We start from the raw sequence: 72,089 nt of genomic DNA on the forward strand, positions 1-72,089 counted from the left end.
TGGATGGCATCACTGACTCGATGGACGTGAGTCTGAGTGAACTCCAGGAGTTGGTGATGGACAGGGAGGCCTATCATGCTGCGATTCATGGGGTCGCAAAGAGTCTGACACGACTGAGTGACTGAACTGAACTGAACTGAGTATTATTTCAGGAATAAACCCTGAACAGAGAATTTACAGACCCAGGAAAGTGACAACTATATTCTGTATATGCAATCAACCAGTTGGACACCTTGTCCCTATGGTGTGGCACACGGCTCATTGACACTTAGCAGGCCACAAAAGCCACAAAAGCCAAGGATATTATGATGAGGGCATTCAGTGCCTGGTTTTGCTTAAACTAGTGATTCTCAGCCTGACTGGGCATCATAATCTCCTGGGAAGCTTTTCAAAAAGGAAGGATGCACGGCTTATACCAGAATCTGAATCTCAAAGGATGGAGCCAACATTTGCCTATATCACTTTTTTCTTAACTTCCCCAGATACTCCCGTTGTGAGCCACTGGTTTAGATTGAAGCTGAAATACCCTCACACAAAACACACGTGAGTGTGGGCACACACACAGACACACACACCTTCTGTGGTAGCCTGTCAAGTTTACCCAATTTTTTTTTTTTCACAGACAGAGGTGGTCACAGATATTCTGGGGTTATCAGGGTGTCAGAATCTCTAAATCCTCCCATTAATAATAAGATCAGTCTCCAGGGTTTTCTTAAATCTAGTCCTATTAGATTATATCGTACTTTCCCAACTACCATGGTGTCTTAAAAAGCAGTTTTCCTAAGTGAAGATGCAGTCAGCAAAAAACAAGACTTGGAGCTGACTGTGGCTCCTTATTGCAAAATTCAGGCTGAAATGGAAGAAAATAGGGAAAATCACTAGGCCATTCAGGTATGACCTAAATCAAATCCCTTATGATTATACAGTGGAAGTGACAAATAGATTCAAGGGATTAGATCTGATAGATGAGTGCCGAAGAACTATGGACAGAAGCTCGTGACATGGTACAGGAGGCAGGGATCAAGATCAACCCCAAGAAAAAGAAACGCAAAAAGCCAAAATGTTTGTCTGAGGAGGCCGTACAAATAGCTGAGAAAAGAAGAGAAGTGAAAGGCAAATGAGAAAAGGAAAGATATACCCATCTGAATGCAGAATTCCAAAGAATAGCAAGGAGAGAGGAGACAGCCTTCTTAAGTGAACAATGCAAAGAAATAGAGGAAAGCAATAGAATGGGAAAGACTAAAGATTTCTTCAAGAAAATTAGAGATACCAAGGGAAGATTTTATGCAATGATGGGCACCATAAAGGACAGAAATGGTATGGACCTAACAGAAGCAGAAGATATTAAGACGATGGGCAGGAATACACAGAAGAACTATACAAAAAAGTTCTAATGACCTGGACAACCACAATGGTATGATCACTCACATAGAGCCAGACATCCTGGAGTGTGAAGTCAAGTGGGCCTTAGGAAGTATTACTACAAACAAAGCTAGTGGAGGTGATGGAAGTCTAGCTAAGCTATTTCAAATCCTAAAAGATTATGTTAAAGTGCTGCACTCAATATGTCAGCAACTGGAAAACTCAACAGTGGCCACAGGACTGGAAAAGGTCAGTTTTCATTCCAGTCCCAAAGAAGGGCAATGCCAAAGAATGTTCAAATTACTGCACAATTGTACTCATTTCACAGGCTAGTAAGGTAATGCTCAAAATCCTTCAAGCTAGGCTTCCACAGTATGTGAACTGAGAACTTTCAGATGTACAAGCTGGATTTAGAAAAGGCACAGGAACCAGAGATCAAATTGCCAACATCGTTGGATCATAGAAAAAGCAAGGAAATTCCAGAAAAACATCTACTTCTGCTTCATTGACTATGCTAAAGCCTTTGACTGTGTGATCACAACAAACTGTGGAAAATTCTCAAAGAAGTGGGAATACCAGACCACCTTACCTGCCTCCTAAGAAACCTGTAAACAGGTCAAGGAGCAACAGTTAGAACCAGACATGGAACAATGGACTGGTTCCAAACTGGGAAAGGAGTACGTCAAAGCTGTATATGTCACCCTGCTCATTTAACTTATATGCAGAATGAAAAGTGAAAGTGAAAGTCGCCCAGTCATGTCCAATTCTTTGCAACCCCATGGACTATACAGCCCATGGAATTCTCCAGGCCAGAATACTGGAGTGGGTAGCCTTTCCCTTCTCCAGGGGATCTTCCCAAGCCAGGGATTGAACCCAGGTTCTCCCGGTGGATTCCTTACTGTCTGAGCCACTAGGGAGGCCCTGTATGCAGAGAACCTAATGTGAAATGCCAGGCTGGATGACGCTCAAGCTGGAATCAAGATTGCCATAAGAAATATCAAAAACCTCAGAAATGCAGATAACACCACACTTATGGCAGAAAGTGAAGAGGAACTAAACAGCCTCTTGATGAAAGTGAAAGAAGAGAGTGAAAAGCTGGCTTAAAACTCAACATTCAAAAAACTAAGATCATGGCATCCAGTCCCATCACTTCATGGCAGATAGACAGGGAAACAATGGAAACAGGGACAGACTTTATTTTCTTGGGCTCCAAAATCACTGCAGATAGTGACCGTAGCTATGAAATTTAAAGATACTTATTCCTTGGAAGAAAAGCTATGACAAACAGCATATTAAAAAACAGAGACATCACTTTGCTGACAAAAGTCCAGACAGTCAAAGCTATGGTTTTGCCAGTAGTCATGTATGGATGTGAGAGCTCGACCATAAAGAAGCCTGAGCATCAAAGAACTGATGCTTTCAAACTGTGGTGCTGGAGAAGACTCTTGAGAGTCCCATGGACTGCAAGGAGATCAAACCAGTCAATCCTAAAGGAAACCAACTTTGAATATTCACTGGAAGGACTGATGCTGAAGCCCCAGTACTTTGCTTTCTGCTGCTGGGAAAGATTGAAGGCAGGAGAAGAAGTGGGTGACAGAGGATGAGATGGTCGGATGGCATCACTGACTCAGTGGACAAGAGCTTGAGCAAGCTCCGGGAGACCGTGAAGGACAGGGAAGCGTGGTGTGCTGCATTCCCTGGGGTCGCAAAGAGTCAGACACGACTGAGCGACTGAACACCAACTAAGTGAAGAAGAGCCCTCCCTCACCACCCTGTGGAATATCTGGAAGCTCTTTTCCTTGCTGCCCTCATTTTAAAGCCAATCCTTCATTTGCTTTCTGTCCTCCACCCAGCAGTATTTGCTAAGAGTCACATTCCTCATTGATCTCTTCCAACAAATAAGAAAGGGAGAAGGGAATTGTTTCTAGAGCCTGTGGGGAAGAAGTTGCCTCCTAGGAACGAAGTCACAGAAGAGCCCCTGAATTCCTTGTGTAATCGCCATTGAATAAAAACACAAAGAGGGAAGCTAATTTAATTAGCAAGTGACGCCTTGTCCTAGAATAAACTTTTTGGACAAGAAAGGGCACAAGACCTGTAAGGGCTGGTGCCCAGACTGCCAACAGGGAAAACATTGGCAAAGCTTGCAGTCTGCCACCCAAAGGGCAGTAGTTGCTCACTTGAGTATTTTTTCTATTGAAAAAGTACCAAAGAGTTAGGCTCTTTTTGGACACAGAGTTGTGTTCACAAGATAAAGTACACTGATAAAACATGGAGAAAGAGAAGGGATAAAAATATTCTTCAAGGAAATGAAGGTCTAAAGTCCAAAGGTGAAGAGCTTTAGGGAAACATTTCACATTCTGACTTTTAAGTGAATTGAAAACACAATTCTTGAAAGAAATGCATCTTGAGAGAGCACTCAGTATAGAGCAAAGAGTTCTTACAAGACAATTTTGGAGGGAAGGTGGGGTTGCTTATTCAACCTCTAATGTGGTATCTTGCATGTAATAGAACCAGAGAAATGTTTACTGAATAGAAAATTATTTCAGTATAGATTGGGGTCATATTTTCACTCTCTTGAATTTGAAAAAGATACTCAGAATATTAGAGTTGATGCTTTGATCTTGATATTATAAACACCTCATCCAGAGTCCCAGCGTTACTCTATTTAGATGGGATGAGCATCTCATGGTGGGGGTGAGGAGGGTGACTTTGGGTTTTGCTGCTAAAGTTGTCCTCTGTAGTGGGCCCTGAACAATCTTGAACAAACCCAAGGGCTTGGGGGGCATAGTTTGGAAGCCTCCAATCTAGTACCTCTGACTTTATAGGTGTTTCCAGTGTTAATCGCTCAGTTGTGTCTGATTCTTTGTGACCCCATGGACTGGAGCCCACCAGGCTCCTCTGTTCATGGGATTCTCTAAGCAAGAATACTGGAGTGGGTTGCCATTCCCTTCTCCAGGGGATCTCCCAACCCAGGGATTGAACCCAGGTCCCCTGCAGTGCAGGCAGATTCTTTACTGTTTGAGCCACCAGGAAAGCCCATTTTTATAGGTGAGGAAACAAATTCAGAGTGTCGGAGCTGGAGCCAAGTGTTCTTTCCACCACACCAAGGTGAAGTCCTACTCGGAGGTCCATTTCTTTTCCACGCCTGTGAATGTTTTGTCCTGGGCCTGTGATGCACAATGAAAGAGCATGAACTGGGGGTCAGACATACCTGGGTCTGAAGGTTGGCTCTACACTTATTCGCCCTGTACTCTTGGCAGATTACTTAACTGCACTGAGCTTCCACTTCACTTACCAAGTCGGGATAAAGTGCACATTTTAGATCTTGGCCATGTACAGTAAGTGCCTGGTGTATGACCTGGGCTCAGTATATGTTAGTGCCCTCGTTCAGGCAAGCAATTGAATATTTGAATAAAGAGACAAGAGGTAGAAGGCGCTGTCATAATAACAATACCCAGCACTTACTATTCGTCACATGCTATACTTGGCACATCACTTACGTTAACTCATTCAATCTCAAAAACAACCCCATGCAGGAGGTCCTATATTTTATCCCCGTTTTACGGAAGGAATCTAAGGCACAGATGGGTAAGATAAGTTGTTCAAGGTCTCACAAAACTAACACATAGGGAAGTTAGTATTAAATCCCAGAAACATGACTCAGAATCATGCTCTTAATCAACATAACATTTCTGGGCAGGATAGGATGCAAGGGAGGACCAGAGTAGAGATATATGGGAGGGGTTTGGTCCATTTAGGTAACTGGACCATGAAGATCTGGCATTAAAGGGTGTGTTTACATGGAAAGAGATACCTAGGGACAGGTATCTCAAGGTTCTAGAGCAAGAAACTGAGCTCTCCCTCTTTATATATACATAAAATTTGGGCTATTTCATATAAATATATATATGTATATAAACACACATATACACACACACACACATATATATGTTACACTTTCATGCATTATCTAATCTCCACGATAGTATCCTATGAGACAGGGCTGATATCCAGAAGGTAAAATAACTTGCTCACAGCCATATGCTTTCTAAATCATGTTGCTAGTAAGTGAAACAGCTGGTGGACCCTTACTGCTGCATGAGTCCCCAAGCGTTTTTTTCCCACACCAGTTATAAAGCTACTTTTTATAAACCTTCTCTACCTACGAAATATTTGTTACCCACCAGCACTGAAGTCATCTATGGATATCAGCAGTCATGTAATTCTTCACTTGTGGCCTTTCAGGCTCTTTTCTAAGTTCACAAATGACATCTTGGTTTTTTTCCTCTGCAAGAAGAGCCTCTCTCAGGGGCCCACAGCAACAACTCTTTAAACATCTGACCTCTGCCCTGTCGTCGCTCTTTCATATAGCACCACAGTGGTGCAAATCAGCTCCCCTGTCCATAAACAACTGCACTTGTGAGGCAGAAATGACTACTAAAAAGAATGGTGGAGACCCCCTGTTGAGCTCTCTAATAGGCTTGACCAGGGACCAGGGAGAATTTCTATCACATCCATATGTGTCCTCTTACGGGGTCAGCCTCATGGAAACAGGCACAATACCAGCTTCAGATAAAAGCCAGGGGTGATACTAAACTCTCTTTCCCAGGAGAAGCCTTTCTCAAAAAGCCACCACATTCTTGATTAGGGCCAGCAAGCCAAAGGGGAGGAATGGATTTGAGATTTTTTTTTTTCATTTTTAAAACTAGTGAAATTAATTTGCATACACTCCCCCAGGTTTTTTGTTGTTGTTGCTGGTTTTTTTTTTAACTGGGAATTTTATTTTATTTTATTTTTTTAAATTTTATTTTAAACTTCACATAATTGTATTAGTTTTGCCAAATATCAAAATGAATCGGCCACAGGTATACATGTGTTCCCCATCCTGAACCCTCCTCCCTCCTCCCTCCCCATACCATCCCTCTGGGTCGTCCCAGTGCACTAGCCCCAAGCATTAACTGGGCATTTTAATTTGGAGACTCAAAGTGAGGGCATCATCTTTACTCACAAAGCCTGTTCCTTTCACCACACAGAGTATAGCAGGAAACATTCTTACTATGTATTTTCTGAATGAGGCAGTCAAGCTAAAAGCCCTGCGTGTTTCTGACTTGAGTGATCAGATGCCAGGTTTCCAAAAAAGTTTTTGAAAGATAAAGCAAATTTTTTTGCAGCCTGATTAAAAAGAGTATTTGTTTGCCACATAGGGTGTTAATGGTGATGACAAATAGAAACCCGGGTAACATCTCCATTTCTATGGAACACATGAAGCAATTCCACAAGGGCATTTTCTATGTGGATCCAGTTTTCTTTTCTGTTGCCAATGAGTGTAATTTTAGTTGTCGTGTGTCAAAGTTTATACTCTTGCTTTAGAGCATCTCTTCAACTTGAACGGCATGAGTGAGTGAAATCACCCAAGTGTATGGCCTCACTGGTAATATGGCTTTTAAAATATAAGCCCTTCTCCTTTATATCCCTTGTCATTAACTGGTAAATTACTAATTTATTTCCTATTAGAATTTATATAGTTTTCAGCAATTAAGGAGAAAGGCATAATTGCTGACAAACCCAGGGCACTATTTAAATCACTTCCTTGTTGACAACATATTTCTCTTTCCTCAAACTGAATGTCACTGAAATCTGATTTGTGCAGAACCCTTGTGGACGAGCGCACTGCACCTGTCACCTGGGCGCTAGCATTCTGCTGAGGATCAATTTACATAACCTCATTTAATGGTTCATAAATCATACCCATTAAGCCCAGCTAACAGGAACCGAGGGTTCTAATTTATGCTGCCTTTCATAGCAGAAAATTGGGAGGCTGGAGCCTGTGGATAAAGAACCCAGGTCTTGCCTTTGATTGTTGATTGTGATGGTAAATGTATGGATGATGAGAACAGATTTTCACTTTATTGATTTCCTGCCAAAGCACAGCATGCTTTATTGTGAAAAGGCGCCTTTTGGCAGCAATGCTAAAAGTGGCAGTTGTTTAGGAGCCCTTTGCCAAGATGAGGTCTAAGACAATACAGAGTGGTAAATACTAAAATAATATCAAGCTGAAATGGTATTCTTTGGAAGAAAAAAAAAAAGCATCTCTAACCTTTTGGAAATCAGTGACCTTTTCTCCTCAGGAGCACCTCCTCCCATCACTGCCCGCCCCCCAACCCCAAAGCAGGTGAAGCCAAGAATTGGGACAAGATGCTTTTAAGAAAAGGAAAAAACAATGCTTTTCCTCCCCGCTCTCTTAAGTCACTTGCTGATGGAGTCTCATGCAAAATAATGCAGATGTCTAGAATCCTTCAGATAATGACATTTCAGCCAGCACGCTCTACTGGGCCAAGTGTACAGCCTCTGCACTCTCTCTTCTGCCATGTACTGCTTTCTGGTTGAATACCCAGAAACACCATTTTTCTCTCTACTTCATTTTTCCCCTTTAGGTCAAGATATTGTATCCAACTATATATAGTTCTCTCAAAATGCAATATATAAAAGGTCATCTCACAAGTGCTTGGGCTGGATTTCAAAATAGCAAAAGTGGTCCTAAGATCATTTCTCAGATGAAAAACATCTCTTAGGTATTGTTGAGGCATATTGATTCCTTTCTCTCATCTTAGTTCTGCCCTATAATGGACATTGTATACTCTCATTTTACCTCGTTCTCAAAATCTTTGTTAAACATGGTTATTTTTTTTCCCCTATAAAATGTAGTCTCTTCTCCCCACCCCCTTCAACTCTCTCCTCAAGGCAGGGTTTTCTGAAACACTTGTATTTCAGGTTGTGGGTGTTGCTGTGGAGGTTTATTTAGCATGAATTAGTCCACACTATGGACTCCTCTCACTCCCATCTCTAAATTCTAAAGCTGCCATGTAGAAAACCAGTTGGAACTAAGCAAGACAATCAAAAACTTGGCATTCATTCTGTCTGCTGCTCCATCCAACATGAAATGTCTCCTCCTTTGTTACTGGTCCTTCTTCATAAGGGGAAGAAAAGAAATCAATAGCGTCCGTGTCTTTTCTACTACCGGGGAGGGTTTGTCCACCGTTAGATACACAGTGCTACTAATAGAATGTAAGTGGACATGGTTCTTTGCTGTCCTGGCAAAAGATCTCTCCTTTCCCAGGGGAACCCATCCCATATGATGATGGGTTGACCCTGCTCCCAGCTCTATCCAAAGGGGAAAGACCCACAATGTGAGCCTGGCCAGAAGGAGGGTAACTGTGCCCCTTGTCCAGCAATCAGTTCAGGAATGGTCACTGGACACAATGCCAGGAGTTGTCTGGAGCTGTTGTCAGGAGAGACTCTGTTCTCTGGAGGTATTAATCCGTGGATAATATCTGGATAGAGTGTCCAAGAAACAGAGGGAGAGTGACAGTTTCACAGATGTCCTTTGGGCCCCTGGATCCAGCCATGTCTGAAGCCTTCCTCTAGGCTTGTACCACATCATGGTGGTGCCACAATATCGTGATGTACCACCATCTTGGCCATATTTTTAATCTATTATAGGTTGCCAGACAAGGCTGCACTGAAAAGATGATATTTATGTAAAGACCAGAGGGAACAAGCCACATGTGTGTGTGGGAAGAACATTCAAACAGAGGAAATAAGCATAAAAACCCTGAAGTGGCAGGAGGAGGAAACTCAGGAAGCAGAAGAAAGGGGTCCCACGTGGCTAAAGTGGGATGAGCAGGGTTGAGGGCATGGAGTAGGTGAGCTCAAAGTGATCATGGGGAGCTGGCCCTTGGAGAGAGCTTTGAAGGCCTCTGACTTTTACTCTGAGTCAAAGGAGGGTCCACTGGGATTGGGGACAGTTGAGCAGAGGAGTGATATCACTTTACTTACAGACTAGAAGAGGCTCACTCTAACTGCTGAGTTTTGAATAGACTAAAGGGTCAGGAGGAGAAGGGAGAAAAGTGAGAAATAGCCCAGAAGATAGTTTGGAGCCAGTTTGTGAAAGATCTAGAATGCCCAACAGTGGGCTGGGGTAGCAGTGAGTTCTTCCAAACTGGAACCCAGAATTTCTTACCATCCATAGCAGAAGTAAAAGAGGACGGGAAAGGGGGACTAGTTTCAATCTGTGAACCATATTCACTGTTCCAGAAAGTTAAACTAAAACATTAAGTTTCTTTGCTTTTGCTTAGAATTACCCTCTTCCTGAGGATAGATAATCTTGGTTGCTGCTGCTGCTAAGTCACTTCAGTCGTGTCCGATTCTGTGCGACCCCATAGACAACAGCCCACCAGGCTCCCCCATCCCTGGGATTCTCCAGGCAAGAACAATGGAATGGGTTGTCATTTCCTTCTCCAATGCATGAAAGGAAAAGTGAAAGTTAAGTCACTCAGTCGTGTCCAACTCTTAGTGACCCCACGGACTGCAGCCTACCAGGCTCCTCCATCCATGGGATTTTCCAGGCAAGAGTACTGCAGTGGGGTGCCATTGCCTTCTCTGATAATCTTGGTTAGATCATATTAATAGGCAACTTGGCTTGACTGTCACTGGCATCATCAGCATTTCTGGGATGTGGTTGGGATACTTGGCTCTTTATCAAACCTAGAGGCCAGGCAGTCTCTGCACAGAGACCATTTCACAAAGACAGGGATGGTGTGGCCACCACAATTACGAGATATCTATGAACAAACAAGACTTAACTATACTTTCTTAACTTCATTGCTTTTTCACACTGTAAATTATTAATCTTATAATATTACTGTGCAACCCTTATAACCGCTGATTACTGATGAAACAATATTGAAGTGCAAATTATGCTAACACTTACAAAATGCTGTTTGGTACATAGGCAGGATGAAGATGAATTGCTTTTAGTTTAAAAGTAATAATGAAAGACCTAGGTCTTGTAACTCTTTTTGGACCTGGATTTGGCACAAGTTATAAACAATAATATCCTATATTTTGATTTTTTTAGTTGACATACGGTTTTGGCATCACAGGGCAAAAAATGAGGGAGAAGAAAATTTTCCCAATTTTGAATTTTGAACTTTTCTATAACCTATTTCTTAGAGTCATTAATCTGGAATTATTTTTCAAGCAAATGAAACTTACAAGGGTCATAAACATTCGACAATCAGAGATTAGTTGATACATTACGGAACATCTGTAGATGGAATATTATATAGCCATTAAAATGATATTGTAAACCATTTACCAAGTGAACAAATTTAAATTGTAAAACCACAGACATGACATGATTACTTTTTAAAATATATGTGTGTATGTATATATACACATATGTGCTTATCCAAAAATAGGAAGAACAAAGAAAAAAAATCTATTAGGTTATTTCAGTGTGGTGAAAGATAAGGTCTATATTCTTAAAGTACATCTACATTTTATATTTTATATAATTAGTATGTGTTGTTTGTATGACTTTTACTGCTTGACACAGAATCAAAGGATACATAACTACGGCAAAGTTACTTTTTAGACCTGACATCCTAATTTTGGCTCATCAGACAAGATGGGTTTTCACAAAAGGCAGCCTGAGATCCTTCCAAGAGTTTCCTTGAACTATTCTTTCTGTTTGGGGTTTGAGGGATGTCTTTTGGTCATTTGGAACACCAATTAACAAACATCAAGGACTGGGGTTCCAAGAAATCTAATTTGTAACCTGATCTAAACATTTTCAAAATTACAAATCATGGCCATTATTAAAAGCCTTCTACAAAGTGTCTTTTTCAAAGCCACTAATTCAAAACATTAGAGTGGGTAAGGAAGGGCTGACAGTGATGAAGGAGAAAAAGAATTGTTAATGGAAATTATAAATGAGCAACTTGGGAAATAGAAATCTTTTCCTTCTGATCTTATATCTTATAAACCAGTGTAACAAAGTATCAATAAAAATATTCAGCTGCATCTAGATTAGAACCCTTCAAAACTTTTATTTGGGAGGACTTTTAATAACAAGAATTCACTTACATCCCATGCTTTTGAATTGGAAGAATTAAAGTTAAAATGGCCATACTACCCAAAGCAATCTACAGACTTGATGCAATCTCTATCAAATTATCCATAACTTTTTTTTACAGAATTAGAGCACATAATCCTGAAAGTTATATGACCATAAAAGACCTAAAATCGCCAAAGAAATCCTGAGGAAAAAGAACAAAGCTGGAGGTATAACCCTCTCAGGCTTCATACAATTTTACAAAACTACAGTAATTAAAACAGTGTAGTACTGACACGACTGAGTGACTTCACTTTCACTTTTCACTTTCATGCATTGGAGAGGGAAATGGCAACCCACTCCAGTGTCCTTGCCTGGAGAATCCCAGGGACAGGGGAGCCTGGTGGGCTGCCGTCTACGGGGTCCCACAGAGTCGGACACGACTGCAGTGACTTAGCAGCAGCACCAGCAGCACTGACACAAAATCAGACATATAAATAAATTCCACAGAGATAAATCCACCCACATATGCTCAATTAATCTCTGACAAAGGAGGCAAGAATATATAATGGAGAAAAGACAGTCACTTCAGCAAATGGTGTTGGGAAAGCTGGACAGCTGAATGTAAATCAGTGAAGTTAGAACACTCCACACCATATACCAAAATAAACTGGAAATGGCTTTAAGACTTAAATATAAGACATGGCACCATAAAACTCCTAGAGAGATCATAGGTAAAATATTCTCTGACATAAATCATACCAATGTTTTCTTAGGTCAATCTCCCAAGGCAATAGAAATAAAAGCAAAAATAAAAAGTAGAACCTAATCAAACTTACAAGCTTTTGCACAGCAAAGGAAACTACCAACAAAACAAAAAGATAACTTACAGACTGGGAGAAGATATTTGCAAATGATGAAACCGACAAGGGATTAATTTCCAAAATATACAAACAGCTCATACAACTCAACAATAAAAAACCAAACAATCCAATCAAAAGGGCAGAAGATTTAAACAGACATTTCTCCAAAGAAGACATCCAGATGTCCAGGAGGCACATGAAAATGCTCAACATTGCTAATTTTTGTTGTTGTTCAGTCACTAAGTCATGTCTGACTCTTTGCAACCCCATGAACTGCAGCACACTAATTATTAGAGAAATGCAAATCAAAACTACAATGCAGTACCATGTAACATGGGTCAGAGTAGCCATCATTTAAAAGTAATAGATGCTGTAGAGGGTGTGGAGAAAAGGAACAGTCCTACACTATTGGTAGGAATATAAACTGTTACAGCCACTGTGGAAAACAGTATGATTTTTAAAAACTTAAAAAGAGTTACAATATGACCCAGCAGTCCCACTCTCAGGTATATATCCAGAATAAAACATGGACCAAAAGGATGCAGGCACTCCAATATTCACTGCAGCACTGTTTTACAATAGCTAAGACATGGAAGCAACCTAAATGTCCATTGACAGAGGAATGGCTAAAGAAGACGTGGTACATGTATACAATGGGATATTTGTCATTGTTGTTTAGTCGCTAAGTCATATCCAACTCTTTTGCAACCCCACAGACTGTATCCTGTCAGCCTCCTCTGACCATGAGATTTTCCTGGCAAAAATACTGGAGTGGCTTGCCATTTCCTTCTCCAGGGGATCTTCCTGACCCAGGGATCAAACCTGTATCTCCTGCACTGGCAGGTGGATTCTTTACCATTGAGCCACCAGGGAAGCCCCTCAGTGGAATATTCAGTTCAATTCAGTCGCTCAGTCATGTCTGACTCTTTGCGACCCCATGAATCACAGCATGCGAGGCCTCCCTGTCCATCACCAACTCCCGGAGTTCACCCAAACTCATATCCATTGAGTTGGTGATGCCATCCAGCCATCTCATCCTCTGTCGTCCCCTTCTCCTCCTGCCTGCAATCCCTCCCAGCTTCAGGGTCTTTTCCAATGAGTCAACTCTTCGCGTGAGGTGGCCAAAGTATTGGAGTTTCAGCTTTAGCATCATTCCTTCCAAAGAACATCCAGGACTGATCTCCTTTAGAATGGACTTGTTGGATCTCTTTGCAGTTCAAGGGACTCTCAAGAGTCTTCTTCAACGCCACAGTTCAAAAGCATCAATTCTTTGGCGCTCAGCTTTCTTCACAGTCCAACTCTCACATCCATACATGACCACTGGAAAAACCATAGCCTTGACTAGATGGACCTTTGTTGGCAAAGTAATGTCTCTGCTTTTGAATATGCTATCTAGGTTGGTCATAACTTTCCTTCTAAGGAGTAAGCGTCTTTTAATTTCATGGCTGCAATCACCATCTGCAGTGATTTTGGAGCCCAAAAAAATAAAGTCTGACACTGTTTCCACTGTTTCCCCATCTATTTCCCATGAAGTGATGGGACCAGATGCCATGATCTTCGTTTTCTGAATGTTGAGTTTTAAGCCAACTTTTTCACTCTCCTCTTTCACTTCCATCAAGAGGCTTTTTAGTTCCTCTTCAATTTCTGCCATAAGGGTGGTGTCATTTGCATATCTGAGATTATTGATATTTCTCCCGGAAATCTTGATTCCAGCTTGTGCTTCTTCCAGCCCAGCGTTTCTCATGATTTCTCAGTGGAATATTACCCAGCCATTAAAAATAATGAAGTAATGCTGTTTGCAACACGGATGGACCCAGAGACTGCCATACTGAGTGAAGTTAGCCAGAGAAAGAGAAGCATCATATGATATCACTTACATTGCCAAATCTAAAAAGAAATTATACAAATGAACTTATTTATGAAACAGATACAGACTCAAACTTAAAGAACAAATGTATGGTTACCAGGGGGAAATGGATTGTTAAGGAGTGTGGGATTGACATGTACGCACTTCTATATTTAAAAGGGATAACCAGATTTTGCTGGTGGTCCAGTGGTTAAGAATCTGCCTGCTAATACACGGGACACTTGTTCAATCCCTGGTCCGAGAAGATTCTACATGCCGTGGGGCAACTAAACCCATGTGCCACACACTACTGAGCCCACGTTCCAGAGCCTGTGAGCTGCAACTCCTGAGTCCATGTGCCTCAACTACTGAAGTCCATACACCCTAGAGCCCATGGGCTACAAGAGAAGCCACCACAGTGAGAAGACTGCCCACCGCAACTAAAGTGTAGTCCCCGCTCCCTGCTTACCACCACTACAGAAAGCCCGCACACAGCAACAAAGACCCAGCACAGCCAAAAATAAATACATTTTTTAACTTAAAAAAATAAAATGGGTAACTAACAAAGACCTGCTATATAACACAGGGAAGGTCAATACTGTGGATTAATAACAACCCAAATGGGAAAAGAATTTGAAATAGAATGGATACATGGATATGTATAACTGAATCACTGTGCTGTACACCTGAAACTATCACAACATTGTTAATCAACTATACTCCAATATAAAATAAAAAGTTGAAAAAAAGGAAAGTTACGTGCACACTAATATTCATAGCAGCACTATTTACAACAGCCAAGCCATGGAAGCAACCTAAGTGTCCATCAGCAGAGTAATGGATAAAGACGCAGTACATATACACAATGGAATATTACTCAGCCATAAAAAATAATGAAGTAATGCCATTTGCAGCAACATGGGTAGACCTAGAGATTATCATACTAAGTGAAGTAAATCAGACAAAGAAAGACAAGTATTATATCACTTATAAGTGGAATCTAAAAAATAGTACTTGTGCTTAGTCACTTAGTCACGTCTGACTCTTTGAGCCCTTTGCACTGTAGCCTGCCAGGCTCCTCTGTCCATGAGACTTTTTTCAGGCAAGAATACTGAGTGGGTTGCCATTTTCCTCCTCCAGAGAATCTTTCCAACTGAAGGACTGAACCCACATCTCCTGTCTCCTGCAGCAGGTGGGTTCTCTACCCGCTGAGCCAAATGAACTTATTTACAAAACAGAAACAAACTCACAGACTTGGAAAACAAATACACAGTTACTAAAGGGGAAGGTTGGAGAAGGCAATGGCACCCCACTCCAGTACTCTTGCCTGGAAAATCCCATGGACGAAGGAGCCTGGTAGGCTGCAGTCCATGAGGTCGCTAAGAGTCGGACACAACTGAGCGACTTCACTTTCACTTTTCACTTTCATGCATTGGAGAAGGAAATGGCAACCCACTCCAGTGTTCTTGCCTGGAGAATCCCAGGCCCAGGGGAGCCTGGTGGGCTGCTGTCTCTGGGGTCGCACAGAGTTGGAAACAACTGAAGTGACTTAGCAGCAAAGGGGAAGGTAGGGAGGGATGAATTGAAAGTATGGGATTAACAGATACACACTACCTTATACAAAATAGATAAACAGCAAGGATTTACTGTATAGCACCGAAAACTATAGTCAGTATCTTGGAACAACCCATAATAGAAAAGAATATAATTACATATATTTATATGCATAACTGAATCACTTCACTGTATACCTGAAACTAACACAGTATTGTAAATCAATTGTACTTCAATAAAAATAAAGTAAAAATTTACTTCCCTTTCCCTTTGCAATAGAAGCACATTCTTAGATTTAGACTTACTGATGGCCCTCCTTATTCACAATCCTATTCTCTTCCCATCTGCTAAATCTGGAGAGTATAGTCATGAGGTCCTCTGGGCAACAGGCTGAAGAAGTACCTGTAGGCCTGAGGAGCTCAGCTGCGTTTCAGGAACAATGCAGAAATGTTTCATATGCTTCATCCTCACTCTTGTGGCTTTTACTTAGAGCATTAGCAATATGTTTGATATTATCAAATAAATAAAATTCTATCAATATATCAATACAGATGTTATTTCATTAATGTTGATTCCCCTTGATCATGGAAATGCATTCCTTCTCTTTAGGGAAGGATTTTGGTCAGCTGATCTCATCAGAATGTAGAAGTCTTGACAACAGTGAGTTATCTGTATTTCTTCTTTTAAATCAAAGTAGCCCTGATATCATTTAGCAGTTGGATTATATGAAAAATCCCAACACAACATAGCTCTTCGATTGAAATTGGATTGATTTCTTTAGAGACCATCTGATCTCTAAAGCAGTCTGTAAAAAATCCTCTGGACCTTGAAAGAAACTAAAATTAATGGATTTTTAAAAAAATCTAAGCTCTCAGTTTTTTTAGCATAAAGATTTCTACTCCCAGTAATTTGTAACTGAAAGCAAAAATCAAAGTGTACGTGTCTGTACATATAAAAAAATCTAGTACTCTGTTCTTATGCTGAACTTTTTGATTTCTGTATTTACTAAAGAGAATCACCATATTTTCAAACATGCTAAAATTTTCTTTGAAATATCTCATCAACCTATAAACCCAAAGTTCTCCCAACTGCATACACTATTTTTAAATGTGCATAGTTTTTGAAAAAGGAATTGCCATGTGCTTCCCATGTTTACATACAGAAACTCATTAACTATCTCTCCAATACTGTATCAGGGTTCTCAACTTGAATACATATGTCTTTCTCTTAAAGCAACTTGAAACCAAAACATGAAATTTTGAGATCTTTACAGTAAAGAATGATTATACTATGGTGATGATTCAAGTTATGAAAAGACTTCTTTTAGGTTTTTTTTAAATTGGTGACTTTTTCTAAAAGTTTTAAAGCAATTTAATTTGAAAACACGTTGTACTTTTTAGAAATACGTATATTGTATGGAGCAACATTTCCCAAATCTTGAACTTTTGTATACCATATTTCTGGCCATATCTACACATTGTTTGTTCATTATTTACTTTATGGTTCTCTTTAAAAGGACTTTAAACCAAATTAGTTACTGCTTCATATCTAAGACTCATCCTAAGAAACAATATTCATGTTTAATATATTGATCATTAATTTTTCTGATACAAAATAAATTTATAGCCATTAAAATAAATATCTTTATGTATATGTCCTTGAAGACCGGTGGTAAATGTATCCCAGTTTGGGAATACAGGCATCAAGAAGTTACAGTATCTCTTTGATAGCAAATTGTATGTGTCAGCCTGCCTGGGCTAAGAAATGCCCAGATTATTGGTAAAACACTAGTTCTGAGTGTATCTGTGAAGGTGTTTAAGTAAAGATCTCTCTTACCAATGCAGGTAGGCATCATCCAATCCATTGGGAACCCAAGTAGAATGGAAAGACAAATTCTCTCTCCTTTAGTGAGCTGGAACAACTGTCTTTTCCTGCTCTCAGGTGTTACACATCCGTGCTCCTGGTTCTGAGGCTTTCAGACTAGGACTTGTAACAGCAGCACCCTGCTTCTCAGGTCTTTAGCCTTCAACTGAGTTATACCACCAGCATTTTTGCTTCTACAGCTTTCAGACGGTGGGCTGTGGGACTTCTTAGCCTTCATTTTGGTTAAAAAAGGGAGGAAAAAACAAAATTAGATATATATTTGCTTATACTTTTCTAAAGAAACTAATCAAAGAATTGATCAAAAAGGAAGATGGGGAACAAGGTGGACAGAGATGAAGCGATGATCAAGTCTTTTCAAGGAATACACTTTAAAAAAAAAAAAAAAAAAAAGGAATACACTTTTATTTAATATTTATTTTTGAGTTATGTGACTATACTGTCTACTCAAAATGAACAAAATCCAGAGATTAAGGGGAAAATAAGATTGTGCCTTCAAGGGGGATGGGAGACAGGAGGTGGCACAGTATCAGTCATTTCATCACAAGATGAGGGAATTATCAGACAGCCATTTTGATGGGCAAGATGTGGCCACTTACGATTTGGAGGTTAACTTCAAAGTTTGATGAGAACCTATTTGGTATCTTACCAGATGCTGATTCTTGTTCCCAGTCAGGCATTTGGGACACAAGAAGACGTTTAACATCTGGGATACAGGTTACTGATCTGCAGCTCTGGGATGCATAGAACCTGGGCTGTTTTAGCACCTGTAATTGGTCCCAAGTTGGTTTTCCCTGTTAATTCAACAGCCCTAGGGGGCCTACTACTACTGTGACTTGTGTACTAATATGTCTATAGGCAAAAAGGGGTTGGAATACATGATTCATATCTGTAGGTGTATATGTTATAGATACATTCAAGTCTCGATTATCCACAAGTGGAATTGTCCAGGTGGCAAGGACAGGGTCAGTCAGAAGTCTGGGGCTGGGTACAGAAAATCTGGATACATGTACATAAAGGTCAAAAAAGTGAGCATACAGAGGACGGAGAGAGGAAGAAGGCCAAAACCAACAGGAAGTGTGCTGCCTCTCCTTTCTCTAAACTGAATACAGACAGATCAATCAGAGGCCAAGAAATTTTGGGGCTCAGAATGATATTAGAAATAACTTAGTGGGACTGCTTCAATTTACAAGCAAGAAAACTGAATATAAAGCCTCTGGGTGGTAGGTGGGGGGAGGTGCATATATGTATACAGATGTAACATGTATGTGTTAGCTACTTGCACAAAAATACACCTTGGGATGCTTTTCTGTTTCTCAGGCTTCATTTACACTCAGGTTTCTTTAAAATTGTATTATCAGCTCATTCTCTTTGCTAAAATGAGCCAAGAACAGCAAGCATCCATGTCCATTTATTATTTTGAAGCAATCACTGTGAAAATGGTTTCATTTACCTCCAGAATTCACCCCCTCCCCCCAAAAAAATCTGATGATGACTGCAACCAGTAATGACTATTTTCCATTTTCTTTTCCCTAAGTAATTGACCATTAATTATAATATCAATAGGCAGTGGGTAAGGAAAGCAGACCCATGTTAGGGCTATATTTCATTTGTAACTGTTTTGTATATATCATAAATCTCTAATATTGGCCTATTGTCACCCATGATGAATTATTGTAAGCATGTCAGCACATGGTGGAAGTCAAGTACATTCAAATACTACTCAGTCAGAATTGAATTTGGCATGATAGTCTCATAAAAGGGGACTCAATTGAGAGTTTCCACTTGCCTGCTCTAAACTTGTCACTTGTAGGTGCTAAAGAGCTTGTTGTGTTGGTTTAATTAGTCAACAAATCGGTCCTTACTTGATTGCGTGGTCGTATCACATATGTTAACACTTCAGTGTTTGATGGAGATATTAACAAGTGACAAGAGTCTCTTGGTCTGTGGACTTTAAAGAAGAGAAGCTCTTCTATATTATTTCATTTGGCCCTGCCAATATTTATTAGATCATGCAGCCCGCAGGCTGCCAGTTAAAGAAAGACAACACAAACATTTTTCAGGGTTATGCTCATCAGTATCCCAAAGAAGGGTCACTGAACAATCGATGGGAGAAGAGCATGAGTAAGATAAGTGTTTTCTTCCACCGCTTACAAATTCATTATTTGATACAGTTTGCTGCAGACCTCCTTTGAGCTTTTTTCACTTAAAGATAATTTATGACAAGAACAGAGAGGTTCTTGAAAATGCTATAGCAACTGAAGCTGAATGATACCATGCTGGTGCAAGACGCCGAGTCACCAGAGGCGGGTAAAGAGGAGGTTCGCATTTATACATATATATATAAAAAAACTATTATTTAACATTCATCCATGGTGGATAAAATTCTCCTATTAATGGTCAATAAGAGATTCAAGGAAAAAGATTCAATGAAATGATTATTCCCCAGAGTGGGAGAAGGAGATAAAAAGTTGGTACCCTGAAAGTTTGCAAAAGACCCGTCTATTCACTTTTTCTATAGCAGAACAAACAAAGAGCCGTACTTGCTTTGAAGGACGGGCTTCATTTGTTCTGTCACCGTTCCGTTATGGCTTTTATCTGTGCCCTGGCAAGAATCAGTCTCCATGCCATGGGCAGGAATGATGTAAAGCCTATGAAACAGAGCCATCAGGTTGGTTGGACACTGGTTTGCAAAAAAGCGTTTAAATAACTGTTATCAATTCACAAATTGCCAGCAGTGACTTAACCAGTGAATACGGCAGGATAAAAAATTATGAGTGAAAGCTTTTCTGTGAAGACTCTCTATTGGGAACTTTTATAATCTATTTTTATCTGTCTTGCTGCTGCTGCTGCTGCTGCTAAGTCGCTTCAGTTGTGTCTGACTCTGTGTGACCCCATAGACGGCAGCCCACCAGGCTCACCCGTCCCTGGGATTCTCCAGGCAAGAACACTGGAGTGGGTTGCCATTTCCTTCTCCCATGCATGAAAGTGAGAAGTGAAAGTGAAGTCGCTCAGTCGTGTCCGACTCTTAGCGACCTCATGGACTGCAGCCTACCAGGCTCCTTCGTCCATGGGATTTTCCAGGCAAGAGTACTGGGGTGGGTTGCCATTGCCTTCTCCGTCTTAGGAAACTGAAAACCCAAAAGATCCTTGTCTCTCTGCCTCACAAAGGCTAAAAGTTGCCATTTCTCTCCTTAGAAGAGCTCACATTGATGTATTCAGTATCTAATTATGTGGTGGTCACCATCTTGTTGGGCTTCCCAGGTGGCGCTAGTAGTAAAGAAACCACCTGCCAACTCAGGAGACTTAAGAGACTCGGGTTTGATCCCTGGGTCGGAAAATCCCCTGGAGGTGAGCATGGCAACCCACTCCAGTATTCTTGCCTGGAGAATCCCATGGACAGAGGAGCCTCATGGGCTACAGTCCACAGGGTCACAAAGAATTGGATATGACTGAAGCAACTCAGCACGCACACACAAACTTGTTGGTCAGAGACCAAGCCTTCTCTCTTCCTTAACTACCACCAACTGAAACCCCATGTGCCTGGCCTAAGTGTTCATCTACTGGTCAGCTGACAATTGTCTCGAAGCTTTGGCACAACTTGGGCAGGGGGTGGGACGGCTGGGAAGGTTGGGTGGGGTTGGGGGTTGCAGTTAGGGTGGTGGTGCTACACGTGAAGAGTTGCAAATTTGGAGAGCATGAACAGCCCTGGCTTAAGGAAGATTTAATCTAAATAATTAAAAATACTCTTCAGATAGTTATAGCATCTTCCTCCCTGAGGCCACTCCATTTTCAGCCAAGCCCTGGGGCTGGAGTGGCTGCAGTGTCCATGACAAAGCCTTTTCCACTCTAAGCCCTGTGCAGAGAGTTGAAAAGGAGAAATGTCCTCTTTCTTGCTTACTTTCGCCTCAGCTTTTGCTTAGCCTGCGCGCCAAAGAAGTCACCTTTAGACGGTGATTCAACTTCATAACTTCCTCAACCCATCCCCCACCATCACAAATGCTTTCTCAGGAGACTTACAAATCCATCCACTCTCAGAACCAGGCAATCGGGTTTTGCTGGGAAGCGGGCCTTCAGTGAATGCTCGTTGATTAATTGATTGATTGACTAGGGTAAATTATAAGTGTTAGTCTACCCAATAGAAACAAAAAATAATCTGACTGAGTGACAGTGTTAATAGTGAAAGGTTAAAGGGGGCAAGATGGGGTGTGCTGTGGGGTAGCACAAATTGACGTTCAGAATGTGAAGGTTTTGACAGACTATTTTCTTTTGAGGAGCTGGAGATGGGAAATGGGTTGGGTGGCTTGCAAAAGACATGGGTGCTCTCAGGGCAAGAATTTTCCTGCCTGAACTTTGAAGAAAAAAAAAATAAAAGAAGAAAGGCAAAGGATGCAGAGAATGAAAAGCCATTTGATGTGAGGTGAAGAGGAAGGGTTAGGAGGAGGGGAGGCGGTAGTGAAAGCTGTTATGAGGGAAGCAAAGGAAGGATGAAGGGAAGCAGGAACATGTGTGACTTAATTTAATGCTCAAACTCCCACAGCTTCCAAGTTTTGCTATTACCACAATGCTATAAAGAACAGCCTTTTGAAAATTATTAGGAAGAATGGAAACACAAGGACCTTCCTTCCTACTTTTTGTAATTCTGTAAGACTGGGATTTCATTTAATCAAAATGGATTGATTTTATAGCTGGAAAATAATTCAGAAACAAAATTAAAAGATAATTCTTGGAGCTGTGATCAGCCTCTGAGGTTTAATGATTTAATAATGGGAGTTGGGACTATTAAGATTTTTTCAGTTCATTTAGGAATTTTTACCTTGGCTTCTGAAATGGTTTGATCTCCTTAAGCATATCTACTTTCCCAAATTTGTCATCTTATTCTTCAGTTCTGAGAGATTGTTACTTGCTGTTCCAGTCATATAAAATCATTTCCCCCTGTAACAGCAGAAAAACCTTATTTCCGTTATTTTTCTAGTCCCATATCCTCCACAGGATGGGAACCTATTCCTAAAAATGAAATGGGCTGACAGAAAGCAGACCTACGTTGCCTGGTGCCAGGGATGAAGGGCAGGAACCTTCTGCTAAAGGAGACATGGGAACTTATCGGAGTGATAGAAATATTGTATATCTTGATTGAGGCGGTGGTTATATGACTGTACACATGTGTCAGAATTCATCAAATGTACATTTTAAGTGGGTGAATTTTATTGTATGTAAATCATATCACAATAAAGCTGTTTTTTAAATAGCTTTACAAATAAAGTGAACTAGAACTTTTTTGAGCGATCATTTTACAAGAGTATTCTGAATTCTGGAAGGTTTCAGGAGGCTTCTCTGCTCAAATGTCCTCAAACTGGTATCAAGAGATGTGTTAGGTTGAAAAGCTAAAAAGACTTTACCTACTTAAATGTCGTCTTTACATGAGGCTTAGTAGAATAAGAAGAAAAACATTTTTTAATCACAGATTCTTATTCAGTAATTCTTGTGGTTCTTTTCTCTTTTAATTTTCCTTGGAGGGAGGTATCGTCATTTGGGTACTGATATTTTGATTAAGACAAATATCCACCCATTCATTAAAAGTTTCTCTCATATAAAGGAATTCAAATTTTTTTTTTTTTTTTGATTGGTGCTAGACAGACAGAAATAAGCTGCCATTCTTCCATTTGATAGCCAGACGCTGCCAGTTGTAGCCAGGGCAGTCATGCTGTTAAATTAGGTCTAATGAAGGAGTAATTGCTTTAGATATAGTGAACCATTTCAAAGAAAACAAGGATTCTAATTGATTTGCAATTTGTTTGGCACATTGCATTGTCTGCGGCTATTGATTAGTCTTCTGGATTTCACACTGCATGTGTTTCCCTTTATTAAGGGAATAACAGGTTACTGATTACTTTCTTTCTGGGTTTAATGTAGCGGTTAATGTCTACTTTGTTCTTGTGTCATGTCACAGGCGAGAGAGGAATAATAGGCAAGTGGGTGGCCCTTTGCTAAGCGACTTCCCTGCTGCTCTGAGCTGTGTGCTCCGAGACAGGCTGAAAAGCAGATCAAGAGAAAGGGTTAGAATAGCAGGACTCACAAGTTAGGGCCTGAGTCAGGCTAGACCCGGCTGGCAACTTGGCTTTCCCCTCCCAGTCAAAGCAGAGCAGGGGACGAAGCAGCTGGTGGTAGATTTGTTCTTGTATCATTCGATTATTTGGAGACAGGATATGAATCTATGCCCATTGTTTTCTCTAATAGGTGGGCTCACTAAATGGGCGCAGGAGGAGAATATTTGAGGCTGAGGCCTTTGGGTTCATTTAACCCTTTGCAGAGTGACATTTTGTTGGCACCTGGAAAGCACTTGCTGCCGAGGTGTCGATATGATCATCAAAATGGCTCTTATGTTTATACCAACTGCAGGGGAGGGAGAAAAAGTTCTCAGGGCTGCAGTCATTTCATTGCCCTTAAAGCACAGCGGGAATTATTAGCTTACCCTGGCGCGCCCCTTTGTTTTCCTAGGGCTTTGCTCCTCCAGCAGATACTCATTTAAGGCAAATCCACTGCTTTCTGAAATGTGTTTAGCAATGGTGCACAGAGCAGGCTCTCACTTAGCGGATCTAATCCTTTCACGGCTCAGCTTGTTAATGTAGCAAACTGCTGAAAATGGGAAATGGATTCTTTAATGAGACCGGTTCCTTCATGGCTTTATTCTCCCAGTTCAACCCTCAGGCATTCATTCATTCGAGTCCCCCCTCTGCCCGGCCCCACCACCACAGCCCCTCCAAGCCCGGATCAGACACCCCCACTTCCCACCCAGCAAGGCACCTGTTTTCCAGCATGCAATCCCCCATCTTTAGGCCCCTTGCCTCCTCACAACCTTCCCAGAGCCCTTGGAAGCTCACAAATAACAAAGGAGTGTGCGCAGTAAAAAGTTCCCTTTTCTCTGCACTGGTTACCTCCTTCCTAAGCCAGAGCCCATCTTTTCCTGAGCTCCCAAGCTCACCAACAAGGTGGGAGAGGGGAGCAGAATTCACAGGAGCTAATGCCCAGGGATTGCATCTAACATATCAAATAAACACAATTTTGCTATCTGACCCAACATACTTATACACTTAGTATTTTTATGTTGAAGAAGGAAATGGCAACCCACTCCAGTATTCTTGCCTGGAGAATCCCATGGACAGAGAAGACTGGTGGGCTACAGTCCGTGGGACATGACTAAACAACAACACTTTTATGTAATATAGTTTTTGTGCCCTATTGGCTTTTACAGTGATCCTAACCACAAAGGGTTTGAAAATGGAGCCAAGAAGTGAAGGCAAACTTGGGCTCTGGTCTTAACTCTTTTTCTTTTACCATTTATACTCTCCTGGGTGTTCCTCAAGACTTCACACTTCTCCTCCAGAAATCACACTTCCTTGAAACAATTCTAACCAACCAAAATTCAGGTTAAGAGGAATATTAAAAGCAACTTGGAATTCATAACAAGTCCGTCTTCAGTTGGAAGCAGGCATTGAGAAGACAAAGTGAGGAGAGTTCTGCCTATCTTGCTCTGGAGACCATTGATTTGGGAAAGTAAATTATATCTACATGAGCTCAGATCTTCCTTTAGTCCAAATTCATAACTTTTTCTTTTGTGTGTGCCATAGAATCCTCTGGCAAACTGATGAAACCTGTGGATCTCTTCTCAGAATGCTTTTACATGAATAAAATAAAACACTCAGGATTACAAAGAAAATCTATTATACTGAAATAAAGTTATCAAAAGACTTAAAAAGCAAATTTGTATACAAGCAATTCTATGATGATTTAATGTTAATGAACTTACTGCTTTAAATATTAATAATAAGGTCTATGCACAAAAGTAGCAACTCCTATAATTTTTTAGTCATAATGAATACTGAAGTTTTGAATATCGATAATAATTTAGTGTGTTATTTTTAAAATCCTGTGATTTCCATTGGTAACACAATCACAGGTACTGATAGTCATTATTTTTGTTGCTTGTATCTATAATTGAAAGGGGTAATAAAAATAAAGATTCATTTTTTCTCATCCAAATTAACGGATTCCTGTATTCTATACACAAACCCACAGGAGCCCTGCCTCCTGCAGGAATGGCCTCTTTTAATGCTCCATTAGGTGCCCAGCAGCCTGCCCTTGTAGCTGTGGGGACAGGAAAAAGAGGAGAAATGGGCCCAATTTGTGGTGCTAGGATCTGACCCCACCACATGTATAACTTCATGGAATTTCATGGAGTACAGATGCCCTCCATGTCTTCCTTGATTTTGGCTCCACCCCTGTACCCCCCTCCTACAAAACTCATGTCTAGGCCATACAGCAGAGACACATGGAAAGAGAAGAGCCGGCAAAAAGCAAAGCAGAATAAACACGCAAACCGTGCCTCTCTGCATTATACGAGTCTAATTATAGACACGCAAATTTATAAGATACAGTTTGAGAAATACAATCTGGGGATTGGTAAGATGTGAAAGTAACAAAGTCAAGATATTATCATGGAGAACTTAGCGCACATTGAGTTAACTAGGGTTGACAGATTTAGCAAATAAAAATACCAATATTATGCAGAACACACTTAGACTGCAAATTTATTTCTTATCTGAAATTCAGATGTAGCTGATTGTTCTGTGTTCTAGCTGGGAATCCTGAATTAAGGTTTTGCCTAAGGCAAGTAAGGAAAAATGTAAACAGTGACAGATTTTATTTTCTTGGGCTCCAAAATTACTGTGGATGGTGACTGCAGCCATGAAATTAAAAGATGCTTGCTCCTTGGAAGAAAAGCTATGACAAACCTAGACCAGCATATTTAAAAACAGAGACATCACTTTGCCAACAAAGTTTTATATAGTCAAAGCTATGGTTTCTCCAGTAGTCGTGTATGGATGTGAGAGTTGGACCATAAAGAAAGCTGAGCGCTGAAGAATTGATGCTTTTGAACTGTGGTGCTGGAGAAGACTCTCGAGAGTCCATTGGACTGCAAGGAGATCCAACCAGTCAGTCGTAAAGGAAATCAACCCTGAATATTCATTAGAAGGACTGATGCTGAAGCTCCAATACTTTGGTCATCAATGCTGGGAAAGACTGAGAGGAAAAGGAGAAGGGGGTGACAAAGGATGAGATGGCTAGATGGCATCATCGACTCAATGGACATGAGTTTGAGCAAACTCCAGGAGATAGGGAAGGACAAGGAAGCCTGCAGTGCTGTAATTCATGGGGTCACAAAGAGTCAGACACGAGTTAGTGACTGAATAACAACAAGGCAAGTAAATCCAAGTGTAGATTATAATTGAATGATGGGAGAGAACTTTCATTTTACTGGTCAAATAATCTTAAAATAAACAGTGGCAAGTTTTGGGTGATTTGTTTTCAAATCAAAGAGGATTTTCAGGATTGAAAGGGGAATAAAGAGAAGGAGGAAATTCTCTGGCAGTTCAGTGGTTAGGACTGGACACTTTCAAGCCCTGGTCAGAGAATTAAGATCCTGCAAGTCCCATGGCATGGCCAAAAGATAATTGGGGGAAAAAAAAAAAAAAGCTAATAGAGGAAGTTAGGAAGTGAGGAGGAGGAGTGAGATGAGACAGGAGGCAGTGCAGAGTTATCCTGGCTGAGAATCCAGTGCCAGGTGGCTTCTGGCAGGACCTTACTCAGTGACATCTTCCTGTCTTATCTTTTGAAATCAACAAACAAAACCAACATGGCTTGGGCTTGGTCTTCATGCTCATAAGACATAAAGGAACCACGGCTCTTGGAGGTCAAGCAACTTGTAGGCAGCTGTAGATCTGGGATTCAAACTCAGGGCTGACACACCAAAGACCTCATGCTTGCCACCAGACCCCACCACCTCTAGCAATTAATACCCTGGGATTTGCAACCTCACTGCTCCTTCCACTTCTCCTGTTTCCTATAGAGGATTGACACTGTCTGGGCCAGCAGGTTTGTGTCATGTGTCAAATACCATGAAAGCCCCACTCTCTGGGGGCCTTTCCATTGTCCAATAGAGAGTAATTAAATGAGCCAGCTAGAAATCGCACTTCCTGAGAAGGAAAAGACAGGCTCAGTCTAGTTTCTTATTAACAACAGCAATGGCAGCAACAACACACAGAGTCCCATCAGGACAGCATAACCCAGACTTTCCTTTACTCTCTGGTCATGGGAATTCTGGGGGCTTCCCCTGTGACTCAGTGGTCAAGGATCCACCTGCAATACAGGAGACACAGGTTCCATTCCTGGGTTGGGAAGATGCCCTGGAGAAGGAAAGGCAGACCACCCACTCCAGTATTCTTGCCTGGAGAATTCCATGGACAGAGGAGCCTGGCGGGCTACAGTCCATGGAGTTGTAAAAGACTTAGTGACTAAACAGCAGCATGGAAATTTAGACTTTCTTTTTAATTGGTGGATCCATCTCATTATGATTTTTGGGGATTTATTTATTTATTTGGCTGCACTGGGTCTTAGTTGCCTAACGTGGCAGGTGGAATCTAGTTCCCTGACCAGGGATCGAACCGGTTCCCCTGCCTTGGGAACCAGGAGTCTTAGCCACTGGACCACCAGGGAGTCCCTGGACTTGGAGTTTTTAAATCGAGGAGGGTGCACATTCAGACTCCAAGAGCAGCCTGTGGACCCAGGTGCTCTGAAATGGTTCACCTTTCCTAGGCTGGTCCCATATCCCAGAGATGTCCGGGTGCCATGTTCTGGAGTCCTGAGATAGAGCCTCCACAAAAGAACGTGTTATTATATTAATTCCTTTTATGCTGCGGAATACACGGGCAAAGGCAGTCACAGGCAAACCTCAGACACTCTCTGTGGAAGTGCACACTTGCTGTAAGTCACCTGTGGTGGTGATGCTGGGTCAGCCCACCCAGGGCCCGCCAGCCTCGCCAGGCAGCACGCCTGTGTTGAAAGCTGCTCCAAGGAAGACCTTCCCTGAGTGAAGTCTCAGCCATCATCCCATGCTGATACTCAGATATTTCCCTGCTTTTAAAGGCATTTTCTTTCACTTGATCACAAGTGTCATCAATAGGTTATTTGTATTTTGAACTCTATTGAAAAGGGGATTATATCAGGACATTTAATTTTAGTTAAGAAAATATAGAAATTACTCCCATGTATGAAAAGCAGTGCTTTAAAATGAAAGAAAATAGTTCACTTCTCACTGTCACAGCAGTAGCACTGGTAAGTACTTCTAAATTGCTCCACTTTGCTATTGTCTGAGGTCCTTGATAAGCATTCCGCATTTTAAGCTTTATCTATTTCCCATCATTAAAAAGCTCATTAGTTAGTCAGCATACTGGTACTTTCTTTACAGTTCAAAAATTCAGATTATAACCTTATGGCCTATAAATGGTGCCACTCATTAGATCATCCAAAACACTAGTGTAGAGACATTTAATGGGTAAGATTTAAAATTAGATTTCCACATTTAGAAGTCTCAATAAAATACTGGACTGCTTAATGTTTTATTGAGAGACATAAAATCAATAGTATTTTATTGTATGACTGGACTCTGCATCTCACTGAGCTATTGCAGTGTTTAGCCTGCTATCAACACTGCCCAGATAGTACCTAAATTAGGATTAGGACATATGGACTTAGTGAATCCAAGCCTAAATTTTTGATGCTAGGTTCTTTTTCCCCTGATCTAATATAAGTGGTATTTCCTGTTTCCATAGTGGTAAAGTTTTGCAGTGATGTCGCCTCTCACATGGCTTTATTGTGCAGGCAACATATCTCCAGGATTTGGGCAGTCTATAAGAAGCAGCCCATCAGTCACAGACTGATTAGCCATGGGTCAGATAAGAACCCAATGACCTCCTTACCCAGGTAACCTCAAGATGTGCAGAACATTACTAAGCATATGACAAAATGCTGGATATCTTGATCTAAGATCAGTAATTGGGAGGAAGAAAAGACAGCAGCAAAGAGTGCATTGGAAAAATGGAACCCATAGACAAAACATTGTTCTGTCACCCTGGCTTGAAACAAGGGGCAAATGCAAACTTACCAAACTATGTACTGAATGAAAGAGGAGGAAGCGAAGTGTTGATAAACACTGGGAACAACACCGAATGAAAAAGAACCAAGAGCAAACATTTTCTGAGGGTCCCTAGAAAATACAGACCCACAACACACCCCTACATCCTCTTCCATGCTATTATTCTTTCTACCTGATATTTTGTCCTGAAGTGGATACCATCGATCTGAATGAACTTACAATACATTTCTACTGCCATCTTTCCCTAAGGTGACCTACCCAACTTCCATTGCCTCTCCATGTAATAGTGAACTACATCCCGGTATAAAGTGTGAGAGAATGAGGCTGAAGGATGATGGCAGAGCCGCTTGCAGGTGGTGGGCAAAGGTGGGGTGGTTCTGGTTACAATCTGTGAGGCATGGCATTCCCCGGTGAAGTGCTCTGCTGCTGCTAAGTCACTTCAGTTGTGTCTGACTCTGTGCAACCCCATAGACGGCAGCCCACCAGGCTCCCCCGTCCCTGGGATTCTCCAGGCAATAACACTGGAGTGGGTTGCCATTTCCTTCTTTGGTGAAGTGCTCTAGGCTGGGTCTAAAGTTTCTTATGCTGGAGAACTTGAGGAACTATGATTCCTGTCCTGTGCTGCACTTGACAGATAGGCACATAAGTAATTTTACCAAACATAAACTTGACTGCTTACCTCACTTACAAAAACTATCTAAATTGAGGGGAGTAGTCTTCTTCCTGGCTACTTAGCGCCCTGTTCTTCCATTTCCTTTAATCATCCCTGAATATTCATTGGAAGGACTGATGCTGAAGCTGAAACTCCAATACTTTGGTCACCTGATGTGAAGAGCCAACTCATTGGAGAAGACCGTGATGCTGGGAAAGATTGAAGGCAAAAAAAGAAGAAGCGGGTGGCAGAGGATGAGATGGTTAGACAGCACCACCGACTCAGTGGACATGAATTTGAGCAAACTCTGGGAGTTAGTGGAGGACAGAGGAGCCTGGCTGCTGCCGTCCATGGGGGTCACAAAGAGTTGGACACACACGACTTAGTGACTAAAGAGCAACAACACAGTGACCCTTAACAGTTCCCCTTTTCCTCAGCTATCCCTCGCCACCAGGTAGCATCTGGTTCAATAATTTTTATTCACTGAAGCCTGTCTTTAAGAATCTTCTGTGATGCCCAAGTCCCAGGGTTGCACAGGCCCTCGCCCCTTGAGAAGCATATATGACTGTTTTCTAAATACCAGCCTCTCCCTTGCCATATCCCTCCCTGCCTACCCAACCACCTTCTGCACTCCACTCTCACCCCAATACTGTGCACACACGGCCCAGAGACACCAGCTTCAGAGTACGATTCTAGGAAGTCTAGGTACTATTCCCAAGTCTACTCGGCCTGCCTCTGGGAACTTAAAACTATGTTCTAACACAATGTGGCTTGGCATCTGTAAATCAATAATAATAATAACCTAAATACTAAATACTGTTAAGAAGCCAGCAGTAAAAAACAGTGGGGGTCATGGAGAATGAAGGTGGTACACCTGCTCTAAGCCAGAGTAGCTCCTCTACGGAAGCTACAATTGTTCTTGTGTGAAATAAGGACAGTCCTCTGGGGAGATGCCTCCTTATTAGAACACATATTTGCTTACACACATTCCCCAGCTTTATTGCTATCATTCTGATGACCTTGCTACACCACTGAAAATACCATCTCTATATCTTGGCCAGTCTCTCAAGTTGAGGCAAACCCCTTAAAATCTTTAGCAAAACATTCTTAAGCTCTGGCTCCAAATTTCCCTTGGTCTGCTATTTTTCAAGAATCTTGGCTTGTGTGTGAGGCTCACTTTATGCAACAGATATGCTTTTGGGAGTGTGCAGTACAATTTCTGTGGTTAGAATTCTGTTTCAGGTATACCAGAGGAGCTCACTATACCAACAACCAATTTGATGAATTATCTCGTAAAGCAAAAAATCCAACGCGTTTCTGTTTTGGAGAGATTTTCTTAAGCCAAGGCACATCTCAGACCCCCCACCTCTTTTGCTGCCTGACCAGGAACATTTGGGACTGGGTGAGATCTCACCTCAGTTCAACTCGGTAGCAGGTTGTTCTCTGGATGTTTGACTCCTGCCTGCTTCACTCTTCTGGGCAGACTCTGCTCATTCCAGTTTCCTCCCGTTTAAACAAACAACACGTTGCTATGTTTCACCACCGCAAGTCTGGCCCCAGCCTCTGCCACTGCTCACCTCCTTGACCTCTCCTCCAAAGCCTGGCCCTCCTCAGCCTCTGCAGCCCACAGCCAGCCCCAAGGTCCGGTTCCCCAGGCTTATCCTCATGTCTGCAGAAGCCCTTCTGAGCCCCAACAACCGGGTCATACCCTACACAGATGAGGTCTCAGCACTTCCCAGAAATCCGCCTGTTGGGCTGCACCCTGAACGTCTATCAGGCCTGTCCTTCCCCAGCTCCAAGACCAAAGAACAAGCTTGGCACCAGTAACAGAGATATCAGTGGTTTAAAACTTAGGGGGAGCTTATACGTCGGAAGCAGTCCTGAAGCGACACCCCACCACCACTGTGTGCTGCTGGCGGCCAGGCTGTGGGCAGAACATGGTGGCCGTCCTCGCTCTTCGCAGCATGGGGAGGTTACCAGTTGGGGAAATTGATATCAGATTGGCGCATCAGTTACCGTGGAAACCAGAAAGCTGCACCCCCCCCCTCACCAACCCTTTGATAAGCATTGGAGAGTTCTGAGCTAAAGCTAGGATAATCACCAGCTGAGGCAGGGGCAAATAGGTAAGGGTCAGTCAGGTGAGCAGGATGTAGGTGAAGCAGGTTCTGGGCAAAGGAGGGATGCACAGAGAGCAAGAGAACAGCCATCTTGGATGGCCTGAACTTCCACCAGAGCTTTGCCTCTCCCATCACTGCATTTTAGAAGTCAGGGCTACAGTGGGTGGTGTTTCTTCCTAGTATTCAGAGTTTCTGTGGACAGCAATCCATGTCACTCATTCACACAGTAAAGCAGCGTGTTACAGCCCAACACCATAATAAAGCACAGAACACATGATGATAGCTCTTAGCCTGGCTATGCCCGTGCTCTAAGAGGCAGCCCTCTTATCAAGAGGCTGAAAAGGCCCTCCAAACTCAGGAGCCTAGGAGGGAGGGACAGGACAAAGCCTGGCCTATGCTGGTTCTGTGTTAGTTAAGACACCTGGCACAGAAGGGCCATACAGAGTTATTGTCTATGGAAGCCATGGAAATCCACTGCCCCCGGCCTCCAACGCCCACCACTCCTCAATAATCCAGTTCCCTGACATTAAATGTGCAATGACTCACAGCTGTAGAGAAATAGAAACTTAACTACCGTATGTATATTTTGCATGGGTTTGTGTGACAGGCAGAATAATGCCCCCCCACCAAAGATGTCCCCTGACCCTGTGGATGGGTTACCTTACACGGCAAAAAAAACGCTGCAGATATGACTGAGTTACGGATTTATGATGAGGAGATGATCTTGGCTCATCCATGTGGGCCCAGTGTAATAATGTAGATCCTTAAACCAGAGACTCTTTCCCACTCATGGTCAGAAGGAAATGTGACTACCGAAGAACAGTGAAAGAAAATGTGGCTCTGAAGAGACACAACCCAAGGAGTGTGGGTAGACTCTAGAAGTTGGAAAAGGCGAGGAAAGGAACACAGCCCTGGTGACACCTTGATTCTAGCCCAGTGCGACCCCTTCCAGACCTCTGATGAGAAAAGCCAACTCACTGGAAAAGACCCTGATGCTGGGTAAGAGAAGGGAGCGACAGAGGATGAGATGGTTGGATGGCATCACTGACTCAATAGACAGGGGTTTGAGCAAACTCAGGGAGATACTGCAGGACAGGGAAGGCGTGCTGCAGTTCGTGGGGTTGCAAAGAGTTAGACACGACTTATCAGCTGAACAACAATAGGAAACTAACACAGTCTGGAAGAGTAGTTTGCTGAAGTTGTTGCCACAGTTTATCTTACTTAAATGCTACAAGAGCTTTCATCACATCTCACCTCCCAGAAGTCTTCTGAAAACAAATCACTCCCTTGCTGTTTAATTTTTCTTTTTCCTTTCACATGTAGGCTGAGGCTTCATCAGACTTATTCCACTGGAAGGCTCCAGCAATAATACTACCTCAGTGTATAGCCCCCCAAACAGGAGATCAAACCAGTTAATCCTAAAGGAAATCAGTCCTGAATATTCAATGGACTGATGCTGAAGCTGAAACTTCACTACTTTGGCCACCTGATGAGAAGAACTGACTCATTGGAAAAGACCCTGATGCTGGGAAAGATTGAAGGCAGGAGGAGAAGGGGATGACAGAGGATGAAATGGTTGGATGGCATCACCCGACTCGATGGATATGAGTTTGAGCAAGCTCCCAGAATTGGTGATGGACAGGGAGGCCTGGAGTGCTGCAGTCCATGGAGTTGCAAATAATCAGACACGACTGAGCGACTAAACTGATAGCCCCCGACAAGAACAATCCACACAGGATGCTACATTTTCTCCCTCAAAAAGGGGAGATGGAGGGTATCATGTGGGGGGCAGCGAATGTATTAACCAAAGACACGCTCCAGGGAAGAAGAATGAAAAGAAGATGTTTTGACTAGCTTGACTGTGGCACTTCATCCCTGGAGTCATTCCCTTCAAGTTTAAATTGCCGCTGACTGGGTAGTTTTCCCTCTAAAAGCTTCTGGATGCCGTGTGTGCTGCCCTGGAGGAAGGCCTGAGGGGAGAAGACAATAGCTGTGAAAGAATCAGAGCTCTCACCCCTAACCACTCCCCTCCCCAACCAGGAAAAGTTAAGAAAACCACCAAATGTGGCCTCAGAAAAATGCCTAGTCAAGCAGTTGTTTCGTCCCTGCCTGTTGAACATTTGGGTTGCCCAATGCAAATGTTAAAGCTGTGTTCAAACCAGAAAAAATAAAAATAATAAGCTGTCAGAATAATTACTAAGAACATGCAAGGATTATACAAAGTAAACTGCAGCCTGCAAAAAAGAGAATTGCATGTTAGCTAATTGTTAATTTTAGCAATCGCAGTGGCTAATTACCATGGCTCACATTGACTATTAGCTTGATGCCCCAGCACCTGCTTTCTCCAATGAACAGATTTCTTCATCGCTAGCACAGGAGCAAAATGTGTAATTATTGGCCATCATTGGGGCGATTTTTCAGTGATTCTTTTGTGCGATGTGAATAAAGCATAATGACATATTTTATTAGAGGGCAAATAGCTGTTTGTTAATGGAAATGATTTGAAATCCAAAAAAAAACTAGAAACTAGGAGCATGTTTTCGGTATCAGCGTGAATTCAAATGTATTTTCTTTTAACTCTTTATAAAAGGAGCATAGAAATCAAATCTAAACTGAGTATAATATATTTAATGATATGTACAAACACAGCATTGATTAATTACCTCAAATGCTTTCACTGGTACACCATTTATTTTGTTTCAGTCATGTGTTAAATTTTAGTATTTCATATTTAAATTTTTATTTCTTGGTCCGAGAGTCTTGGCGAAGCTGACCTGCGTCACACCTCATTTCCTGGAGAACTCTCTTTTCATTGGTATACATGGCACTTTGGGAGAGCTCTGAAAACCCAGGCTCATTGCTTTGAGAGCTGACGTACCAGCATCACCCTAAAAAGATGGGCATGAATTAGGTTATCAACACCAAACTGTCAGCCACTGGGTGGATTGTACGTTGTCAATAAGGTGCCCTGAGGATAAGACTGGAACTCTTTCAGGCTTGGAAATGACCTTCTTTTCCCTTTCATGACAAAATTAATAGATCTACTACTGGAATCTATTAAATAATAAAAGCAATGTCCATCTTCAGCTGCTGCTGCTGCTGCTAAGTCACATCAGTCGTATCCGACTCTGTGCGACCCCACAGACGGTAGCCCACAAGGCTCCCCCGTCCCTGGGATTCTCCTGGCAAGGACACTGGAATGGGTTGCTATTTCCATCTTCAGCTAAGGGATATAAATGATCATATAAGAATACATGTGTGTGTGTGTTTACTTACCTACTGGAAAACAGTACTTCCATTGGTCATAATGCAACATAGCAGGGTCTTTTCTTTCAACTCTGTCCCCGACAAGGTTCTCAAACCTCCATCTAGCCTCTGTTTTCTTTTCCTAACCCTACCCCCAACCAATTTTTATGTTCTTATAATGGATAATAATTCTAATTATTGTGCTATGAAGTTTGAGTATAAAGTCCTCTGAAACTCTCAAATGCAAAAAAAAAAATTCATTTAAGAATGGATTCATGAAGAATTAATACTAACATGATCAGCTTACCCTGTTGGTTTGATCAAGCTCAGGGGTAAAAAGCTGGTTTGGAGTGTTTAATTCCACCACATATTTATACCTTATTTGTGTGTCTAACTCTGAACACCCTGTGCGGAATTCTTCCTAAACCATGACACAAGAAAAGGCGCCTCTCGTTCTCCACAGAAAAGATTAAAGGGCTGTGCTTGAGATGTGTTTGCCGAGCTTTCGTCACTCCATTCCACTCAGGTTGGATTATGAAAGTTGTGTATTTTCAAAGGTCACTGGAAGGCAACCCACCTCTGTTTCCTGAGTGTGGAGAACTGGCTCCTAATTGCCAGGCTTATTGTTTTATTACCACTGTTTACAAACAGGGAGAAACTCCCTTGAATGGGCACGTCCCTTTCTTACCACAGGCCTCCCCACTAGTTTAAGATGTAGATAAGTTCAGTATTCAGGTTCACTGTTTGACCCATTAAACTGGTATTGAGGTATAATTTGTGTGTTTTCCCAGTACCATTGCACATAGAATGGGGTTCATTTCCACACGTTTGAATAAATTTATCCAGTTCAGTGAACCTGTTGTGAGGCTCAGCAAAACTCAGTAGGTGGCTTTAAAGTCCTGTAATTAGCCCATTACAGAAAATCTGTACTTTGGATTTTTGCACATTGGTTAATAAGCATAACATGCTTCATATATAAATAACATTACATTAAATGATGCAATATAAAGGAATTAAAGGCCAATGGAGTTAAACAAAATACTTGAAAGAGACCTCAAATTAGCATGTTTAATTCCAACTCACTGCACAGGAAAAGCCTCTGGCTCTTACTGTACAGCGCTCCCCACAAGCTCAGGATGACGCCGGCTGTGCGCGAGGGGCCGGGCTCTCTGTCTACATGGCCTAGAGTCATCTGTTGACTCTGTTAAGTTTGGGGTGGGTTTACCTTTACCTCATTTCCTTTCACTTCTAATTATGGACAAGGAGACGAGTTGAGGGGACAGAAGAAAAAAAAAAACATTAAAAAGAAAAAAAAAAGATCTTCACCTCTCTGTGGAATGAAATTCTATTTCCATTTAAACATCAAATGTAACAGTAGGGTAAACTTGCTCCAATGAACGAAGAACAAGTACGACACAAAGATGAAATCACCCCATAGTCATATAAAGAGTAACTGAAAAAGAGTTGAACCACCACTCCATAGAGAAGGTAAGCTTCCTGAAACCAAGAACCCTGATGGTCTTTGCCTTTATGTTACCCACCCCCCACCTCCACCCCCAGTTCCTTCATTCACCCCACTGTTTATTGAGCACCTTCTGCATATCAAGCACTGCAACAGGTTTTGGAAACGGTAAATAAAAGAAACTGTAGAAAAGAAACTGACTCATTAGCCAAAAATCAATCCTGCAAAATTAATTCATCAAATGATCAAACACTGAATCACTAATTTGTCAGATTTACCAAATGTAATGATCAAAACAAGTTTCTTTTAACTATTTATACAACTTACACAATTTTTATAGGATAGTCATAGTTGGTCTGTTTTTATTGGCTTTTTATAACAGCATTTTGAAGAACCATAACGTATCAAAACCTATGGATACTTTAATCTTCTCATAGACAAATTTTATATTCATAAAATGTCATATTTTACCCAAAATTTTAGTTATTTTTTAAATAAATATTTGGCCTTATACAGATTTCTTCAACTCATCTACACTTTTGTCAACTCTTTAGCTTTCTAGGATTATTTTTGTCAGTTTCCTAAGATGAATACTGGCTTCAGTATATGATGCTGTTGCTTCATTATTTCCAAGCTCATTTCTAGTTTTACCTACCATTTTAGCATTTTAGAAATTTTAACGAAAGTTTAAATCCTTTTTTGTAAACTTCAGTTTTATGGTAACATGTAAATCGAATTTAAATTTCTGCCATTCATTTAATCTTGCCAATTCCTTATAAGCCTCTTGACTTGATTTATGCAACTTTGAACACATGTGCCCTTTTATTTTAGAGTTTTTGATGCATTACAACCATGTAAAAGTACCTTAGTTTTCCCTTGCTAGAAAATAAAAATTGAATCTTCAGTTCAGTAGCTCAGTCGTGTTCGACTCTTTGTGACCCCATGGACTGCAGCACACCAGGCCTCCCTGTCCATCACCAACTCCCAAAGTTTACTCAAACTCACGTCCATCGAGTCGGTGATGCCATCCAACTATCTCATCCTCTGTTGTCCCCTTCTCCTCCTGTCTTCAATCTTTCCTAGCATCAGGGTCTTTTCAAATGAGTCAGTACTTCTCATCAGGTAGCCAAAGTGTTGGTGTTTCAGCTTCAGCATCAGTCCTTCCAGTGAATATTCAGGATTGACTTCCTTTAGGATGGATCTCCTTGCTGTCCAAGGAACCCTCAAGAGTCTTCTCTAACAGCACAGTTCAAAAGCATCAATTCTTCGGCCCTCAGCTTTCTTTATAGTCCAACTCTCACATCCATACATGACCACTGGAAAAACCAAAGCTTTGACTAGACAGACCTTTGCTGGCAAAGTAATGTCTCTGCTTTTTAATAAGCTGTCTAGGTTGGTCATAGCTTTTCTTCCAAGGAGCAAGCATCTTTTAATTTCATGACTGCAGTCACCATCTGCAGAGATTTTGGGGCCCAAAAAATCAAGTCTGCCACTGTTTTCACTGTTTCCCCATCTATTTGCCATGAAGTGATGGGACCAGATGCCATGATCTTAGTTTTCTGAATGTTGAGTTTTAAGCCAACTTTTTCACACTCCTGTTTCATTTTCATCAAGAGGCTCTTTAGTTCTTCTTTGCTTTCTGCCATAAGGGTAGTGTCATCTGCATGTCTGAGGTTATTGATATTTCTCCCGGCAATCTTGATTCCAGCTTGTGCTTCATCCAGTCCAGCATTTCTCATGATGTACTCTGCATATAAGTTAAATAAGCAGGGTGACAATATACAACCTTGACATACTCCTTTCTTGATTTGGAACCAGTCTGCTGTTCCATGTCCAGTTCAAACTTTTGCTTCTTGACCTGCATACTTCTAATTTCCATAATTGTCTAATTTTTTTCAAATATAACCACAATTAACAATCTTTTTATAATTGCCGGAGCTTCGCTGATAGCTCAGTTAGTAAAGAATCCACCTGCAATGCAGGAGACCCCGGCTGGTTGGGAAGATCCTCTGGAGAAGGGATAGGCTACCCACTCCAGTGTTCTTGGGCTTCCCTTGTGGCTCAGCTGGTAAAGAATTTGCCTGCAATTGGAGAGACCTGGGTTTGATCCCTAGGAGAAGATCCCCTGGAGAAGGGAAAGGCTACTCACTCCAGTGTTCTGGCCTAGAGAATTCCATGGACTGTATAGTCCAAAGGGTCTCAAAGACTGAGTGACTTTCACTCTTACTATCACTTACAATTGCTTGGTGGCAAGGTAGACTTTTGTTTCTAGCGATTAAATTTTTAAATTTCAGCATTACACATAGGATGAGATTGTTTCTCTTGACTTAGTTTCCCCATTTTTCTGAATATCATTTAGGATTCCTCTTTAAACATTTTTACACTCTTTCACCAATCCTTCAAATGGCATATTACCTTAATTTTATATGACTAGCAATTAGTGTCTAAGATCCCTGCATTTCATGTGAACTCAGTTACTCTGAATTCCTCTTCAGCAATTTCATACTTAAAGGAATGAATGTCAGATTTGGGGTACTAATCTCTAAGTTTTGGTTACTGGTTATTAATCACTCTTTCTTAAATATTTGATATATACTCTAAAAGGCTAAACCATTCTATAATCCTGAGCTTTTAACAATCCAATATTCCTTAAAATGCTTGAAATTCCTTAAAATTCCCTAAAAAATTAAAACCAATCAACTAAACCTTTACAGAAATCAAAAACTTTTAAAATATTCTCTCCAATACAACTGGCTGTATATTTTATAACAGAAAAATAACTTATTCTGTTGAACTAGTACATTGCTAAATGAAGCAATAACTCCAAAAACTGGAGTTAAGCAAATTATTTTTATAAGTGACTCAGAGCTAAAAATAATGAAAAAAATAACAATAAAACAGCCTGGCCCCTGCCCTCATGGAGCTTACAACTGAGACAGGCATGAATCAAGGAATCCTATTAGGTTAATGATATCAGGAAGGCATATTGTGGGGGAACTGCCTCATTAGGGAGGCCAGGTCCGGAAGCTGAAAATTAACCAGGCAAAGCTGAGGGAAAGTCGCCTTCCAGGAAGAGAGAAAAGTGTGTGCAAGGCCCACAGCTACAGCATGGATCCGGAAGAGGCCCCTGTGACTGTTGAAGGAATGATCTACTGTTTGAGACTTCAGATTCGATGAGCCCTCGGAGAATGATCCTCCTCGAAGCTAAGGGGTCCTTCAACCTGCCTCCTGCAGTGTGTGTCTGGGAGGCCTGCCCAGCTAAGGTCAGCCAGGGCACAGGTATGTGCCCTCTCACCCACACAGGGAGGGCTTCTGTGTCCCTCACCCCACCCTTGGTTCTGTCTCAGAGTTTCCCTAGAACAAGTTTTTCTTGTTGAAGAGCGAGAAACTTACTGTCAGTAGCTGAAGGCATTGTCAGCCATCACCAATTCTCCAAAGACAAGCATTCCTAGAGACTGTTATTAATTAGCTTCATCCTAAATAACCCCACAGAACATCAACTCTTGCAGCACTTGCCTGATTTTCAGGCTTATTTTCTCAGAATTTACTTCTCTGATGAGGGACATGAGATTCTCTTCTGGGGGTGGTCTGAAATGCAGAGCCCAGGAACTCACCCCAAACTCATAGAATCAATATTTTACAGGAAAAGGATCTGGGTCTATTCATTTTAATAACCACACCCCCTCCAGGTGTTGGCTCAGCGGGTAAAGAATCTGCCTGTGATGCAGGAGACACAGAAGATGTGGGTTCAATCCCTGGCTCAGGAAGATACCATGAAGAAGGAAATGGTACCCCGCTCCAGTATTCTCGCCTGAAAAAAATCCCAGACAGAGGAGTATGATGGGCTACAGTCCAAAGGGTCTCAAAGAGTCGGATACGTCTGAGCAACTAAACACACACGGGTAATTTTACATCGTAAAATTTGAGAACCACTAGTATGAATGTTCAATAAGTAAAACTTGAAGAAAATATTGTGGCAGGGTTTATCAGATGGGTTTTTGCCTGTTATTTTGAGTAAGTGTTGGTTTTTCTCTTGCCTTCATGTTGGAAAATTTGGGTTGGGTAAAGGGCATTGCTGGTCTTTCTCTCCTAACACCAAGCCGAATGCTTCTCTGGGAGCTCTGTTCTGGGCTCCACGTATCAGCACTGATTTGCTTTGCACACACACTGGGGCTTAGGGCGTCTGGATCTTGGCATATCCCAGGCTGAGAGCCACAGCTCCTAGGTGGGCTAGGGGAACATCTCTTTCACACCTGAGCCCACGTCCCTGCGTCAACTATTTCCATGATCTACTGTGGGACAGCACCTTCCCCACAAGAGAAATGTCTGTGCCTTCTCTCAGTGTCCTTTCATTTCCTAACTGCCCCCCCTAGACCACCCACAGTATATAAATTGGGTAGAAATGAGATTTCTAGGTAAGCTATTTTTGGTTGACATCCATAGCATTATCGCCCAGAGCCCCTAGAGTTTGGTTTGCTCTGGGTAAGCAGTTCCCATAAAGGTGTACAAACACCCACTGAGTTCAAGTGTTCCATGGGAAGTTCACTTAGGAGAGGAGTCAAAGGAAACTGTGAAGCTAGAGAAAAGGAAGAAGTATTAAGAGCTCAGATTATGGATTGAAACAGACCTTGGTCCTCCTCCTGCTCTTTCCCAGAATTATAGTATATAACTTGGGAAAGCCATCCAGCTGCTCAGCTTAGTTCCCTCCCAGTGACATAGCTTCTCCCTCATGTCATGTTGTGACAATCAAATGAGACGATGTTTATAAAGTCCAATGTTTATAACATTGGCACACAACCCTCAAACATTTTCAGTTAGCTTTCATAATTTTTAAAATAAACTGACTAGTCCTGCCTGATAAGCTGAATGGCAAATAGACATTATAGAGTTTAATCTATCTTTAACCAAACAAGGGTACTAAGTGAGAAATCCCATGGTGTCACCTATATCACACACAACCTTCTTGCCCTAGAAAGAGGGGCACTTGTAGGAATCTGGTTATTTCTCAAGGAATGAGGCACAACAGAGCACAAGGGACTTTCTGTGTGTGTACCTGAAAGTTTGGGGGCTCTTTGTTTACAGCTCTTTGCCATCATAACGGGTTTTCCTGGTGGCTCAGTTGATAAAGAATCCGCCTGCAATGCAGAGGGCTGCCTGCAATGCAGGAGACCTGGGTTCTCCCCCTGGGTCGGGAAGATCCCCTGGAGAAGGAAATGACAACCCACTCCAGTACTCATGCCTGGGAAATCCCATGAACACAGGAGCCTGGCAGGTTACAGTCCATGGGGTTGCTCAAGAGTCAGACACAACTTAGCAATTAAATCACCACCAATGATGGATCAATAACAAGAATCTTGCAAGTAAAATTTATTCACTCAAGAGGTATTTACTGTATACTCACAATGTGTAAGGCACGAAACTGGTTTAGACTGGATCCTCCCAAGATGTCTACAGGGTGACGAAATATATAAAGACAACAGAGAGGCTGAAAAACAACTTGCTCTCACAGTTCAGAAGAGGAACAGATTCCTTCTTAGTAGGACAAGAGAAAGCTTCATGGAGGAGACAGCATTTAACCTAGGACTTGAACGAGGAAAAGGAATTAGGCAACCGGACGTGGGAGTGAAGAGATCCCCAAAGAGAATGCCCAGTGAAGTCAGGAGGTAGGAGAACAGATACAGAAGAGAGTCATCTATTAGTTTGAGTGAACTACAATGAGATACTTTTCACTGAAGTTTCCCAAGGAAACTCAAGGCGTTTACTTGGGAGTTTCCTAGGGAAACAAGAAAGCTTCTTTATTAAGGTAGACAGTTAAAACAGAAAGCATCCCCTACATATGTATTCTACTCAGTTTTTGAAAGAGGTTATCCCTTGGTAAGGACTTCCCTGATGGCTCAGATGGTAAAGAATCTGCCTGCAATGCGGGAGACCTGGGCTCAATCCCTGGGTCAGGAAGATTCCCTGGATCCCTGGAGAAAGGAGTGGCTGCCCACTCCAGCATTCTTGCCTGGAGAATCCCATGGACAGAGGAGCCAGGCAGACAATAGTCCACGGGGTCGCAAAGAGTCAGACATAACTGAATGACTAAGCATACACACATCCTTTGGTAAATATTCAAGGTGAAAATATTGTCATTCGATTTTTACGGCAATGATATAAAACCTCCAATGATGCAGAGACTAACAGTTTAACATACAACAGATTTTCACAACTTGTGCCATCCTTTTTTCTTTCTTTTTTTAATTAACTATAAAGCCCCCCCTATGTACCTCTCAGGATGTGGTGAAGATTTTGTTAGTTGATCATGGCATGAGATAATGAAAAGAATTATCCAGTAGTGCACTCCTTGGTCCTGCAGCTCTGTCCCTTGTTTCAACAATATTTGAACAGAACAGACGCCAGGGACGCCCCTTACTCCAGCCTCAGGCCACCCTCCATCCTTTTCAACAGTTGTAACCTTCGGAATCAGCCAATCAACCATCCTTGGCCACTGGGACCAGCCAGTTTTCTGAGCGTAGTTCCTTATTACCGATCACCATGAGCTTCCAGGTCGTCAGAATTATTCCACCGAGGTGGAGGCCACGGTCAATATACACCTACAGGTCTCCCATACCTACCTCTCTCCAGGCTTCTGTTTCCACTGGGAGGATGTGGTTCTGGATGGTGTGGGACCACCTTTTCCGTGAACTGGACGAGGAGAAGCACCAGGGTGCCAAGTGTCTCTTGAAAATGCAAAACCAGTACTGCTGCCACACAGTCTTGCAGGACGTGCAAAAGCCATCTCAAAATGAGTGGGGTTAAAACCCAGGACACTATGGAAGCTGCCATGCTCAGGGAGAAGGGCCTCAACCAGGCCCTTTCAGATCTGTGTAGCCTGGGTTCAGCCCACCAGACCTCCACCTCCGACTTTCTGGAAAGCTGCTTCGTGGAAGAGCAGGTGAAACTCATCAAGAAGATGGGAGACCACGTGACTAACCTCTACAGGCTGACTGGTCCCCAGGCTGGGCTGGGCAAGTATCTCTTTGAAAGTCTCACCCTTAGGCAGGACTGGGAGCCTCCAAGCCCAGCTTCCTTCGGAGACCCTCTGATGTCAGGGCTTTTGCTTGAAGCCTCTCTCTGCAGCCACGAGGCAGTCTTTTTAACCACCCTGGAGCCCTCTCCGAAGCCGTGGACCAAATTGAAACAAGTGTTTTGTGGGGGGAGGGGGAAGAATTACCCAGGTGATCACCATGACTAGAACATTTGGAATTCCCATGTGGAGCAGAGCTAAAGGATCTGCCTGCTGAGGCGGGAGTCGCAGGAGATGCAAATTTGATCCCTGGGTCAGGAAAATCCCCTGGAGGAAGACATGACAACCCACTCCAGTATTTTTGCCTGGAAAATCCCATGGACACGGGAGCCTGGCAGGCTGCAGTCCACAGGGTTGGGAAGAGTCAGACACAATTTAGTGATTGATCACGCACACAGTATGAAAATGCAGTTGATATTTCTGTGTTCTAACATACCAATATATTACACTGTTATTTTTATAACCCTTGCATATACCCCACAAAGATAGGAATGAAACTTTACCCTTAGTCCACTCCACTACATTGTTCTTTAGGAAGTCCAGTAGAAACATTTCAGGAAGGAATAATTAGAAAGAAAAATGTTATAACTCACAGTCTTTCATTTTATATATACAATTTTAAAATAGATTAATTCTTGCAGTCAATTACCTGGGTCAACTATAAATCATCTTGAATGGTAAAACTCTAATTGTGACTTGTTATTTGTTCCATTAGTTTAAAAAAAAAGTGAAAATAGAACAGAAATCAGGCGCAATTTTTTCTGGCCAGTGGCTATGCAGTTTGTTAAATTCTTAAGCATGACCTTTGGGCAAAGGCAATAATACAATGACCCAGTACCCTCCCTGGGGCTTGTTGTGAGAGAGTGTAGCAAACAAGCCTTGTTTGTAAAGTGATAGAGGCCTGGTATCTGCTGCTCTGTGAGAACATCATTTACCCAGATTAGATTAACAATAACTAATTGGGGCTATTTCCAATTTTGCAGTATCACAGGTTGGATTTCACAGATGAGCTAGGTCATTTGCTAATGAGTTGCCTTCATAATAGCATTTGGCAGAGGAATTTTTGGCATCACTCGATGGTCTGAGTAAAAAGTCGTGTGTGGTTAGGTCTTAGGTAAAATAAAAATTAGGAGAGACTGTTCTTTCCTTTAGCTAAAAAATAATCCCAAAACATAATTTTAAAGACCAAAAAAAGTTATTGAGCTAGAAAAGGTGCCTAGGAAAATAATAAAATGCTTGAAACTTAAGATATTATATAGAATACTTAGAATATGCAAATAAAATGAGTGAAGGATGGAAATAAGAAGAAAGGACTTAGAAGCGTGAAAGAGAACATATAAGAGACCTGCTAAAGTAGTTAAATCTGGTCAGAGAACTCAGGAAAGTGGTCAGTGGGTGAAAGAAACTCTTCTTTGTTTGAACAGCTAGCCTTTAAATGATTATATATTATCTTAAAATTTTCTAGAATAACTTGACACATTGTTCAAGTATTCTTGTAGTGTTTGCTTTATTATTATGTTTATTCACGATGAGCTTACTTCAAATCAATTTTTGCAAGTTGTTGGATTACAAATGATAAGTGAAAAAAATAAATACATAAAACCCCACAAGAAAGCAGTTGGAGTGGGGTGGGCTAAGGGGGATTAAAACAAAATATTTCACTGCTCTGACTTTTACTCATTCCTTTTTTATATTCTACATCCTAAACCTCTTAGAATCTCTCTGCAGATTTCATAATTTCAGTTTTACCAAACTCATCCACCTTGTAATTATGAATATATGGACATAATTAACTGAATCACTTTGAGAGAAGAAAAAAAATACCCTATTTAAGGCTAATTAGATGAATCATGAATGCCTGGAAGAATGCATTTCAATAAGGTGAAAAACTTTGGATAAAAATTTAATGAAGTTTCCAATTGCATTTGACCACAGAGAATATTGATAAACATTCATTCCATGCAGATTATTAAATTGTATTGATTTAGAAACTCAAAGTATCAACACCACCATTGCCTCCAGAGGGGACCTGATTGCACTTACATGTCACATTCATAAAAAACATGGTGCACTAATTGGGAGTCTCCCGCCATCTGCACACTTGCTTCCAAGCGCACATGAAATGATCAATGGGAAAGCAGGGTCAGTCCAGGCAGACTGTGAGTGAAATTAAAATAATAAAATGTCTAAACATTTAACTGCAAATAGGAAATCTTTATACCCACCCACACCCTATTCTGTAGCATAAAGCTAAGGCACAATTATTCATATACCTCAAGTAATTTGCAGGCTCCATACAAAATCTCATTTAAAATAAGAAATTGCTATTTCTGCACATTTATTCTACCAAATGCCAGCTAATTGCTGCAATGGCCATTATAAAGAATAATTTTCGCTTAGTGAAAAAAAAAAAAGGAATGAAGAGAACATTTTCTGGTTTTGTTCCACTGCGAAGGCTCTATTCAGTGAATGCTGAATGCACAGCGTTTCACTGCTACATTTATTATGCTAAGAGGTCAAGTATTACACAGCATCTTGTATTACGCTTTGCATGCTAAGTATTTCACTTCACAAATTGACCCTCCGGTGTACTTACTACATAATGCTTTAAAAACCCAGCTAAAACGCAGGACAATTAGCAATACTTTCACTCCCAGTGAACAATGGGAACACCAATGTAGGTGATTGCATTTACAGTGTAGCTTTCTTCACAAAACATTTTTGACACATTAAGGTACTTTGGAATTGTGCAGTACCAGTCCTCTCTTGTGAATGGCTTTCCAGCATTTGCAGAGAGAAACAGTTACTGTATGTTAGCGCTTAATTGAAAAGAATTCAGCCACGGCCTATGAAGCACCAATTAGGGTGATATTATATCATAAAAAGCTGTAATATCCATTTTCAAACTTGTGCATCAGCCAATACAAAGTAGGACACAATTAAAAAGGTATACAGTTTAAACTCTTGAAACTGTTAAATTTAATTAGGAGTTCAGTATGGGGGAAAAAAAAAGTGGGGGTGGGGTAGAGAGAAAAGGAAGTTCTCCGCAGAGCTGGAAGGCCCACAGGCACTAGCTGCCCCGGAGGACCGCAGAAGATGGTCCTTCCTGTTTAAAACACCTTTAGTTAATACAAGGTATTTGCTTTGCCCTGGTGACTATTTCTTCAGGTCAGATGAATATTCATGCTCGTCGTTGGGAAGTGCTGCTTTCCAGTAATTCTGGTATCTGCTGGTGCCTGCAAGGGAGAGAAGGCAGAACCTACTCTGGCCAGGGAAGTGGGAACACGGTATAGATGGGTCTCTTGCCCACACAGATCAAACACAATTAAAAGGGAGTTAAATGCATTGCTTTTCACGAAGAAATTCACAGATAATTGTGAAATAAAATGGACATGGCCAGATTGGTATAAGTGTCTTTGCAGGCTTGGCTCCGAATGTAATGTTTAAATATAGGAACCTGCATGAAATCCCACGTTGAGGTGACAGCCGGCAGGTAATTATCAGTAAAACAACATTATCAAAGTTCTTGTGCATAGCGTGTTTGATGGACTGGAGTGCTTCTCCTTACAAATCCCACTAATATCCATTTCAATCTGTTTTAATATGTTCACAAGTTGGGGCTTATTTTGAATTCCACTGGGTAAATGAGGACAGCACACTTTGAATTTGCATACTATACACATTTCTTTCATTTATAGAGGGTTTTCTGGGTATTTTTTTTTTAAAGGAAACTGCTAACATCCAGGATCCAAAAACATTCCTTCCCAATAACTAGATTGAAAATATAAAGTAGCTTGTTTATTCATTGTATTTATTCCATTTGAAGGTATATAACAAGTCTAAGAAAAATGGTCTTTATTATGTTCAAAGAAGAAAAAAGTGATTTTAATGATTTATCAGTGATCATGCAATTTTTTAAGGTTTCAAAGTGTTGAAAGGTTAATTTATTATTCTTCAAGTCTGTGTTTGAAAACTGCTGGTGAAAAAGTCCTCATCTCTGATTTGGGAAGGTTTCTCTTCAATCCACAGGTCATTCCAGTGGATCCACAGGTCATTCCAGGCCTTTTTAAAGTTCCACCTCTATCCTGTCCAACAAATAAGCAGACCTGAAGTGACATTTTATTGATGAGACAAGTTTGGGATGATCTAAAACCAGATATTCCGTGTTCTCTTCTTTCTCAATCAACTCTTCATGACCTTTAAAAAAAATGAGCAAACAGAAAAGAGGTGTCCATTAAAAATCCAAGGATGCTCCCCCTCTCAAACCCACTCTGAGTCCCAGATAATTCAGAAGACACAGTCACTACTTTGTAGCAATATCTGATATTTACTTTTGTTTCTAATGTTTTGAATTAAATTAAGACATTAATAAAATAGTGATAGTATTGTGGAAGTCTTCAGTAAGGTTACATTAAATTGTACACACTGGTTTTGTTTTATTGGTTGTACATATAAAGAGAGATATTTTTACTAGGAGATTCTGCCTTTGAAGGCTGGGTCAGTCAGCAGATACTAAGGTAGTACTGGTATGAAGATGTCTTCTCCTTTAGTTAAAGTGGCAACACATTTGATGAATGTGATTAACATGTGAGGAATTTTAAGGGATATGATAATGCTTGAGCAACTACCGAGGAATTAAATACTGAACAGTCTAGATTCTAGACCTCTCTGCTGCTGCTGCTGCTAAGTCGCTTCAGTCGTGTCCGACTCTGTGCGACCCCATAGACGGCAGCCCACCAGGCTCCCCCATCCCTGGGATTCTCCAGGCAAGAACACTGGAGTGGGCTGCCATTTCCTTCTCCAGTGCATGCAGGAATGCTAAGTTGCTTCAGTTGTGTCTGACTCTGTGCGATCCTATGGACAGCAGCCCACCAGGCTCCTCTGTCTACAGGATTCTCTAGGCAAGAATACTGGAGTGGGTTGCCATTTCCTTCTCCCTAGACCTCTCTATCCAACCCAATTTCTGTGTTAGATCCCCTCTTCCAAAATGAACAAGATGGGAGGTTCAGTTCATCGGTTTTAATGACAGTTCAGTAGCTTGTTGTATTAAGATTCTTCTGAGATGACAGGAGATTTTACAAATGTTTTCCTGAGTTCATTTTCTGAATAATGGTATTTCTGAAATTCTCACCCTCTGAGGGAGCTGATAGAATTAAGTATCATATGTGGTCTGAAACTGATTTGACGATGAAAATTGCTATTGAGATACTGAAAAAAAAATTGTTTTTAATGGAAGAGAAATGTCTCTTCCTCCACTAATCAGTTCTATCAAAAAGATAGAAAATGGTTAGGTGCCTGTACCTCACTTTCCTTTCATTGTAGTGTTTTATCTTCTTTATACCCAGAGCTCATTCTACCCTACTACTCAAGAAATCATCAAATGTTCATTCACTATAAGTGCCCATCTATACTATAAAAGTAGTAGAAGAAATAGAAGTATACCAGTTGACTTGGGGACATCTTCTGAAGCATTGCCCAGTGAGAGGAGTATATAATATGATTCTATTTTTCAAAAAGAAAAAAAGAAAGGCCCCCAGAAGCCCATTCATGGGAATGTATATATATATATTCATATTACTGTGTCCCTATATATACTTACACAGGATTACATGATCGTAGATTAAAAATATGCAAAGATGTAAGCTAGTTTGATAGCAAGGGTTGTGTCACAGGTAAGGGTAGCAGGAAAAGAGATGAGAAGGAAGGTATGAAAAGGAAAAAGAAAAAATAGTCTGCACAAAATCCCAACATTTGTGCTGTAATCCCATTCATTCATTAATATGAAATTTACATATAATGTATGCATGCATGCTAAATCACTTCAGTCATGTCCAACTCTTTTGCCAGGCTCCTTTGCCCATGGAGAGCTTCCCCGCTAGCTCAAATGGTAAAGATTCTGCCTGCAAAGTGGGAGAACCTGGGTTTGACTCCTGGGTTGGGAAGATCCCCTGGAAAAAGGCATGGCAACCCACTCCAGTATTCTTGCCTGGGTTGCAAAGAGTCAGACACAACTAAGCAACTAACACTTCACTTTTGTCCATGGGATTCTCCAGGCAAGAATACTGGAATGGGCTGCTCCAGGGGATCTTCCCAACCCAGGGATCAAATGTATATGTACATATAATTTCTAATTATAATAAAAATACAAATTTGATGGTATAAGAACAAATGAAACATTCCAAACTAATGGCACTGACTATGATTTAGGCTTTTAGATTGAGGGAAGTCAATCAGAAAAGTTCTCACCTAGCTCAGTCTCCAAAGCTCATTACAGTTGCTGTTAGCTAATCATTGTTTATTAACGGCTCATTTTTATTTAAGGGCTCTTTTTTTTTTTTCTTTTTGGCTGTGTCAGGTCTCAGTTGTATCAAGCAGGATCTCCCGAGTTGTGGTGTGCAGGTTTAGTAGTTGTGGCACATGGGCTTAGTTGCTCTGTGGCATGTGGGATCTTAGTTCCCCAACCAGGGATCAAACCCTCACCCGTCCGCCCTGTGTTGCAAGGCAGATTCTTAACCACTGGACCACCAGGGAAGTCTGTTCATAATTTTAATAATGATGGTTTCACTTGCATTTTCTTCTAACTGATAAGCCAAGGCAAAAATTTGTAGCAGAAATTGATAGACATCTGGACTGGATCTTCCATAGAAACAAAACCACTTGTTTTGCAGCAAAGTAGACTCAGCGATGGAGAAGGCAATGGCACCCCACTCCAGCACTCTTGCCTGGAAAATCCCATGGACGGAGGAGCCTGGTGGGCTGCAGTCCATGGGGTTGATAGGAGTCGGACACGACTGAGAGACTTCACTTTCACTTTTCACTTTCATGCATTGGAGAAGGAAATGGCAACCCACTCCAGTGTTCTTGCCTGGAGAATCCCAGGGACGGGGGAGCTTGGTGGGCTGCCGTCTATGGGGTCACACACAGTTGGACCGACTGGAGCGACTTAGCAGCAGCAGCAGACTCAGCGAAGCTGGGAACCTGGTTGTGGCCTAGAAATTTTAATACAACTGTTTTTCTTTAATTGTGGACTTTGTTACTCCTGCAAACCATTTTCAGCCTCTGGTCAACCATATTGCAAGCAGAGATGCCCTAAAACAATTATTTTAAAAAATTGTTTAAAAGCAATTTTCAAAAACTGGAAGCTCTCATTCTTAATGCACGTATCTGATGTCTCTCAAGGTTGCCCAACATTTCAAAGGAGTGAAGATGCCAGTAAAGAAACTCATAGATTTCTGGTTTCCATCACTTGGCCCTGATTATTTGCCTAGGCTTCTACAACCAAACTGGTAAGACAGAGAATATGTGACAGACTAATGCCCGCTCCTCAGTGACTTGAGGCCAGTCACTTTCTCTCCCTCCAGCCTAGTGTCTCATGTGTTCACTGACATATGACCTCAGAGAAGCCTGTTCTTTTACTTAATAGATTATAATAACTTGTAGTTATATTCTTACAGGTTTATTTATTTAATCAATGGTCTTCTCCACTAAGATATAATCTCTACATAGATAGGGACATTATATTAGTACCCCAACACCCAGCATAGTAGCTGACACATTTGGTTAAAAACTCAGATTTAATTGGTGAGTGAGTATATGAGAAAAGTGATCTTAAAGTATCCCCTTGACTTTTATAGTTTATGATCCTCTAAATACATGAAACTGATTTTTTAAATTGGACCATAATTCCATCATTCTCCCCAAACATCATCTAGTAGATTAAGTGCCTAAGTGAGCTTGGTTCTTTTGTGCACAGTTGCTTTGCAAAACAAAAAACAAAACAAACAAAAAAACCTAGACCTATTCATAGTAGTCCCATATCTCTGTAGGGGGTCAGAAAGATAGCATTTCTGCCAACTTTTGTTGTATCTTAGCAGAACTACAATTAGTGCAAGATAGATACTTGTATGTCCAAAAAAATGTTCCACCTTCTCTTGCTATTTTGTTTCTGGATCTTAAAATCCTAATAGTAATCAAAGCATTCCTAGAAGGAAAGAATTCATAGAGGGAAGAAGACTTAGAATTATCTAGTTCAGTGATTTGCAAGCTATATTTTAGAAGTGGAACCCTATTTTATGAAAAGAAATTGTTTGCATAAACTCAATATTTCTATGTGTTAAGGGAAGGGAGAGAAAAGGAAAGACAGAAGGAGGGAAGAAGAGAGGAAGGAAGGAAAAAAGAAAGAAACGCTCTGTCCTGGTTGCTTCGAGAAAGGGAACTCCTGAGCCCTGCCCCTCAAACTGCTTCCACCTCCACCTTGGGCTCCTGTTCCACCCCCCTCTCTGCCCTCTCTACTTGCCCTGCTGATCCCCGGTGTCCCTTAAGGTACCATTAAGACCGGTCATTACAAATAGCTTGAAAGCCACTAGTTGGAACAAATACCTCCTTTTTTAAAATTTATTTTTAATCGGAGGATAATTGGTTTACAATCTTGTGCTGATTTCTCCTTGTTAGGTAAACCACCATAATTTAATTTTACTCATATAATTTATTTCAATGAAATTTTCAAAAATGAAAAATTTTCACATCTCAAGGCACTGCTTTCCTTTTACAAAAATATAAAATTTGTTTTCAAATAAAAACATTGACCCTTAAAATCACAAGTCTAAATTTTACTCATGTTCATTATGAAGATACAGAGAGAATTAAAAGAAGGTATCATTTAATACTGTGAAATGAAACAAAGATCTCCTTATCCAAGTAAAGTGGATGTAGATATGGTTACTTAACAAAGCAAAAGCTACGTCTTCCAAAGCCCAGACATGAAGTTATTGATCCGGACTTGGCACAATGACAAACTACTCTCAAATCTTCCTCGTCCCAATTAAGGTGTCTCTCTTGAACTGATTGAAAGCTGTTTGATAAGTATACTTTTTTCAAGATGGTGTGCTCGGTTGGGGGTCTTTTTATTAAACTGAAATTCCATCATTAGCTTTGACTAGTACCAGCTGCTGTATAAATTCTGTGTTCATGTAGACCTCCACTGGTATTCCAAATATTGCAGGTGAATCTCTGACTCCAAAATCCTCAATCATGCAGTATGAATAATTAACAACTGATAAATGCAGAATGGAAAGAGCTCTCATTAGAAGACACTGTGCTATGTCGCTTCAGTCCTGTCTGACTCTGCAACGCTATGGGCTATAGCCTGCCAGGCTCCTCTGTCCATGGGATTCTCCAGGAAAGAATACTGGAGTGGGTTGCCATGTCCTCTTCCAGGAGAAGACACTGTAGTAGGGTCTTAATCCCATCTCAGCTCCTCAGAACATTGAACTAAATAGGACTTAGTTGTGGGCAGGGGAGGGGGGTGGAAAAGGCATTTCTAAATCTCTCTACTTCCTAATTTTGCCCTATACCTGACCAGAAATGGAAACATTAGGACACAAAGTGAAAGGTTTTCGTTTTGCAGCAAATTTAAAGACAGAATCCAAGATTTAGCACAGTCCAACTAATGTTTATGTGAGCATGCTAATTCCTGACCAATTCCAAAGAATTTAGGGCTCATACCAGCCATAATTGTTTACCCTTCTAAATAGTCTACAGTTTGTCATTATTTTAACATGAAAGCGAAACTTTCCCATTGATGAATCTAATAATATATTTATGAGATAAATGGTAATAATGTAGGACAGAAGAATTTTAGGAAAGTTCTTTGCAATGATGAAATTATAAAAAACATCTACTTTATATATGAGGTGTGCCTAGTGAGACTTTTCCTAAATATAGTTGGCATGTTCAGGAGATAAGTTTTAAGTCATGAAAAACTTGAACCTGTGAAATAAAGAAATATATTAAAATGAACCATGCCATGATAGTACAGTGTTAGACAGCAGACTATTCTGGAGCTCAATTTCTGAGCCTCAGTTTCCTCATCAGTAAAATGGGAATAATATCAGTATCAGTCTTATGGGGCTTCCCTGGTGGCTCAGACAGTAAAGAATCAGCCTGCAATGCTGGGGAATTGGGTTCAATCCCTTTGTTGGGAAGATCCTCTGGAGAAGGGAATGGCAACCCACTCCAGTGTTCTTGCCTTGAGAATCCCATGAACAGAGGAGTCTGGTGGGCTACAGTCCATGGGGTTGCAAAGAGTCGGACATGACTGAGTGACTAGGCACACACACACACACAGGCTCGTGAGGTTACTTCAAGCACTGAGAGAGTACCTGTGTGGTAGTTAGCATAGCACAGTGTATTCATGATTATGTAATTCATGCACAGGAATATAACTAAAAAACAAAGTTTAAAAAAGTTTAAATCTAATATGGATGGACAAACAAAAAAATGTTAAGTACCAATCCATAATTTGTGTTTTACTAGCTGATCATTCTGAGATAGTAAACTGTAAAATAAATTGCATTAGTATTATTCACCAAACACCTGCCACAACTTATAGCTCCCCCTCAGTGGAGGAGTATTTGATGATAATTACCTCTTATTAGTCAGTGGTAAGGATGACTGCATACCCAGATAATCAGAAAACTCCTTTTCAGACCATAGGTTCATATTAACATGAAGCCAATATAGAGGAGAAAAAAGTTCTTTCTAATTTACTTCTACTATACTCGTAGCTGAAACACAGTAAAAACAGATATAGATTAGACTCAGGAAGAGCAGGAAGACTAGGTAAAAGGGTTCACTGTTCCACGGGAAGAGAATCTGCCCAAAAATGAAGCCAGTGCCTTTCTTTCAGTGAATAGTCTTATTAGCAACACCTCGGCTTCTGATGACCGCCTTATCTGTGACGGGTCACTGGAAGCAGTAGGCAAGCACCATCTCTGGACTTGGCACAGACAGTGAGACAGGGAGGGGTCTTGCTTTTCCCTCTCCCTGGGCCTGTTCTGGGTAGATGGAATATTAGCTTTCATGCCTGTGATAATATGCTAATATGTTCATCCACATGTGTCATCAGATCCCTTCAGGAGTAAGTTATAGCCTGTCTCCTGTCATGGCCAAGAATGGAAGGGCCAAAACCATTAAATGAATAATAGTAAGCACTCACTCGAAGAAGGCAATGGCACCCCACTCCAGTACTCTTGCCTGGAAAATCCCATGGATGGAGGAGCCTGGTAGGCTGCAGTCCATGGGGTCGCTGAGGGTTGGACACGACTGAGTGACTTCACTTTCACTTTTAACTTTCATGCAATGGAGAAAGAAATGGCAACCCACTCCAGTGTTCTTGCCTGGAGAATCCCAGGGATGGCGGAGCCTGGTGGGCTACTGTCTATGGGGTTGCACAGAGTCGGACACGACTGAAGTGACTTAGCAGTAGCAAGCATTCACTGGAGCTTCCCAGGGGCGCTAGAGGTAAAGATCCACCTGCCAATGCAGGAAGTGCCCTGGGTTTGGGAGATCCCCTGGAGGAGGAAATGGCAACCTACTCTAGTATTCCTGCCAGCAGAATCCCATGGACAGAGAAACCTGGCAGGCTTCAGTTCATGGCAGGCTTCTCTGTCCATGGGATCAAAAGAGTCGGACAGGACTGAATGTCTGAGCACCATCGCTTCAAACACTCACTAAATGTTTTTTGTTACTATCAGTGTTATCTTTCTCTCTGGCAGGAATGAGGCAGACCAGCAAGGATTTGTTCCTAGAACCAAGAATGGGCTCTCTCATGTCAAGGAGGCGGACCATCATAGGATACCTGCAGTGGAGGGTGGTAAGTGAAGGTCTGGTCCCATGAACACAGTACCTGCGGTGATGATGACAGACAGGCAGCAGATGATGTCTGGGAGGGCGGATAGCCACAGTCAGGGCCTGTGCTTTCCAAACACAACTCCAGGGAGACAGGAGATCCGGTAGTGCCACTCATCACCCCTGATAATAAAGGGCAGGATTAGTCTGAGACCTGAGGCTGGGAGATGGGAAAGTGACATGGGAAAGGTGGGTCAAGAGGGAAAGGGGGGAAGAAGTTAAAGGACCAAGAAGGGGATTACAGTGCATTTCTGAGGGCAGCCACTTGGTATTATGAACTGGAAGAGAGGAGGAAGTAGGTTATAATAGAGACTTTTAGAAGGCATGAGCAGGCTACACGTTTGGTCCAGGTGAACACTGGGTGTCCCAGCTGGTCCCCACTGATCTCTTCTCCCTTCAGTTTATGTAATAAATGTTAATTCGGTCCTGATCCTTTAAATGCGATTGCCCTAAACTCATTGGAGTCCATGCATGTTGTAGTTTTAACAGTTTTGGTAAATCTTAAGCATGCATGCCTGCATTGGTATTTCTCTCTTAGACCATAAACTTTTAGAATATAGGGATCAAATCTATATAGTTCTCTCTGAATGGTGACTATGTGAAAGCCTTTGACTGTGTGGGTCATAACAAACTGTGGAAAATTCCTAAAGAGATGGGAATACCGGACCACCTTAGTCTGTCTGCTGAGAAACCTGTATGTGGGTCAAGAAGCAACAGTTAGAACCAGCCATGGAACAATTTGGACTGGTTCCAAATTGGGAAAGGAGTACATCAAGGCTGTATATTGTCTCCCTGTTTATTTAACTCACTTGCAGAGTACATCATGCACAATGCCAGACTGGGTCAATCACAAGCTGGAATCAAGATTGCTGAGAGAAATATCAACAACTTCAGATATGGAAGTGATACCACTCTAATGGCAGAAAGTGAAGTGGAACTAAAGAGCCTCTTGATAAGAGTGAAAGAGAAGAGTGAGAAAGCTGGTTTGAAACGCAACACTAAAAAAAAAAACTAAGATCATGGCCTCTGGTCCCGTCACTTCATGGCAAATAGAAAGGGAAAAAGTGGAAGCAGTGACAGGTTTTCTTTTCCTGGGCTCCAAAATCACTGTGGATCATGACTGCAGACATGAAATTAAAAGATGCTTGTTCCTTAGAAGGAAAACGATGACAAACCTAGACAGTGTATTCAAAAGCAGAAACATCATTTTGCCAACAAAGGTCCATCTAGTCAAAGCTATGGTTTTTCCAGTAGTCACGTACAGATGTGAGCTGGACCATAAAGAAGGCTGAGTGCCAAAGAATTGATGCTTTCAAACTATGATTCTAGAGAAGACTCTTGAGAGTCCCTTGGACAGCAAAGAGATTAAATCAATCAATCCTAAAGGAAATCAACCTTGAATATTCATTGGAAGGACTGATACTGAAGCTGAAGCTCAATACTTTGACTACCTGTTGAGAAGAGCCGACTCATTGGAAAAGACCCTGATGCTAGGAAAGTTTGAAGGCAGAAGGAGAAGAGGGTGGCAGAAGATGAGATGATTAGATAGCGTCACTGAATCAATGGACATGAATTGGAGAAAACTCTGGGAGATAGTGAAGAACCAGGAAGACTGGCATGCCACAATCCATGAGGTTGCAAAGAGTCAGACGTGACGTAGCAACTGAACAACAGCAAACAACCGAACAGTGTGAGACATTACAAACAAATAGATGGTTAGTATTTTAAATATAAGGAAGAGGATGCTACTTACAAAATACAAAAGATGAATGAGTCACAAAGCCCCCCACTTTGGTGATAACATCAGTGGGACTTGAAAAGTTAGTACTGTGCTGGTGAAAAAACAGCCGTATCACTTTCAATCCTTAATATGAAACTAGCTTTCTTATTCCTCTGAAAATGTTTAACGTTGTAGTCTCACTTCTAGAAGCCTGGTGTAGGGAAATAATCAGCAACAGGAACAAGGATTTGTTTGTAAACACAGGAGCACCTAGATGCCTAACAATGGAAAAATGGCCCAAGTGAAGTTTGGTATATCTGTAAAGAGGAACTATCTAGCAGTTATTAAAAATCATAGTTAAAATAGTAACATTAAAATAGCAAGTGAAAAGAATATATACAGTATGTTTTCAACTATATTTTTCCAAAAGCACAAAAATATTGGAAAGAAATATACCAAAATGCCTTAAAAATAAAAAAAGAGATAGAGAGGAGGTGATAGCAGAGAAATGGTTTGAGGGTGAGCAGTGAGGAAACAGGCGCTAGGTAAAGGGAACTAAGGCTTTAAACACCTACTGCGTGCTGATTCAGCTTTAGGGTCACATGTCTAGCTATTCAGTGGGCGCTCCCAGCTTCTTCCAACCTCAAATTCAGTATGTTCCAAACTGAACTCATCTTCCCCCCAAAACTACCCTAGTTTCATGTCTGTGTTGGTAAATGGGACCACCACCAAATCCAGAAACTTTTGAGCTTTTATGACTTTTTTTTTTTGGTCAGTACTGCTCAGCTTGTGGGATCCTCGTTCCCCAACCAGGAATGGAACCCAGGCCCGCTGCACTGAAAGCATGGAGTCCTAACCGCTGGACGGCCAAAGAATTTTCTGAGCTGTAACCAGTCTTTCCTCTCTCCCTCACCCATGAGGCACTCTCCTTGCCCACTGTGGCACTACATTCAATTGATAACCTACCGTCACTCACTTGTATGCCCATTCCCCCACGGCCCCACCACTGTCTCTAATCTATCCTTTGAAATACAGTCCAAGGGATGTTTCTGATGTGCAAGTCTAATTATGTCAGTCTTTCCTTTAAGACTTTTTCTATAGATTGCTGCTGCTACTGCTAAGTCGCTTTAGTCGTGTCCGACTCTGTGCAACCCCAGAGACGGCAGCCCACCAGGCTCCCCCATCCCTGGGATTCTCCAAGCAAGAACACTGGAGTGGGGTGCCATTTCCTTCTCCAATAGGGAAAGATTGCTACTTTCCCTAAAATAAAGTCTAAACTTCTTAATGCGGCTTGCAAGATCCTCTTCAAGTTAGTTTTCAACACACCCCTTTTGCACACCACGGCCCATTGATACTTCCTGCTCTCCTGTAGGTACCCTCCTCTCTCTGGCTATTTGTGGGACTTGAAACACCATCTCCTAGCTTTCTGGTTAGACTGTTTCAAACCTTTAGATCTCAGCTTATAAGCATTTACCCAAGCTCAGGTTAATAACCTTCTTATGTTCAAGCTGTTCTCCATGGGTCTGCAGTGCCTGGCAAAATCTGGCACACAATGTGCTCTATATTTGTGGGGCTAATTCACATCACCAAGAAGTTAATTTATCCAAGGACATATAGCTAGTAAATGGTGAGTCACAATTTAAGCCTAAGTCTCTCATAGCACACTGAGCAGAAAATGGGGCCTCTTGGGGAGGTGAATTTAGACAGCAGCCACTCTAGAGTTGATACTGAGGAGGGCTCATCATGCGCCTGCCCAGTGCTATTCTAAACCCTTTCAAAGTATTACCTAATTTAATCCTCCAACAACCCTACAAGATAAATAGAACGATTAGCCCAGAAATTCTGGAGGGGGAGACAGAGTTGCCTAAGCCCAATCAAAGAATCAGAGAGAACCAGAGGAAGGCTTTTAGTCCAGGAGTACGTTAGTCAAATGCCAGGAAGTAGCCATCATTTTATCACTTTAGTATTAATAACAAGTTTTAGGACTGGTTTTAGAGAAAAGCAAGGTAGGTAAGATGACCGAAATGGAGCCTTCTCTAGAGCTTGCCATCCTATTACACATACACACACACGCACAAACACACACACACGCATGCACACGTCTTGGGTTGTATCTCGAATGTGCTTGGTTACAATGCTTGTGGAAGACGCCACCGTTGTGCTTTTTGGTTCTGTTGAATACAGCAGCATCTTACAGGTACAACCACACCTACTGTACACTGGAGGGCAGAGTTAGGGAAACTTGTCTTCTTTTTGCTTATGCATATTCTCTAGTTTCCTATAACACATATATATTGGTTTGGTTCAGTTCAGTCGCTCAGTCATGTCCGACTCTTTGCAACCCCATAAATCGCAGCATGCCAGGCCTCCCTGTCCATCACCATGCTCCTCTGTCCATGGGATTCTGCAGGCAAGAATACTGTGTGTGAGATGAGTGCAATTGTGCAGTAGTTTGAGAATTCTTTGGCATTGCCTTTCTTTGGGCTTGGAATGAAAACTGACCTTTTCCAGTTCTGTGGCCACTGCTGAGTTTTCCAAATTTGATCACCTCTCCTCAAAATTATTATATGTTTGGAGTATTTTATTATTATAATATTACTCACTTCTTCAGTTGCGTAAGAGAGTAAGCAATTTTCTACTGTTTCACAACTGCATGTTAACATGCTTTCTAACTTTTGCTCATTTGGTGGCAAAAAGTAACTTTTAGTTTGCAATTTCATGTTTTTCAGTCAGTTCAGTTCAGTCTCTCAGTTGTGTCTGACTCTTTGTGACCCTATGAATCACAGCTCGCCAGGCCTCCCTGTCCATCAGCAACTCCCTGAGTTTACCCAAACTCATGTGCAGCGAGTCGATGATGCCATCCAGCCATCTCATCCTCTGTTGTCACCTTCTCCTCCTGCCCCCAATCCCTCCCAGCATCAGGGTCTTTTCCAATGAGTCAGCTCTTCACATGAGGTGGCCAAAGTATTGGAGTTTCAGCCTCAGCATCAGTCCTTCCAATGAACACCCAGGACTGATCTCCTCTAAGATGGACTGGTATTGGTTATAGAGTAATAAATGAAGCAAAATTAAACAAGGATAAATATCCTCCAATCAGAGTTGGTACTCAGAGCTCTGAGGGCTCAGTCCTCCCAAAACCTTCACCTTCCTTGAGCATAGGATGGAAATGCTAAAAAAAGAATCAGAGGACCTCTGGTACAATTTTCCTCTTTTGCATCCTCTGCTTTATCACTGAGCAAATGGATAGACTCAATACCTCATGAAAGCTTTCTCTGTGCATCAAAAACTCCAAGCTATAATGTTAAATAGTAACAACAATAATAATGTATCTGAGGCTTGTACAAAATAAATAGATTGGTTGTTGAGTGACTATTGACCCAAAATAAAAGGATTTAAACAAAATGCTTCTCAGAATATCACTCTATTTTCCATTTCTTCAATGTAATCCTAAGTAAATTATACTGTAAAAATCATATTTTCACTATATACAAAAATAAATGAAAAGTGGATATATAGACCTAAATATGAGACCTGAAACCATAAAACTCCTAGATGAGAACATAGGTAGAACACTCTTTGACATAAGTCATAGCAATATTTTTTGGCTATATCTCTTCAGTCAAAGAGAACAAAAGTAAAAATAAACAAATGGGATCTAATTAAACCTAAAAGCTTTTGCAAAGCAAAAAGGGAACCATCAACAGAACAAAAAGACAACCTACAGAATGAGAGAAAACATTTGCAAATGATATGACTGACAAGAGGTTGACAACCAAAATATACAAACAGAAGGCAATGGCACCCCACTCCAGGACTCTTGCCTGGAAAATCCCATGGATGGAGGAGCCTGGTGGGCTGTAGTCCATGGGGTCGATGAGGGTCGGACACGACTGAGTGACTTCACTTTCACTTTTCACTTTCATGCATTGGAGAAGGAAATGGCAACCCACTTCACTGTTCTTGCCTGGAGAATCCCAGGGACGGGGGAGCCTGGTGGGCTGCCGTCCATGGGGTCACACAGAGTCGAACACGACTGAAGTGACTTAGCAGTAGCAGTATACAGCTCAATATTTTAAAAAAATTTTTAAATGGGCAGGAGACCTGAATAGACATTTTCCCAAAGACATACAGATGGCCAACAGGCACATGAAAAGATGCTCAACATTGCTAATTATTAGAGAAATGCAAATCAAAACAAAAATAAGATATAATCTCACACCTGTGAGAATAGCTGTCATCAAAAAAATCTACAAATAACAAATGTTAGAGAGGATGAGGAGAAAAGGGAACCCTCCTAACATTGTTGGTGGAGATGTAAATTAGTACAACTACTACAGAAAAACAGTACAAAGGTTCCTCAAAAGAGTAAAAATAGAACTACCACGCTGCTACTACTGCTAAGTCACTTCAGTCATGTCCGACTCTGTACGATCCCATAGACAGCAGCCCACCAGGCTCCCCCGTCCCTGGGATTCTCCAGGCAAGAACACTGGCGTGGGTTGCCATTTCCTTCTCCAATGCAGGAAAGTGAAAAGTGAAAGTGAAGTCGCTCAGTCATGTCTGACTCTTAGCGACCCCATGGACTGCAGCCTACCAGGCTCCTCCGTCTATAGGATTTTCCATATGATCCAGCAAATCCACTTCTGGGTATCTATCTGGAAAAAATGAAAACTCTAGTTTGAAAAAAATACATGCGCCCCAATATTCATAGCAGCACTATGTGCAATAACCAAGACATGGAAGCAACCCAAATGCCCCTCAACAAATGAATGGATAAAGAAGATGTGGTGTGTATGTCTGTCATAGAATATTACTCAGCCATAAAAAAGAATGAAATTCTGCCATTTGCAACAACATGGATGGACCTTAGTGAAATGAGTTAGTTAAAGACAAATACTGTATGATATCATTTACATGTGAAATCTAAAAAATACTACAAATGAATGTATAATAAATGCAGAACAGAATCAGACTCACAGATATAGAAAACTAACAGTTACCACAGAGGAGAGGAAGCCGGGAGGGACAAAATAGAGGTATGGGATTAAGAGATACAAACTATACAAACTACCATGTACAAAACAGATGAGCAATAAGGATATACTGTATAGCACAGAAAATTGTAGCTTTTAAATTTTAATGGAGTATAATCTGTTTTAAGACTGAATCACTATGCTATACATCTGAACCTAATATAATATTGTAAAGCAACTACACTTCAATTTTTAAAAATTTTATTCTTATACACAAAAGCTTTTAGTAAGCTTTCTTTTAAAGGCATATGGAATTGGGTTTGTTTCTTTCTTAACTCATATACGAACAATATTCTTGTGTATAATAATCTTGTGAACCAAGTAGGTATTAAAATTTTTAGGGTCTGAATTAAAATCTCTTTAGGACTTTCCTGGTGGTGCAGTGGATAAGAATCTGCCTGCCAATGCAAGGGACGCAGGTTCCATCCCTAGTCCAGGAAGATTTCACGTGCCGCAGACCAACTAAGCCAGTGCGCGACAACTACTGAGCCTGTGCCCTAGGGCCCGAGAGCCACAACTACTGAACCCGTGGCTATAGCTACTGAAGCCCAAGTGCCTAGAGTCTGTGCTTTACAACAGAGAAGCCACCACAATGAGAAGCCTGAGCACCACAACAAAGAGCAGCTCCTCACTTGCCACAACTAGAGAAAACCCCCCCCAAAAGCAACAAAGACCAGCAGCAGCCAAAAATAAAAACATAAATAAATATTTTTAAGTCTAAAAAAATGAAATATCTCTTTAACAAACGACCTCCTGTAACATCTCTTTATGTCTTGGCCATCATCTTCATCATCATCATCACTGCAAACGTCTAGATTGAACTTGAAGTTTACACATCATTTCTATACAAGTATCCCTCTCCATACTTGCCCCACTAAGCCCTCTTTGTTACTCAGGAAGAAACTGAGGTTCATGGAGGCCGAAGGACTTGCTTAAAGTACACAGCTGCTTCAATTACAGAGCAAGCCCTCAACCTCAAATCTGACAGCTCTACATTTGTTGTTCTTTATTCTACCATACTGCTGTTCATTTCGGAGAAGGCAATGGCACCCCACTCCAGTACTCTTGCCTGGAAAATCCCATGGATGGAGGAGCCTGGTAAGCTGCAGTCCATGGGGTCGCTAAGAGTCAGACATGACTGAGTGACTTAACTTTCACTTTTCACTTTCATGCACTGGAAAAGGAAATGGCAACCCACTCCAGTGTTCTTGCCTGGAGAATCCCAGGGCCGGTGGGGCCTGATGGGCTGCCATCTAATAGGGTCGCACAGAGTCGGACATGACTGAAGCGACTTAGCAGCAGCAGCAGCAGCAGCTGTTCATTTCCTTACCATAACATGCTGTTCACCATAACATGTTGTTTATGTTACCAGTGGTGGCCTTTGGCTTGACCTAAAAATTTTAAATTAAACCTTTGAGAAACTGCCTTTACCACAATCCCTAGAAACCAACCCAGGCATATAAGCTTTGTCAGAAAAAAAAAAAAAAAAAAAAACCCTCCTATCTTATTTCATATCTGTCCACCCTTTTAAATCTAGTGCTAAACCTTAAGGACATGCCTTTGAAAACTCAAAATTGGCAGAGAGAGAGAAAGTAGGTTTTAGAGAGTTTTCTCTGTATTACAACTGATGGGAAAGCAACATTTGTCTCTATCCAATCACTAACATTTAAAAAGTTCTTTGAAAACAAGCAGTATGAACAAAATGTTCTTTTGGGAAGAGGCTAATACAGTCATGTCTGACTCTTTGTGACCCCACAGACTGTAGCCTGCCAGGCTCCCCTATCCATGGAACTCTCCAGGCAAGAATACTGAAGCAGGTTGACATTCCCTTCGCCAGGGGATCTTCCCAACCCAGGGATTGAACCCAGGTTTCCTGTATTGGAGGCAGATTCTTTAGCTTCTGAGCCACCAGGGAAGCCCTTAGGAAGAGGCAAGCTTAGGCAATAGAGGGTAAGGCAATACACAATAAAAAAAGCAGACTATGGTGCTAGAGGGAAAGTCTGGATTTCGGGGTTTCAAACGTGTGAGGCATCTTGCCTGAAGAGTAAGCACATAAGAGCTACAGCATATGTCTGCCTAAGCATGTTGCATGTAATGTTTGGGGCATATTTATACTAAAAATTATTCAGTGTTTACATGAAATTAAATGTAACTGGGCACCCTGTATTTATCTAGCCACCCTACCCAGGGGCTGGTCCCCAAGGCAGCCTTGAGCCAGGTACAGAACATGCTTGTTTGGAGACGTTCCTGATAAGCCAATAACTGGAGCTCAGCTGACACGAGACATCTGAATTAAGTCCTTGGTTGTATATATACATGTCTATTTCATGTGTTTTATCATCCACTTGGACCTTTTGTCTTTGACTGAAAGTCTCTATAAACTGTGCCTGAATACCATGGCGTTAATCACAGCCTCCTGAAGTATTTTTATATTGTGTGAAATAAATGCCCATATACTTAGGAGTTAAAGTAAGAAATACTCGCCACAATATTTAGTTAAAATTACAAAGGGAGTATAAATTAAGCCATCATTTTGTTAAAGTGTATATTGTAAGTCTTATTTAATTTCCCCATGTTCTTAGATGTGTGTTTGTGTAACTGTTGTGTCAAGACTTTCACTGATAAAGTATTTCAATTAGCTGGTAAAAGAATACATTTAAGGAGTTGCAACTGATGTACATTTGGGCTAAATACCTATCATCAGAGTTGTTTCTCACCTGAGTTGCTCTTACTGATGCTATGTTAACAAGTGGCCCTGATCGCTGGCAATAGCTCGCTTAACATGCTCATGTTTGCATGGTAATCACATAAAGAGAGTGACTCACTAGTACTTGGAAAAGAACCTGATACTAGGTTTAGGCTGAATAAGTTATAAGGCCACTTTGTCATCTCTGGAAGCCTTGTTCCCAAGTCATCAGGATTTTAACACGGGACTGATTTGAGACCAATTGAGAGATTAAATGATACGGGGTGGGCAGAGGGGCATTGAAATAAACTGGTGAATTGAAGGTGCTGAGTCACCTGCTCTCACGCTCACCCACCCCCATGTTTCCAGCCACTTGCCACTAGCTCCCTGGGTGCTCAGGGCTTATCACTTGGGTGTCATCTTACAGACAAAAATGGCTGAAATGAGCCAAAAAGGGCAGGAAGAGTGGCAGCTGTCATAGTAGCCGTCATTGACATCGTAGTGAGGAAATTCAGGGCAGACACGTACAAGGAAGTAAAATCTCCTTCCTCCACCAGCAGTCTTTTCTGTCCCTGGATGGTTTGTGTGATGATTGTATCATTCTTCAACCATCTCCTACCACCGTCTTTTATAATCATGAAATTACCATCAACACGTTTTTCCTCGCAAGCTATTTATTCTCTACCTCATTTTTTTATAACCTCATAATCTCAGTTCACAGAAATGACCAACGAATTCTCAAGATCTAATTCTATCCCGCTGCTTTTCCCCAAATCACCTTAATGTGGTATTCTGGGAAATTCAGGGAGCACATGCTTGTCAAAGAAACGTAGCATTTCTGTGGCAAGGCAAGTAATCTCTCTTCTTTGTAACTCAGCATAAGACCTGTATTTAAAAATTCAAGAAGAAAATGTTCACAGGGCTCAATTTCATGACTTCAGCAGGTCAACTCAAGGAATGGGCAAATTATGTCTTTCCTACAAAGCCATCACGGGAAACCTGAGATGGCCACTCTGAACAGCCTGGCCTGTAGGAAGTTCAAAGAATGAAATCTACTCCATGTCTTACATATGTTCCATGTTTATAAGAAATTTCATTGCTGAGAACTTTGTAGAGAAGTTCTTCCTCCTAGCTCTGCTGAATATAATTTCCTTGAGATAGTGGGTCTAACAATATGGTAAGAAAAAGTCAGTGGTCTCTAAAAAGGCTACTTTCTATTGTTCAGGGTCTCCTTGTCCGGTCCCATGTAATGATCTTAAGCCCAAATCAATGTAGCTAAGTACTCCCATGTACCTCCAGAGAATGCAGAGCTTTGAGAGGGGGAATTTTATCTTATAATACAAATACACTTAATATAATTTTGAATAGACAATACATTCACATTGTACAAAAGTTAAAATGACATAACAAGGCATGCATTGAGAAGCTGTGCTTCACCACTTTTTCCCATCCACCCTACTAATTCCTGATGCCCCCTAGAGGTAAGCATGTGCATTTGTTTCTTTGGGGGGTCTTTAAATATTTTTATGCATATTCAAGCAGACATTATTAATTCTCCTATATTTTCCTATCTAATTTTCCTATACTTCATATACAAAAGGCAACACATGCTATACATATTCTTCAGCTTGCTTCTTCCATAGAGAAATACACCCTGGAGATCATTTCCTATTAATAGATAGTGAGCATTTATTAAAACCCCGTAAAGCGTCCTTGTCAACAGACACTCAAAATGTTCCTTAACTCTTACCATCACAAACAATGCTTCAGTGAACAACTCGTCTATGTGCTTTCATATACATACAGATATATCTGTAGGATACATTTCCAGAAGTGGGACTTCATAGAATGTTTATTAAATACCTCCATCTTACTTATCAAAGAGTAGCCTGTACTTCAGTTTGCGCTCTCTTCACTATTTTATGAGCTTTTGGAAGGCATGAGCTGTGTTACATTGGTCTTTGTATCCACAGCCCCTACATAGTACCTAGCATGTTAATGCAGAATACAAACTAAACTTCCTCATGTAACTATATCCTTAAGAACATTAAAGGAACCCTCAACTTAAAAGGCTGAAATCTAGGGTGTAAATTAAGAGGCACTTCCAAGTTTCTATTTAAGGATAAAAATGGGACTTACAAGATACCAGGCCAGATGAAAATACTGACTAAGGAGTAGAAGTTTCAAGGATGAGGATGTGTCTTCAAATCCAGTGACTGGGACATGTCACATAAGTGTTCTGGGCTACTTGAACACAGAGAAGCTGAATAGTAAATGGAGACGATTTCTGGAGGACCCCTGCCTGCTGAAGACCAGTCAGGAGTGACTGAGACCAGCCCTAACTTAAAAGCCCGGCCCAAGATGCAAAAAAACAAAAAGGTTAAGTACACAGCTGGCTGAACAGATAAAGCAACTATACTCCAATAAAAATTAATTAAGAAAGAATCTGAACAAAAAGAGAAGTTGTGTTACGGCATGTGTGTGTGTTTGATATGATTCTTCTTCTCCTCCATCTCCACTCTCATGATAGCCTGTGTGAATGACTCCTGATCCTACTCTGTGACCCACCCCCACATTTGTCAGGAAGCCTGCCAGCAACTTGTGGTGAAAGCTCAGACCTGGTCCTAATGATGGTAGCTGCACCTCCCAGCTCATTCCCTCACCATCCCAGGACTGCCCCTGGCCAGCCATCGCTGCTGCCCCAGCACACAGCCCACAGGAATGTTCTCTTTCTCCATTAGGCCTTCACGTACCATTGCAGCTGCCACTGAACTATGTAGAAAAGCCACGCTTGAAGAGACAGGATGGCAGGCGAGTGTGCCACACACAGAACTCCCCTCAGCCCTTATCAAAATACCTGCCTCTCAACAGTGAGTGAAAGTAAATTGAAAGGCCGTCTTTGGTTGTATCAATAATGTGACAATATCATTCAAAAATTGTAAATGTGTTTTTATCTAGCACTTTTACTTCAAGCAATTAATTCTACCAAAATTTATAAAAATTCACAAAATACACATATGTTTGCTAAACTATTATTTGAAAAAGCAAAAAGCCTAAAAGAAAACATTTTAAATATGCACTGATATGTGCACATTAGATCCATAATATCATATTATCTGACACCCTGTGCAACTTCTAGAATGGGGTAGACCCATGTATAGGGCAACATACAGCCAAAATACATTGCTAAGTGAATAAAAGGAAGTTCAGAAGAGTAAATATATTGTATGATGTTACTTGAGATTTAAAAGAAGATATACTTGCTTGTGAATAAAAAAATGTCTGTCAGAGGCCTCCCTGGTGGCTCAGTAATAAAGAGTCTGCCTGCCAATGCAGGAGACACGGGTTTGATCCCTGGTCAGGGAACTGAGATTCCCACATGCTGCAGGGCAACTGAGCCCATGAGCTGCAACAATTGAGCCTGTGCTCTACAGCCCGGGAACCACAACTACTGAACCCACATGGTGCAACTGCTGAACCCCACTTGCCCTGGAGTCTGAGCTCCGCAACAAGAGAAGCCATGGCAATGAGAAGCCCATGCACCACAGCTGGAGAGTAGTCCCTGCTCTCCACAACAGAAAAAAGCCCAAGCAGCAACAAAGACCCAGCACAGCCATAAACAAATAAATAAAATTATTGTTTTAAAGTGTCTGTGAATATATGAGAGGGAGTTTCTTGGAGGTCCAGTGGTTAGGACTCAGCGCTTTCACTGCAAGGGCTGAGTTCAATCCCCTGTCAAGGAGCTAAGATCCTGCAAGGCATGCAGCAAAGCCAAAATATATATATATATATATATATATATATATATATATATATATATGTGTGTGTGTGTGTGTGTGTGTGTGTGTGTGTGTGTGTGTGTGTGTGTATAAAACTATTATTAACAGTTATTCACCAGGGAATGGGGCTTCCCAGGTGGCACTAGTGGTAAAGAATCCACCTGCTAATGCAGGAGACATAAAAGATATGGGTCCGATCCCTGGGTCAGGAAGACACACTGGATTAGGAAATGGCAACTCACTCCAGTATTCTTGCCTGGAAAATCCCATGAGCATAGAGAGGAGCCTGGTGGGCTACATTTCATGGGGTTGCAAAGAGTCGGACACAACTGAGCATACCAGGGAATGGGATTGAGTATGAGGGGGCAAGGGGGAAAGAGGGGAACATTTTAAAACTTTATATCCTGTTTGTATTGTTTTTATAAGTAAAAAGTTCTCTCACAACCAATCTATTATTTCTTAGGTTGCTATGGTATATAGCATACCCCATAGCATTTTATGGGGTTTAGCAACCATTTTTGAAATTTTGGTCATAGTGAATAATGACCACTTTAAAAATCCTCCTAAAGAGTTCTGTGTGGCTGAGGGAAAAGCTATGGTTGATCTCAGTTGAGGCTCACAGACACAACTACAACTTTATGGATGTACACTCAAAATCCAAGTCACACAGAGAGGTTAGTGAAATTTCCTGTGGTTTCAAAAATCCAGGTGTTGAGCTTTCAGATTGTTGATGAGATGAGCAATAATTTTAATATAACTCGATCACCCCCAAACTTAGAACTGACACTTACCTACACTCATCTTTCAAGGGATGCATTTTAGCTTTTGCATTGTGTTTACAATGAGATTTCCCATGAAGTTAACTTTAAAAATTATGAAAAAAATTGATCATATTTTACAAAATCAGGGAGAAGTGAAGAAGAAAAGATGCTCCCATATTATGCAAGTGTCCTGTTGCTAAAGAAGAGACTGCTCAAGGCAGACATACACCAAGCAGTAGGTTCTGTGATTTGGTTTTCCAAATCCTGATCAGTGGAGCCATTCAATCTGTGTCTGATCCTGAAGAAAGAAAACCTGAGATGAAACAAGAAAAAGACAAAATGTCAAAGCAAGAAAAAAATTGACAGTACAACTGACAATAGATCCAAATATAGGTTCCCTTGGGGCAAGGCTTTAATCAAGCTTGAAAGTAGCAACATTTCATTTGGAATATCAATTTCCAGGTAACCTACCTTTTCCAAGATTTTCTGTTGCTAAGATGATGACATCTTTGGTTACTAATCTAACCAAGTTTTCCAGTGTCAAAAGTTTTATCAATTAGTCTTTGTCTCTGCAATACAGAAAAAGGAAGTTGTAGGGTACACAACATTAATTTAAATGCTTTATATGATTCTTCTTTTCTCTGGAATAGTATTTTGTGTTTGCAAATGTACCTACTTCTCTTGGTACTAACATGGTAGGTCTATATTAGAAGCTAAATAAGACAGGCAAACCAAGCAAACAGACAATTCATCTTGCTGTAATTATAACCACACCTAGTTTATGGAAGTAATGCAAGCCTGAAATTCATAAAAAATCTTAATAGATCTTTAGAACCAAAGCACACTTTTGAGGTTAGCCCCAAAACTAGCCCCAAATCTTCCCTCGTAGCTCAGTTGGTAAAGTATCTGCCTGCGATGCATGAAACCTGGCTTTGATTCCTGAGTTGGGAAAATCCCCCGGAGAAGGAAATGGCAACCCACTCTAGTATTCTTGACTGGAGAATCCCATGAACAGAGGAGCCTGGCAAGTTACAGTCCATGGGATCACAAGGGTTGGAAACAACTTAGCGACTAAACCACCACCATCAAAACTTTTGAGAACGTTCATTTTACAACTGAATGCTAAAGCACAATAATAACCTTTGAGATTAAAAAAAAAAAAAAAAGCAAGAGAGAGGTTGAAAGAACTCAGGAAGGAATAATAGAAATTAAGAGAAGTAAATAAAACAGTAAATATATCAATAATTGTAACTTTGCTTGCCTAATTCACTTATTACCAAGCAATTGTGTATGTGTCCTCAGTTACTCAGTCATGTCTGACTCTTTGCAACCCCATAGACTATAGCCTGTGAGGCTCCTCTGTCCATGGGATTTTCTGGGCAAGAAATACTAGAGTGGGTTGCCATTTCCTACTCCAAGGGGCCTTCCCAACCCAACCAAGCAAATAATCTTCAATTATAAAAATAAGTGTAACTATTTGAGAAATGTTTACTTCCACAAAGTAGGTTCTAAGCATGTTTGGTAATTTAATTTTAAATATATGTTATTGTATTTTGGAGTTTTAAGGCACTGGCCTCCAATATTTAGATCAAGGAATCTAGAAATAAATTATCTCGATAACTAATATTAAGTTGTCCAAAGGCACATTGCTCAAATTATTAGAAAGGTATGGCTGAAAGTATATTTTTGAACTCAATTATCTAGATAACTTGCACATAAATATCTGACCAAAATCCACAGAGTTGGGATATCTGTATATTCCATATACACCTGTTTTAATATACAGTGTTTTTTCCTTTGAACCACTAATCAAGTTTATTATGTGCAACTTCTACAATATAAGCCTATTTGCCCCAATGTCTTAGCATCATAGGACCCTCTCATCAGAATATTGGTTAGATTCCCTAGTGTGAATCACTTATCCAGTTGCTTGCCTGATTACTCATGTGTTTTTGAGATTTGTGAAATGCGGCAGATAAACAGGTTTATGCTGTGTGCAGCTTGGAGGGCAGCCAATGTCTGTCTGACTATCCAGTGTATTGACTCTCCTGCCTCAAATCTCTCTCATACAGAGAAGCTGTATTTTAAGTCTAAAATCAGTGTAGAATGCAATCCAGGAATGTCACTGCAGAAAACAGCAGGTGCTCATCCACTCATTTGCAGTGATTCTTGCAGAGAAGAAAGTGAATCAATGATTCACCCAGTGGACAAAGAAACGTCACAGTGAATATTTGGAATAGAAGTCAAATGCGGGAAAAGAACATTCTCATCTAAAAATGTGCTCTTATTTTAGAAAGGAAAACCTCCCACAAGAAAATCAGGAATTCTGCTGAAGTGCTCTGATTGTAACTGCAGTAAGCAATAGCTCCCTTCTCCCTGCTTCTCCTGTTTTATTGCTTTTGTGTTGTACTTCTAAAATAAATATCAATAAATCATTGCAGTTAGATACTCTAATATAGACAGAAATGTACTTGACTCCCTAC

The 72,089-nt window shown here is 41.2% G+C and overlaps 1 pseudogene; it reads left to right on the plus strand.

Annotated features, from left to right (window-relative positions):
• Window positions 1–40,058: 40,058 nt before the first annotated feature.
• LOC139178324 (ferritin light chain pseudogene) lies at window positions 40,059–44,107 on the plus strand (annotated as a pseudogene).
• Window positions 44,108–72,089: the final 27,982 nt, after the last annotated feature.

The sequence above is a fragment of the Bos indicus genome, chromosome 21, assembly GCF_029378745.1.
Source record: "Bos indicus isolate NIAB-ARS_2022 breed Sahiwal x Tharparkar chromosome 21, NIAB-ARS_B.indTharparkar_mat_pri_1.0, whole genome shotgun sequence".
Taxonomy (NCBI): Eukaryota; Metazoa; Chordata; class Mammalia; order Artiodactyla; family Bovidae; genus Bos; species Bos indicus.